Raw genomic sequence first — 72,089 nt, 5'->3', positions numbered from 1 at the left:
GGAAAGGGGAGTATCCAATTTGAATGGCCTCCATCTTAGTAGAGACAGGTTGACTAGGGGAGTCAGGAGAACGTTAAATTAAAAACAAAAGGGAGGGTGAAAAGAGGGAACAAACGAGCATGCATTTACTACAAAAGCAAGATGTAGAAACCTAACTAATCAAGAACATTATAACAAAGAGAGGGAAGAGCATCTTCGCAAGCAGGCTGGCTAACATAGTGAGGAGGGCTTTAAACTAGGTTCACTGGGGGAAGGAGACCAAACCCCTGAGGTAAGTGGGGAAGTGGGATACCGGGAGGAGGCACGAGCAGGACCGTGTGAGAGGGGAGGGCTCCTGCCCCATACTGAGAAAGAGGGGCGATCAGCAGGTTACCTCAAGTGCCTATATACAAATGCACGAAGCCTGGGAAACAAGCAGGGAGAACTGGAAGTCCTGGCACAGTCAAGGAATTATGATGTGATTGGAATAACAGAGACTTGGTGGGATAACTCACATGACTGGAGTACTGTCATGGATGGATATAAGCTGTTCAGGAAGGGCAGAAAAGGTGGGGGAGTTGCACTGTATGTAAGAGAGCAGTATGACTGCTCAGAGCTCAAGTATGAAACTGCAGAAAAACTTGAGAGTCTCTGGATTAAGTTCAGAAGTGTAAGCAACAAGGGTGATGTTGTGGTGGGAGTCTACTATAGACCACCAGACCAGGGGGATGAGGTGGACGAGGCTTTCTTCTGGCAACTCGCAGAAGTTACTAGATCGCAGGCCCTGGTTCTCATGGGAGACTTCAATCACCCTGATATCTGCTGAGAGAGCAATACAGCGGTGCACAGACAATCCAGGAAGTTTTTGGAAAGAGTAGGGTACAATTTCCTGGTGCAAGTGCTGGAGGAACCAACTAGGAGCAGAGCTCTTCTTGACCTGCTGCTCACAAACCGGGAAGAATTAGTAGGGGAAGCAAAAGTGGATGGGAACCTGGGAGGCAGTGACCATGAAATGGTTGAGTTCAGGATCCTAACACAAGGAAGAAAGGAGAGCAGCAGAATACAGACCCTGGACTTCAGAAAAGCAGACTTTGACTCCCTCAGGGAACTGATGGGCAAGATCCCCTGGGAGAATAAGATGACGGGGAAAGGAGTCCAGGAGAGCTGGCTGTATTTTAAAGAATCCTTATTGAGGTTACAGGGACAAACCAAGCCGATATGTGGAAAGAATAGTATATATGGCAGGCGACCAGCTTGGCTTAACAGTGAAATCCTTGCTGCTCTTAAATACAAAAATGAAGCTTACAAGAAGTGGAAGATTGGACAAATGACCAGGGATGAGTATAAAAATATTCCTCGGGCTTGCAGGAGTGAAATCAGGAAGGCCAAATCACACCTGGAGTTGCAGCTAGCAAGATATGTTAAGAGTAACAAGAAGGGTTTCTTCAGGTATGTTAGCAACAAGAAGAAAGTCAAGGAAAGTGTGGGCCCCTTACTGAATGAGGGAGGCAACCTAGTGACAGAGGATGTGGAAAAAGCTAATGTACTCGATGCTTTTTTTGCCTCTGTCTTCACGAACAAGGTCAGTTCCCAGACTACTGCACTGGGCAGCACAGCATGGGGAGAAGGTGACCAGCCCTCTGTGGAGAAAGAAGTGGTTCGGGACTATTTAGAAAAGCTGGACGAGCACAAGTCCATGGGACCAGATGCGCTGCATCCGAGAGTGCTAAAGGAGTTGGCGGATGTGATTGCAGAGCCATTGGCCATTATCTTTGAAAACTCATGGCGATTGGGGGAGGTCCCAGATGACTGGAAAAAGGCTAATGTAGTGCCCATCTTTAAAAAAGGGAAGAAGGAGGATCCTGGGAACTACAGGCCAGTCAGCCTCACCTCAGTCCCTGGAAAAATCATGGAGCAGGTCCTCAAGGAATCAATTCTGAAGCACTTAGACGAGAGGAAAGTGATCAGGAACAGTCAGCATGGATTCACCAAGGGCAAGTCATGCCTGACTAATCTAATTGCCTTCTATGACGAGATATCTGTCTCTGTGGATGAAGGGAAAGCAGTGGACATGTTGTTCCTTGACTTTAGCAAACCTTTTGACACGGTCTCCCACAGTATTCTTGCCAGCAAGTTAAAGAAGTATGGGCTGGATGAATGGACTATAAGGTGGATAGAAAGCTGGCTAGATTGTCGGGCTCAACGGGTAGTGATCAATGGCTCCATGTCTAGTTGGCAGCCGGTATCAAGTGGAGTGCCCCAGGGGTTGGTCCTGGGGCCGGTTTTGTTCAATATCTTCATAAATGATCTGGAGGATGGTGTGGATTGCACCCGCAGCAAGTTTGCAGATGACACTAAACTGGGAGGAGTGGTAGATATGCTGGAGGGTAGGGATAGGATACAGAGGGACCTAGACAAAGTGGAGGATTGGACCAGAAGAAATCTGATGAAGTTCAACAAGGACAAGTGCAGAGTCCTGCACTTAGGACGGAAGAATCCAATGCACCGAATGGACTAGGGACCGAATGGCTCGGCAGCAGTTCTGCAGAAAAGGATCTAGGGGTTACAATGGATGAGAAGTTGGATATGAGTCAACAGTGTGCCCTTGTTGCCAAGAAGGCCAATGGCATTTTGGGATGTATAAGTAGGGGCATTGCCAGCAGATCGAGGGACGTGATCGTTCCCCTCTATTCGATATTGGTGAAGCCTCATCTGGAGTACTGTGTCCAGTTTTGAGCCCCACACTACAAGAAGGATGTGGAAAAATTGGAAAGAGTCCAGCGGAGGGCAACAAAAATGATTAGGGGACTGGAACACATGACTTATGAGGAGAGGCTGAGGGAACTGGGGATGTTTAGTCTTCAGAAGAGAAGAACAAGGGGGGATTTGATAGCTGCTTTCAACTACCTGAAAGGGGGTTCCAAAGAGGATGGCTCTAGACTGTTCTCAGTGGTAGCAGATGACAGAACAAGGAATAATGGTCTCAAGTTGCAGTGGGGGAGATTTAGGTTGGATATTAGGAAAAACTTTTTCACTATGAGGGTGGTGAAACACTGGAATGCGTTACCTAGGGAGGTGGTGGAATCTCCTTCCCTAGAAGTTTTTAAGGTGAGGCTTGACAAAGCCTTGGCTGGGATGATTTAGTTGGGGATTGGTCCTGCTTTGCGCAGGGGGTTGGACTAGATGACCTCCTGAGGTCCCTTCCAACCCTGATATTCTATGATTCTATGAACATGAAGAGAACAATTTCTTTAACTGCCTCTACACCAATGCTTAGGAGCCTGTGTAATAAACAAGATGAACTGGAATTGCTCATTCATACTATTTGGTATCACTGAAACCTTGTGGGATGATTCACATGATTGAAAAGTTAAAATCAATGGTTATTACAACCTATTTAGGAAGGAACTAGTGGACAAAAGGGGAGGGGGAGTGGAATCCTGCCAAAAGTGGCATTACCTTTTCTCTAATCACTGACAGCTCAGAAGAGAATGATCCTGAATGCTTATGGATCAATGTCTTGACAGCTGAAACACAAGTGCTAGTTGGTGTCTGCTGCAGACCACCAAATCATACTAGGGAAAAGGAGGACCAGCTCCTTATGCACCCATCTATAACATGTAGGAAAAAAGATGTGGTATCATGGGAGACTTCAATCTGTGACATGTGCTGGAGGTCTCCTGCTGTCAGGGCTAAAATGTCCTCAGCATTTCTAGATATTATAGAAGACAACCTTCTAAAACAAAAAGTGTTGCATTCAAAATTGGGGAAATCTGTATTAGACCTCATCTTGACAGGGCAAGAGGAACTGATCACACAACTAATAATTAGTGGTTGGTTAGGTACAAGTGATTATGACTGGATCCTATTTGTTATATGCACGTAAAATAAAGTCCAAGCCAATGATATATATACTTCATGCTTTAAAAGGGACAGTTTCCCAAAGTGGAAAACAATAATGAGCCCAATCAATTCGGAAAATGATATTTAAACAGAACAATGTCGATTATAAGTGGGAATTGTTTACTAGGTGCCCAAACAGCCATGTGGCACACATTAAGTGGATTTAAAACTGGCTAACAGACAGGTCTCAACACATAATTGTAAATGAGGAATCATCATAGGGCAGATGTCTTTCTAGTGGGGTCCTGCAGGGTTCTGTTCTTGGCTCGATTCTTTTTAACAGTCATTTTATCATTTTATCAATGACTGGAAAAAACAAAATCATAGACAACACAAATATTGAGGAAGTGGTAAATAATGAAGAGGACAGGTCACTGATACAGAGCAATCTGGATGGCTTGGACGCTGGTAAATAATATGTGTTTTAATATGGCCAAATGTAAAGTAATATATCTAGAAACAAAGAATGCAGCCCCTGCTTACTGGATCCTTGGGAGCAGGTACTCTGAAAGAGATTTGGAGGTCATGGTATATAATCATTTGAACATGAGCTTCCATTATGATGCTGTGGCCAAAAGGGCCAATGTGATCTTTGGATGCTGTCAGGGTTCCCTCACCACTCTGAACTCTAGGGTACAGATGTGGGGACCCGCATGGAAATCCCCCTAAGTTTATTTTTACCAGCTTAGGTTAAAAACTTTCCCAAGGCACAAATTTTGCCTTGTCCTTGAACAGTATGCTGCTACCACCAAGTGATTTAACAAACAATCAGGGAAAGGACCACTTGGAGTTCCTATTTCCCCAAAATATCCCCTCCAAGCCCTTACACCCCCTTTCCTGAGGAGGCTTTAGAATAAACAATATGAACATCGACCAGCCTTGGATTTTTAAGACCCAAAAAACCCAATCAGATTCTTAAAAAACAGAACTTTATTAGGAGAACAAAAAAAGATAAGACAACAACTCTGTAAGATCAGAATGGAAGACTTCTTACAGACAGTCAGAATCAAAACATAGAGAATCCCTCTAGGCAAAACCTTAAGTTACAAAAAGACACAAAAACAGGAATACACATTCCCTCCAGCACAGCGAATTTCACAAGCCAAAACAAAGAAAACCTAACACATTTCCTAGCTAGATTACTTAATAACTTTACAGGAGTTGGAGGGCTTGCATCCTTGAACTGTTCCTGGCAAAGGTATCACACAGATAGACAAAAACCTTTTTCCCCCCCTCCAGATTTGAAAGTATCTTGTCCCCTCATTGGTCATTTTGGGTCAGGTGCCAGCCAGGTTACCTGAGCTTCTTAACCCTTTACAGGTAAAAGGACTTTGCCTCTGGCCAGGAGGGATTTCACAGCACTATATACAGAAAAATAGTTACCCTTCCCTTTATATTTCATAGATTCATAGATATTAAGGTCAGAAGGGACCATGATGATCATCTAGTCTGACCTCCTGCACAACGCAGGCCACAGAATCTCACTCACCCACTCCTGCGATAAACCTCTCACCTGTGTCTGAACTACTGAAGTCCTCAAACCATGGTTTAAAGACTTCAAGGAGCAGAGAATCCTCTAGCAAGTGACTCGTGCCCCATACTACAGAGGAAGGCAAATGACAGATGCATAAACAGGAATCTTGAGTAGGGGCAGGGAGGTTATATTATCTGTGTATTTGCACTGTGTGCTTGCTATGGGAATCCTGTGTCCAGTTCTGGTGTCAACAATTCCAGAATGATATTGATAGACAGGATTCAGAGAAGAGCCATGAGAATGTTTCAAGGATTGGAAAACCTGCCTTATAGTGATAGACTCAAGGACTCAATCTGTTTAGTTTAATGTAACCCTTCTGCCAGTCAGAGTTGGCAACAACAATGTCTGGGTTCAGTATCTAGGGATTCCTTTTCAACAATGCAACACAAAACCAGCTTGAGCCCCAACCCAGTGACATGGGACAATTACATACCATCCTCTGGGTGCATCTAACAGGCAGTACTTCCTCACTCATGAGCACAGAGTCTGAGTGTAGCAAAGAAACTTTTAATAAAAGGAGGGAAGTAGCCCAGCATTCATTTGGGGAAATGTTGCAAACAGGGTTCATAAAGAGTAAGTTGGGCAGTGTCCTTTTCCCATGGGTTCTTAAGTCCAGCAACCAAAAGTCCCTTTAACGTGCCGGTCCCTTCCCTGCACCCCACTCGCAGTTGTTGTCCTTGGTCTGTGCAGGCCCAGACTTCAGAGGTGCATCTGCAGAGTTCACCTCCCACCCTAGGAGGCATCTTACTCACTCCACTATCTGGGTACTCAGTTACCACTCCTCTTTGCCAGCCACCCTGCTAGCCACTCTGCTCCTCTTCACCAGATGCCTACTCCACTCCACTGGCTCCTTGACAGCCAATTGCTAATCTACTAGGATGTCTTCAGGTCCCACCATTTAACACAGTTCTCAATGATTTCAGCAGTTAGTGCGGGAGCCTCACTGCTGATGCATACTGGGCAGTCTCTTGCATCAGAAACAGTCCCAATGCAGGGCTAAAACTTAGTTATTTCAGTGCCGCAGGATGTAATAAGACTCTCAATAGAGTCTACCTTAGCTCCCTTATTACTCAGGGGACAGAAAAAGTCAAATAGTCTCTTTAGCAATACAAATATTTGTCCCTATCCTCTCTTAACTCACTGGGCTTTGGAACCCATGACTCTTGCCTAGAGAGTGATATTTAGTTGAAGGGGAGTCCCTCAAACAGGGTACGCAAAGCACAGTTCTGCTGCCCTTGATTCACACAACAAGGATAACAACATTGTGTTACTCCTGCCCCAATAACAAGGAGACTGGGGATCCACTACAGCCAAAAGTTATTATTTGGGCATGGAATCCCATCATGCTGAGCACCTAGGCAGGGTGGGTGTGCCATGCAAATGAGACCAGCTCCTGAAGTCCTCTTCCACAGCTCATCACTAGATGTCAGGGGAGAGCTCATTCAGACTCTGCTTACATTAACAAAGAGAAGGTTCAGGGTTTTTGACCACAGTCTGTAAGTACCTACAAGGGGAACAGAAATTTGATAATAGAGGGCTCCTTAAGCTAGTACACAAAGGTATAATGCGATCCAATGGCTGAAAGTTGAAGCAAGACAATTTCAGACTAGAAATAATATGCAATTTTTAACAGTGAGGGTAATTAACCATTGGAACAATTTATCAAGGACTGTGGTGGATTTTCCAACACTGGACACTTTTAAATCAAGACTGGATGTTTTACTAAAAGGTACACTGTAGTTCAAACAGGATTTAATTCAGGGAAGTCCTATGCCTGTGTTATGCAGGAGGTCAGACTAGATGACCACAGTGGTCCCTTCTGGCCTTGGAATCTAGGAGTCTGTGAAAATAGAGGAAACTACACTTCCACCAAGTGGCTTGACTTCTTCTGGTTGTGTTCTGAGCTGTCTCCACCATCACATACAACAGGAACCAAATGCCTGATGCTGCTAACATTTCTTTGACACCTCATCACCCATGATTTAAGCCTTTCTTTGTGAATAAACTGGGAAAATATGGTCATTCTTTGGGCTCATCTTGGTTTATTTTCAATGGTTCCATTATTCTGATGGTAGTGACTACTTCATTTCTACTGTTGAACAGCTTTTAGGCACAAACTACTTTTTCCTAAGTACACAGGGGAAACTTTCACAAAGTCTGGATTCTCTAACTGGAAACAGGCTGGAGCCAACTTTGAGCTTCCTTATGTCACCACAAAACAGTTGATAGCAAAAGAATATGAAGAATGCCGGTGACATGCTACATTTTTAATCCTCTCAGAAGAGAGGAGAAAATAGGAAGATTCCAAAATAGGAAGATTGTATGTGATTCTAAGTTGCATATGTTATCTTAACACAATTAATCATTAAAAAAAATTACCAAGGGTTATGGTGGATTTTCCATCACCGGCAATTTTTAAATCAAGACTGGATGTTTTTCTAAAAGATCTGCTCTAGTTCAAACAGGAGTTATTTTGGAGAAACTTCAACAGGAGGTCAGACTAGATGAAGAGTGGTCCTTTCTGGCCTTGGAATCTATGAATCTTTCCAGACAAGGACTGTGAGACTACTGTAGCTGAAAATAAGCCCTGAAGTGGAGAGTTTGACTGCAATTTTATCCAGTTTTGTTTGCAAGCAGAATATGATACTTGATACTTCAAAGTAGCTGAAAAGAACTCAGACAAATTCACAAGTCCAGTCATTCAAAATGAGATAATGAAATCATAGCTTTTAGGGCTGAGGGATATTTCTGAGAAAATTTCTGGGAAGTGGCATACAATTATGATAGCTGAAACAACTGACTTCTCCAACAAAGAGCAAGTGGTCTTATGCCTGCAATACATGGATGATGACATGAATGTTCTTTGGTACTGAATTATATCAAAAAGTCCTAAGCATAGTAGACAATCTGTCCAAAACTCTGCAAGGGTCAGATGTTTCATCAACAGAAGGCTGGTCTCTGATGAAATTTGACACTTAATTCACTTCAGTCCATATTATCTGATTTAAAAGTACAACTTATTCTGGGAGCAAATGCACCCAAAAAGTTTAAAGTTGGAGCTAGTTGGAATGCTTAAGCTTCCAAGGAAGAAAAAAAATTCCCAGGAAAATACAAATAGAGACAGGTGAACCAAGCTACCCAAAGTCAGTAAATGAATTTTGTAAGTACCCCTGTTTTGAAGCAACAGATTTTACCATGTCCACTACTAAATCAAGATTTTAACAGAAAGGCTGCAACATTATTCAAAATCTTGAAACTCTCATAACAGCTCCACACCTAACAGAAAAGCAAGTTCAAGCCAGGCTTCAGGTGTACAGTTCCAATTTCAACCATGATCAACAAATTACTCAGCTTCTTATAGACTAACAAATTTATCTGAGCACAAGCTTTCGTGAGCTACAGCTCACTTCATCGGATGCATTCAGTGGAAAATACAGTGGGTCTTGCTCAAATAAATTTGTTAGTCTCTAAGGTGCCACAAGTACTCCTTTTCTTTTTGCGAATACAGACTAACACGGTGCTACTCTGAAACCTCTCAGCTTCTTATGTTACAGGCCAATTGCCAGCTTACTGAAAGATCACTGAAGGCAGTTCAGATATATATTTGCTCAGTTAAACTGAATGTCAGCTGTTTCTGAAGTGGTGAAGGAGATAAAAATGATTTTGGTGGTACCATAACCAATGCTATAAGTTAGTGGTTCTCAAACTTTTGTACCGGTGACCCCTTTCACATAGTAAGCCTCTGAGTGTGCCCCCCCCCCAATAAATTAAAAACATCTTTCTATATATTTAACACCATTATAAATGCTGGAGGCAAAGCGGGCTCAGGGTTGGAGGCTGACAGCTCACAACCCGCCATGTAATAACCCCTGAGGGGTCCCGACAAGTGGTGAGCTGGAGCTGGTTCGCACCGGTTTGCACAAACCGGCTGTTAAATTTTGAACCAGTTTTAGAACCGGTTGTTAAAAATTGTTACGGCTCCCTGAGCTCCCAGCTGGGGAGGCTCCCCTGGCTCCTCCACCGCCTTCCCCCGTCTTGCAGAGCCTCAGCGTGCCGCGCTGTCAGCGCTCTGGACTGCTCCTGGGCAGCTTGGCAGCTCCTGCCACTTTGAGCGGCATGGTAAGGGAGTGGGGCTGTGAGCTCCAGCAGGTCGCGCAGCATCCATATACACTGCCCTGAGCAGCATGGTAAGGGGGCTGGGCTGGGGCTGGGAGGAGGGGTTGGATAAGGGGCAGAGAGCAGTTGGAGGGGGCGGAGGTTCTCGGGGGGCGGTCAGGGAACGCGGAACGGGGCAGGGTTGGGTAGGCAAGGGAGTTCCAGGGGGTCTGTTGGGCAGGGCTGGTGCAACCACTAGGCGGCCGCCTAGGTCACTAAGTGGTTAGGGGCACCAAAAAGCGGTGCCCCCCCAATTTTTTTTAAACAGCTGAGCACAAGGCTGCCGCTGCTCCCCACCTCCTGGCTCCATAGGGGCTGCCCATGGCGCGGCCAGTCTCTCGGCCCGGGGGAGCAGCCAGTGGCGGAGCGGGGAAGGGGAGGGTCTAGCGCTAGCAGTTGCGCCTTCTTCCCCGCGCCGTGGGCTGAGCCGAGCTCCCAGCTGCCCCTGGGGCTCTCAGCGGCGGAAGCTGAAAGCCCCAGGGGTGGTGGGGAGCCCGGCTTGGGTTGGGGGGCTAGCTGCCTGCTCCGCTGCTGAGAGCCCTAGGGAGCCCAGCTTGGGCACGGGGGGACTGGCTGCCTGCGCCACTATTGAGAGTTCCGGGGGCGGTGGGGAGCCCGGCTAGGCCAGCGGCGTGGGGAAGAAGGCGCAGCTGCGCTCTGCTCTTTGGGCACAGAAGCTGGGTGTCTACTCCGCCTGCAAGGTACCTAGCCGGGCCATGGAGAGCTGCACGGGCCTGCGGAGCACCAGGGGGTGGGCAGGTCCAGTCCCTGGCCTGGGGAATGGTGTATGTGGGAGCAACCCGGGCACCCCTCCCCCAGCCAGTGCCACCCACTCCAACACCCACCGACCAGCTACCTTCTCCCCTGTGCACCCACCACCCCAACAACCCACTCTGTCCTGCCACTTTTGCCTCTGGGCAACCTCTACCCGGCAACCCACCCCCAGCCAGCCACTGTTACCTTCACCCCTGCATCAACCTTGGGACCCCCCACCTGCCATCTCCCTCCTGCCCACTCCTCCCTTGTGCAAATCCCTCCCTGCCACCTTCACCCCCCTGCAACAACCCTAGGCACATACACACCCCCGCCTGCCAGCCCCTTGCAACAACCCCCTCCTGCCCACTTCTCCCTTGTGCCACTCCCTCCCTGCCACTGTACCCCCTGCAACAAGCCCCCTTTGCTTCTGTGCAATCTCTTTCCTGCCACTACATCCCCACCCCCTCCACCTCGTGGCACATCCCTTAAATCAGAACTTTTTATAGGGAACTGGTTGTTAAGATTTTGGCAGCTCATCACTGGTCCAGACCCGCAGTTTGAGAACCCCTGCTGTAAGTGAACATAGTTTCAATGCTCTATGTTGTATTAAAACGTGTCTTTGATCCACAATGGGGTAATCACAAGTCAGCTGCTATATGATTTTACTTGTACACAAGGACAAAACTGATGACTTGCAGCTTATAGATGTTGCAGAAGAATTCATTTCAACTAACCCAGGATGAAGTTCATTGTTTGGAACCTTTTCAGATGAGTAAATTGTTCTTTTTACTCAGGTTTTAAAAGTAACGCTTCAATGAGTAGCTTTGTATTAGTGAAATGAGTGAGTGAAATGAGCTTCTGTTCCAAATTCAGTGTTTTCTTTATATATTAATGCAATCACTAAATGGTGTGTGAAAGCACCCCCAAGGCCCCAGATGTCTGTGCCCATGCTAATAAAAATGTGCTGAATGACTATCAGCATCCCATAAAGCCCTGCAAAACTGACACAGCTGAGAGCAATGTCAGAGGAGCAAGCATTGTTCATGACCCTTTAACCGTTGCAGAGATGCCATCGACCTACTGGGAGCAGTTGGCCTGCTCCGTGCTTTGGAAAAACAGATATCACTGCATCAGTTATTCTCAAGGATGTGTTCAAACTTTTTTGCAACCATAAGGGCTAGAAACATGCAGCCCAATTTACAAATATGCCCTCTAATTTGGGGGGGCCTCCAATTCTGGGTGCCCAGCCTCAGACCCCCAAAATGGGGCCTGAGTTCCAGAAGTGCACTCACAACTCCCTTTTACTCCAATCTGCTGCATATCCAAAGCCACTTGTGGAAATGTGGCCATCGTGGTTTTGAAATGGAGGTTGAGCTGGTGGCACACAATCCTGTGGTGGTGTTAGGCAGGGAGTTACCTTGTAACCTGGGATTGGTTGTTCAAGGAGTTACAATCAGTGTGGGTTAGAAGTTCTTAGAATAAAGTAGATTGGTCAGCTGTTTAGTGCTATCATTTTCTTCCTACAAACAACATAAACACGCAACACCCGCAGACAGGATCTCACACCTTCACACACACAGAAATTCATGTCTACATAGCAACCCTGCTTAAGCACCTGCATGACAGTACAGTCTTGGCTTACCCTGTCACTTTTTTTCATGGAAGCCCCTACCTGGCCCAGTGCACATGATGGACAGTGCTCAGCATGTCCGTGTATCCTCATCAATCTAACTGTGTCCTATGCCTCAGCCCCTGTGCACCATCCCAACCCTGCACACTGCTGCCTTGGTCCCTGAAGTGAAAGGGGGAGGGATGCTCTTCACTCAAATCTCCTTCACTGCACAACTCTGCCCCATTCCCCGGCCATGCTGCCCACAGAGGGTGACACACCCTTGTGCAGAGTTAGCACAAAGCCGAAGCCCTACTCGTGTCCCTGTGAATCCTACTTTGTGCTATCTCTGTCGACAGTGATAGGTGTCACCCAGAATAAGGCAGGAAACCTGAGAAAAAGCAGGATGTGGTCACATGCTTAAAACCTGCAGTCCTTATTCGCCAGTGATGTGTGACTGCTTCATGCTACTCCCGCAGCACAACACAGCCCAGACCCAGTGGATTTGGCCAAGGAAGATTCCCTGTGTGCAGGGGGTCCCTGGGCACAGCAGGGCCACTGGAGCAGTTCCTGTGACAATTAGGTCTAGCCACAGAGAAGGGGGTGTGGAGGTGGTGATGCAGCTGCCATAAATGGCACTAGGGGCCTTTGGTGAGCACAGAATTCAGGCTTCTCTGATTCACACAGGGGTCTGACTGGTACCCAGGGGCCCCAGAACCCAGGATTGCAAAGGTGGTTTAAAGCTGCTATTGCATATACCCTTCGGGCCTGGGTAGGGACCGTCGAATCGTGGAAGTCAACAAATGGCTACGCAGGTGGTGTCGGAGAGAAGGCTTTGGATTCTTTGACCATGGGATGGTGTTCCATGAAGGAGGAGTGCTGGGCAGAGACGGGCTCCATCTTACGAAGAGAGGGAAGAGCATCTTTGCCAGCAGGCTGGCTAACCTAGTGAGGAGGGCTTTAAACTAGGTTCACCGGGGGAAGGAGACCAAAGCCCTGAGGTAAGTGGGAAAGCAGGATACCGGGAGGAAGCACAGGCAGGAATGTCTGTGAGGGGAGGGCTCCTGCCTCATACTGGGAATGAGGGGCGATCAACAGGTTATCTCAAGTGCTTATATACAAATGCACAAAGCCTTGGTAACAAGCAGGGAGAACTGGAGGTCCTGGTGATGTCAAAGAACTATGACGTGATTGGAATAACAGAGACTTGGTGGGATAACTCACATGACTGGAGTACTGTCATGGATGGTTATAAACTGTTCAGGAAGGACAGGCAGGGCAGAAAAGGTGGGGGAGTAGCACTGTATGTAAGGGAGCAGTATGACTGCTCAGAGCTCCGGTACGAAACTGTAGAAAAACCTGAGTGTCTCTGGATTAAGTTTAGAAGTGTGTGCAACAAGAGTGATGTAGTGGTGGGAGTCTGCTATAGACCACCGGACCAGGGGGATGAGGTAGATGAGGCTTTCTTCCGGCAGCTCACAGAAGCTACTAGATCGCATGCCCTGATTCTCATGGGTGACTTTAATTTTCCTGATATCTGCTGGGAGAGCAATACAGCGGTGCATAGACAATCCAGGAAGTTTTTGGAAAGCGTAGGGGACAATTTCCTGGCGCAAGTGCTAGAGGAGCCAACTAGGGGGGGCGCTTTTCTTGACCTGCTGCTCACAAACCGTGTAGAATTAGTGGGGGAAGCAAAAGTGGATGGGAATCTGGGAGGCAGTGACCATGAGTTGGTTGAGTTCAGGATCCTGACGCAGGGAAGAAAGGTAAGCAGCAGGATACGGACCCTGGACTTCAGGAAAGCAGACTTCGACTCCCTCAGGGAACAGATGGCCAGGATCCCCTGGGGGACTAACTTGAAGGGGAAAGGAGTCCAGGAGAGCTGGCTGTATTTCAAGGAATCCCTGTTGAGGTTACAGGGACAAACCATCCCGATGAGTCGAAAGAATAGTAAATATGGCAGGCGACCAGCTTGGCTTAATGGTGAAATCCTAGCGGATCTTAAACATAAAAAAGAAGCTTACAAGAAGTGGAAGGTTGGACATATGACCAGGGAAGAGTATAAAAATATTGCTCGGGCATGTAGGAATGATATCAGGAGGGCCAAATCGCACCTGGAGCTGCAGCTAGCAAGAGATGTCAAGAGTAACAAGAAGGGTTTCTTCAGGTATGTTGGCAACAAGAAGAAAGCCAAGGAAAGTGTGGGCCCCTTAATGAATGAGGGAGGCAACCTAGTGACAGAGGATGTGGAAAAAGCTAATGTACTCAATGCTTTTTTTGCCTCTGTTTTCACTAACAAGGTCAGCTCCCAGACTGCTGCGCTGGGCATCACAAAATGGGGAAGAGATGGCCAGCCCTCCGTGGAGATAGAGGTGGTTAGGGACTATTTAGAAAAGCTGGACATGCACAAGTCCATGGGGCCGGACGAGTTGCATCCGAGAGTGCTGAAGGAATTGGCGGCTGTGATTGCAGAGCCATTGGCCATTATCTTTGAAAACTCGTGGCGAACGGGGGAAGTCCCGGAACACTGGAAAAAGGCTAATGTAGTGCCAATCTTTAAAAAAGGGAAGAAGGAGGATCTAGGGAACTACAGGCCAGTCAGCCTCACCTCAGTCCCTGGAAAAATCATGGAGCAGGTCCTCAAAGAATCAATCCTGAAGCACTTGCATGAGAGGAAAGTGATCAGGAACAGCCAGCATGGATTCACCAAGGGAAGGTCATGCCTGACTAATCTAATCGCCTTTTATGATGAGATTACTGGTTCTGTGGATGAAGGGAAAGCAGTGGATGTATTGTTTCTTGACTTTAGCAAAGCTTTTGACACGGTCTCCCACAGTATTCTTGTCAGCAAGTTAAGGAAGTATGGGCTGGATGAATGCACTATAAGGTGGGTAGAAAGCTGGCTAGATTGTCGGGCTCAACGGGTAGTGAGCAATGGCTCCATGTCTAGTTGGCAGCCGGTATCAAGTGGAGTGCCCCAAGGGTCGGTCCTGGGGCCGGTTTTGTTCAATATCTTCATTAATGATCTTGAGGATGGCGTGGATTGCATCCTCAGCAAGTTTTCAGATGACACTAAACTGGTAGGAGAGGTAAATACGCTGGAGGGTAGGGATAGGATACAGAGGGATCTAGATAAATTAGAGGATTGGGCCAAAAGAAATCTGATGAGGTTCAATAAGGATAAGTGCAGGGTCCTGCACTTAGGATGGAAGAATCCAATGCACCGCTACAGACTAGGGACCGAATGGCTAGGCAGCAGTTCTGCGGAAAAGGACCTAGGGGTGACAGTGGACGAGAAGCTGGATATGACTCAGCAGTGTGCCCTTGTTGCCAAGAAGGCCAATGGCATTTTGGGATGTATAAGTAGGGGCATAGCGAGCAGATCGAGGGACGTGATCGTTCCCCTCTATTCGACATTGGTGAGGCCTCATCTGGAGTACTGTGTCCAGTTTTGGGCCCCACACTACAAGAAGGATGTGGATAAATTGGAGAGAGTCCAGCGAAGGGCAACAAAAATGATTAGGGGTCTAGAACACATGACTTATGAGGAGAGGCTGAGGGAGCTGGGATTGTTTAGCCTGCAGAAGAGAAGAATGAGGGGGGGATTTGATAGCTGCTTTCAACTACCTGAAAGGGGGTTCCAAAGAGGATGGCTCTAGACTGTTCTCAATGGTAGCAGATGACAGAACGAGGAGTAATGGTCTCAAGTTGTAGTGGGGGAGGTTTAGATTGGATATTAGGAAAAACTTTTTCACTAAGAGGGTGGTGAAACACTGGAATGCGTTACCTAGGGAGGTGGTAGAATCTCCTTCCTTAGAGGTTTTTAAGGTCAGGCTTGACAAAGCCCTGGCTGGGATGATTTAACTGGGAATTGGTCCTGCTTCGAGTAGGGGATTGGACTAGATGACCTTCAGGGGTCCCTTCCAACCCTGATATTCTATGATTCTATGATTCTAAGAGACTGGAGCCCACCATACTGCATATACACCTGGGGACATCCACTGCAGATGCACGAGTCCTGCGTAATGCTGTAGCTCTCTGCTAATGACAATACACTACCAGAGTGGCTGCAGTTACACGGGATTACTCACAGACACACACACTCCTCCGCACAGAACAGAAGGCCGCATGCCACAGTCCATCCCTGTTCAGCAAGGTATATTCCAGGGACTTAAGCACCTGCCTAAAGTTAAGCATGTGCTTACCTGCTTTGCTGAATACTAGGCATATTAAATTGCTTTTCTAAATAAGGGCCCAGAAAGATGAGGTTTTCATACTATTTGAGTAACTCCTCAATTAAAGTTGTCCCGGTTAACGTTGTTTCGTTGTTACGTTGCTGATCAATTAGGGAACATGCTCGTTTAAAGTTGTGCAGTGCTCCCTTATAACATTGTTTAGCAGCCGCCTACTTTGTCCACTGCTTGCAGGAAGAGCAGCCTGTTGCAGCTAGCTGCGGGGGGGGCTTGGAACCAGGGTGGACCGGCAGCCCGCCCATCAGCTCCCCGCTCCCCTAAGTTCCCTGTGCAGCAGCCGCCCAGCAGGCTACCAACTGCCAGCAGTTCAGCTGTCCCTCCCCCCACTGCCCTGTGCTGCTCCTGCCCTCTGCCTTGGAGCTGCTCCCGGGAGCCTCCTGCTTGCTGGCGGAAGGGGGGAGGAGAGGGGGTCTAATGTCAGGGTGTCCTCCTCCCCCTTGCTCCTGCACCCTGCTTACCCCATCCCCCCAGAGTAGGGGGGACACAGGACAGGGCTCAGGTAGGAGGGAGCTTCCTGGCCGCACTCTCAACTTCCTGATTTATTTTAAAAGGCAATGTACTTAAAAGTGGGGTCAGCGTACTTAAAGGGGCAATGCACATCTCTCTCTCACACACACAGGATGTGTGTCTCTGTCTGCCATGCTCTCTCCCCTCCCTCCATTTGTGCTGCCCTGTAGAGTGTGAGGCTATATTAACAACAATGTGTTAACCCTTGCGGGCTCAGCTGAGTGCTAGTTCATGATTTATCACTAAGGCGTTCCCTGGGAAATTTCCCTGGAACCTAACCCCCCTATTTACATTAATTCTTATTGGGAAATTGGATTCGCTTAACGTCATTTTGCTTAAAGTCGCATTTTTCAGGAACATAACTACAACATTAAGCAAGGAGTTACTGTACCCCAATGTACACTGTGGGAGATTTAGGTTGGATATTAGGAAAAACTTTTTCACTAGGAGGGTGGTGAAACACTGGAATGCGTTACCTAGGGAGGTGGTGGAATCCCCTTCCTTAGAAGTTTTTAAGGTCAGGCTTGACAAAGCCCTGGTTGGGATGATTTAGTTGGGGATTGGTCCTGCTCCAGGTAGGGGGTTGGACTAGATGACCTCCTGAATTCTCTTCCAACCCTGATGTTCCATGATTCTATGATTCTACCTGCCACACACACATCCAGTTACAGCCGTAGAGGCACACACACACACACACACACACACAGACATGCTTTCTTGCCTATGCTTGTACAGATATGCACTTACACCTACACAAACACACACACTGCAATGTACACTCATTCCCCCTCAGCACCCATTCATTCCTGCCTTTGCATACACAGCCACAGATGTACTTGCTAGGGTTGCCAACTCTGACAAACTATTCTGGGAGATTTTTTTCCCAACATGATATAATGTCATTTTTAAAAAATATCGTATTAAAATCTCCTGGATTGCTTTCAATAGTCACCGGGAATTGGATGCCAATTCCGGGAGACTCCAGTCCAATCCTGGACTGTTGGCAACCCTAGTACTACTTGTTCCCCCTATACACACATACACACACGTACATTGTGCCTGTAGCTACAGGGAGGTATAGGAATTGGCTCTGACGTCACTCACTCTGTATGTATTGCCTGCTGCTGCGGGGCTCATCTTGTCCCCTTTCCCACGTTGCCATATGTCTCTCTGTATGTTGGTCACTGGGGCTCGTTGTGTGACATGAGGAATTGGGGGCTGTTGTAGTGCTAAGTGCTGGTTTGGGGTTTCTAGGAAAGCTCCCTCCTGTCTGAAGCAGAGTTCAGTTGCCATGGTAATGCTTCCATGTGAGGGCCTTATAAGGCACAGTGGCTGCCAATGCCTCTCTTTGGAGGCTAGGACATTCTGTGCCTTGTAGCACAGGGAATTGAGGGCTGCTTTTGTCCCATCTGTGATGATAGGGTTGCCAACCCTCCAGGATTGGCCTGGAGTCTGCCTGAATCAGCATTGAACTCCCGGTGACTATTGAAAGCAATCCAGGAGATTTTAATAGGATATTTTAAGAAAATAACATTATGTCATATTGGAAAAAAAAAGTCCCCCAGAATAGCTTCAGTCAGAGTTGGCAACCCTAGTGACAGAAAATGCCACAAATCCCTGGCAGAAGGAGAGGCCTTGCTTGAGTTGCGTCAGATGGATGCAATTCCCCTTGGTTATACAGGCTTTTGAATGGGCCCTGTCCTCCTGCTCAGGCCCTGAAAGATGCCTCTCTTCTATGCACAGACTGTCTCTGGAGAATTGTCTCCTGCGTACACTATGGAGATCCTGCCCTAACTTACCTCCAGGCAGCCCCAGCCATCCTACTGCTCAGCTCGCTCCTGAAAGTACCTGACTCTGCCCAGACACACTGGAAACTGTGGGTTTCACTTTTAGAGTTGTCAAGGTTCCTCCCCCACTCTGAACTCTAGGGTACAGATGTGGGGACCTGCATGAAAACCTCCTAAGCTTACTTTCACCGGCTTAGGTTAAAACTTCTCCAAGGTACAAATTAATTTTATCGTTTGTCCCTGGATCTCCACTGCCACCACCAAACTCTAACTGGGTTTACTGGGAAACGTAGTTTGGACACATCTTTCCCCCCAAAATCCTCCCAACCCTTGCACCCCACTTCCTGGGGAAGGTTTGGTAAAAATCCTCACCAATTTGCATAGGTGACCACAGACCCAAACCCTTGGATCTGAGAACAATGAAAAAGCATTCAGTTTTCTTACAAGAAGACTTTTAATAGAAGTAAAGGAATCACCTCTGTAAAATCAGGATGGTAGATACCTTACAGGGTAATTAGATTCAAAACATAGAGAATCCCTCTAGGCAGAACCTTAAGTTACAAAAAAGATACACAGACAGGAATAGTCATTCTATTCAGCACAGTTCTTTTCTCAGCCATTTAAAGAAATCATAATCTAACACATACCTAGCTAGATTACTTACTAAAGTTCTAAGACTCCATTCCTGGTCTATCCCCAGCAAAAGCAGCATACAGACAGACACAGACCCTTTGTTTCTCTCCCTCCTCCCAGCTTTTGAAAGTATCTTGTTTCCTCATGGGTAATTTTGGTCAGGTGCCAGCGAGGTTACCTTTAGCTTCTTAACCCTTTACAGGTGAGAGGATTTTTCCTCTGGCCAGGAGGGATTTTAAAGGGATTTACCCTTCCCTTTACATTTATGACAAGAGTGATGGGAAGAGGGAAGGAAGAATTGCAGTCAAAAATCGTGGGGTATGTAAGAGGATAGGGACATAGGGTGTGTAGCATGCCATTGAAAAGTGTACAGAGAATGACATGGTAAATACAACAGGTATAGGCAAGGAATACAGATAAGGTGCTGGAGGCAGAACCTTTTCACCTGCATGGAACAAAGTAGGGTTTAGTGGCAGATACACCAGGCTTTGCAAGACAATGAATGTGACCAAACACAAAGTACTTTCCTTTCTACACATATTTCTGCACATTTTGCCATTGCTAGAACAGCCCTTTGTTCCCAAAGCCTATGATTTTGCATCCGGACATTGGAGCTATCCCATTGGGTCAATGGTTGCAGTTAGTGAAATACTGAATAGAGGTGAGAGATGGTCATTTTCTGTTCCTAGCAAAGCTACTGAGATATTAATTTACTACCTTGTACTTTAAAAGATTCCCAAATGATGTGTCCCAAGGTAATCCCACAGCATAGGCGTCAATGAACCACCATGTGACTGCAATCCATCACGAGCAAAGATCAGAGTTATGATGATACCTTTAAAAAAGTTTTTGTGGAGTAAATAAGCCCCATCTAGTAACTTCCATGTATTTAAGTGATTGGTACAAAAAACCTCTCCAAATTTCAATCAAACTGCCAATATTAAAGTGAACTTTCCCCTGGGCTATAAGTAGATCATAGAATATCAGGGTTGGAAGGGACCTTAGGAGGTCATCTAGATCAACCCCCTGCTCAAAGCAGGACCAATCCCCAACTAAATCATCCCAGCCAGGGCTTTGTCAAGCCTGACCTTAAAAATCTCTAAGGAAGGAGATTCCACCACCACCCTAGGTAACCTATTCCAGTGCTTCACCACCCTCCAAGTGAAAAAGTTTTTCTTTATATCCAACCTAAACCTCTCCTGCTGCAACTTGAGACCATTACTCCTTGTTCTATCATCTGCTACCACTGAGAACAGCCAAGATCCGTCATCTTTTGAACCTCCTTTCAGGTATTTGAAAGCAGCTATCAAATCCCCCCTCATTCTTCTATTCTGCAGACTAAATAATCCCAGTTCCCTCAGCCTCTCCTCATAAGCTCCAGCCCCCTAATTATTTTTTTTGCCCTCCGCTGGACTCTTTCCAATTTTTCCACATCCTTCTTGTAGTGTGGGGCCCAAAACTGGATACAGTACTCCAGAAGAGGCCTCACCAAAGCCAAATAGAGAGGAATGATCACGTCCCTCGATCTGCTGGCAATGCTCCTACTTATACAGCCCAAACTGCCTTTAGCCTTCTTGGCAATAAGGGCACACTGTTGACTCATATCCAGCTTCTTGTCAACTGCAACCCCTAGGTCCTTTTCTGTAGAACTGTTGCCTAGCCACTTGGTCCCTAAGTCTGTAGGAGTGCATGGGATTTTCCGTCCTAAGTGCAGGACTCTGCACTTGTCCTTGTTGAACCTCATCAGATTTCTTTTGGCCCAATCCTCTAATTTGTCTAGTTCCTTCTGTATCTTATCCCTACCCTCCAGTGTATCTACTACTCCTCCCAGTTTAGTGTCATCTGCAAACTTGCTGCGGATGCAATCCATGCCATCCTCTAGATCATTAATGAAGATATTGAACAAAACCGGCCCCAGGACCGACCCTTGGGGTACTCTGCTTGATACCAGCTGTTAACTAGACATGGAGCCATTGATCACTACCCGTTGAGCCCGATGATCTAGCCAGCTTTCTACCCACCTTATAATCTGAACATATTTTGCAAAAAATTGGTAAACGTTTGTTGAATGAAGCCCACAAAATCTCTCTGTATTTAGGGTTACCAGACATCTGGGTTTTCATGGACATTGCCTCTTTTTTGACGAGCTGTCCTCTGTCTCTGTGAATTTTTCAAATAACAGGCACTGTCCAGGATTTTTGCAGAACAGCCATTGCAGCTCAGAAAGAGCCCCGATTGGTCTGCTTCCTGGTTGATACTTCCCCTGCATCCACAGCTGATTAGTCCATTCCCTTGCAGTCACAGCTGCCAGATTCCTCCCACCCAGGCCCTGGCTCCCAGCCCTGGGGAGGGGGTCCCGCAAGGAGGCATTGACTGATGGCTGTCGCTGCATCCTGGGCCTAGGTCAGCCATCCTGCCACCACGACAGGGAGCGACACTGACCCCCACCCCCAGTGAGTACCCCTGCCACAGGTACCCCCACCAGCTACCCCAACTGTACCTCCTCCAGCTCCGCCTCCCCCCTCTCTCTCCTCCCCTCCAGCTTCCCTCCCTCTGGCAGTGTTCTCTTTTTGGGAACTTGAAATATGGTAACCCTATCTGTATTGTCCCTCTTTGAATTGCTTCCAGCAAATAATCATACACGCAAATTGTTGTTCACCAAAATGTACACAGAAAATGTGAATTAAGTGATCCAGCACACAACATGACTCGCGAATTCCAAACAGTGAATATTCACAGCAGTTGTCATGGCAAATAGTTTGCCGGGAATTCATAGACTGAAATATCTTCCCATAAACCATAAATTGAATAATTTCATTAACAAATCTCTAACAAAATGAACACTTTGCAAATATTTCGCAAACAGAATAAAGACTACATTCATTCAATGAATTGCTTTCTGTGAATAATTTGCCTGGTGCTAATTGGAATGTTAGATTTCCATTGCTCAGTATATCTTTTGTAGCCTGTTCCTTTTGCAAAATTGCCTACTTTTTAGAAATCCTAGCTGCCGATCATTTTGTGTGATACTTTTTCTCTGTTCCAGTGAACTTGTTAGTAATGGATTGCTGAACCCGAAAAAATGGAGCCAAGGAAATACCTACATAGCTGAATAGCATATTTTAATTTGTCATAGGTCTTACAGGTTACACAGTTTATTCACAAGATGAACAAACTTTGCTAAATTCCGAATACTCTAGTCTTCATGTTGGGAGATGCATGGAGCCCTGGTGAAAAAATGCAGGGGGCAGTGGCAGAAGGGAATTAAGGGTGAAATATAGAGAAAGGAGCTGAAGAGTTTTGTCAATTTCAATCACAATGTTATAGTGGGTAAAATTCATCCCCTATGTAACTCCCTGACCTCAGCAGAATTACTGCAGGAGTGAATTTAGGTATCTGGGTTTATTGTTCGAATTTGTAAAGATTAGTCTGAATGGGCTTCCATAGAAGGGAGGAAATGCAGTCAAAAGCAATGTCTGACATACAGGATGGCTCCTGAGAGATCCAGTGGTATCAGAGTAATTGTTAAACCAAACAAGAACAGGCCGAAGCACAAGAGGGTATGACTGGGAGGGCAAGTTCTCCTGCTGTGATTATTTCCAAGAAATGTGCACATTTTATTTCTAGAATAAAACCTCCCAGATAAATCCTGTTGACCTTACTCCAGCAAAGCTCCCATCGATTCCAAAGTGCAGTGGTTCTCAGATGCTATACAACCTTCACAAAACATTTTAGCAGATGGCACAGCTACTGTACATCAATTTAATCCATAAAAGAAAGGTAGTGCCCAGCCTTATGGTTTGGAATGTAGAAAAAAGAAAATGCTATTCCACCTCAGTGAATGCCTTCTCAGCAGTCAAAGAAAGAATGACAGCTGGGGAGCCACTTAGCCTGGCCGAGTGGGTGGCTTTTAAAAGTTGCCTGAGATTGTTACACCCAGGTCTCATTTTTAATAAAGCCTGCCTGGTCTCAGGGGGTAAGTGTAAGTCAGGAGCATTTGGCGTAATACACTTTTATTGTTTGCCAGGGGAATTGACCTCCATAAGGATCTATCTATCTATCTATCTATCTATCTATCTATCTATCCCCATAAACCCCGTCCAGCTAGCTAGCTAGCTATCCATCAGTTTTCTCTAACTGGATCATTTGGATTAAGCCAAAACACTTTTAGAAAAAAAAATCTCACAGGTCATTTTAAAATGGTTTATTTTCATTCTGATTTGGGAGGAAAACAAATGTCAAAATATTGGAATTTCCCACCGAATGAAAGTTCTGAGTTTTGGCCAGTTCTAGTGAAAACCTTTCAGGGATCCAGTTCACACTGACTCATCTAGGCTAGAATTCCCCCAGAGAAACCCGCACAGCCCCCCACAGTAGACTGGAAAGCCACTGTCCTGCACTGGTGGCCTTAAGCCTCCTGGCTAGGCAAGAAACATCACACTACTGAGTGTTATAGAAATGGCAGGGAACAAAGAGAAAACCTGCAGAGGATTCAGGAGCGGGAGCCCAAACTAACACTCCTTTAGGCTCTGTACTACAGTGCTTAAGTGCACCGTGGCCTTGTGTCTTCATCTAGTTCACACATTTCCCTCCTGTCTTTCCATCCTCCTGGGAGACTACATCACAGAATCATGAGAATATCAGGGTTGGAAGAGACCTCAGGAGGTCATCTGGACCAACCCCCTACTCAAAGCAGGACCAGTCCCCAACTAAATCATCCCAGCCAGGGCTTTGTCAAGCCTGACCTTAAAAACCTCTAAGGAAGGAGATTCCACCACTTCCCTAGATAACCCATTCCGGTGCTTCACCACCATCCGAGTGAAAAAGTTTTCCTAATATCCAACCTAAACCTCCACTGCAACTTGAGACCATTACTCCTTGTTCTGTCATCTGCTACCACTGACAACAGTCTAGATCCATCCTCTTTGGAACCCCCTTTCAGGTAGCTGACAGCAGCTATCAAATCCCCCCTTATTCTTCTCTTCTGCAGACTACATAATCCCAGTTCCCTCAGCCTCTCCTCATAAATCATGTGCTCCAGCCCCCTAATCATTTTTGTTGCCCTCCACTGGACTCTTTCCAATTTTTCCACATCCTTTCTTGTAGTGTGGGGCCCAAAACTGGACACAGTACTCCAGATGAGGCCTCACCAATGCCGAATAGAGGGGAATGATCATGTTCCTCAATCTGCTGGCAATGCTCCTATTTATACAGCCCAAAATGTTGTTAGCCTTCTTGGCAACAAGGGCACACTGTTGACTCATATCCAACCAGAGGTGAGAGGGGATATGGGGCTAGTGGTGGGCCCCCTAGTAACTCCACACAGAGAAAAGCACTCTCTTTCACTAGCTGACTTCCCACTAGGCCAGCAGAAAAACTCTGCCAGTGTATCTCTGCCATTGGGATTAGAATAAGGGGTTATCACACCTGCTAAAGTCTTTCTGAAGTTCAAAGGCCTGAGGGGTGCAATAGGTTTGACTATCTCCAAGGGTAATTATGCAAAAGAACTTTAAAAGAAAGGCCCTTTGCATTTTTAAGGAACTGCAGGGAGGGGCTTCTCGTTCCCTGCCTGGGAGGGAAATAAGTTGGAGTACAGCCCCAGGCCAGTTCTGCTGCCTAGTTGGAGCAGGGTAGTAAGGGAGATATCTGTACTAGCCATGGCCTTGACCCCTGGGAAGGCCACTGACAGAGCAGAAGCAGCTTCTGTTGCTTTTGGAGGAGTGCCCCTGGGACAATAGCTGCTCTGTCCTATGCCCTCCCCTGACCATAAGCTGATTTTACAGAGGGCTCTTGGGCTCAGGTAGAACCTGGGCAAGTGAAGGGCTGACTCACATGGGGGAATGGCTGATGAAGTTCCACCTTGTGCCAAATACAGACTGCGGGTCATTGGTCTTAGTGGCTCTGTGCCTGCCCTGAGAACCTCACACCTGGAAAGGGGCTGGTCCTGCCCTCTGCCAGGGAAGCCGGAGGGCTGGGTTGGTCCAGACCTGGCAACAGGGTGGGTTACAGTGATTTGTGCATCTGTGAAGATGAGAGGTAGAGATGAGCTGTAGATGGATGAAAGCACTCTGGAGCTCCACCACTTTGGAACTGCCAGGCTGCGTAGGATTTGGCACTGAGAGGACATACCTAAATGAAGAGCTCAGTGTGCAGAAGTCTACATAGGCCAGTAACATGTGCAGGGGGAGCCAGGTGCTGTGTGCACAGGGAGCCAGGCACTGAGCCCTCCATGGGCAGGGCTGTGCCATGTGCAGATGGAGCTGGACATTGGACCCTCTGTGACATTGCACTCCATATGTTTTATGGAAATATGTTTATAAGAGTTTCAGAGTAACAGCCGTGTTAGTCTGTATTCGCAAAAAGAAAAGGAGTACTTGTGGTCTCTAAGGTGCCACAAGTACTCCTTTTCTTTTTGTTTATAAGAGTGAATATGATGTAACTGGAATATGCTTCATGCAAAAGGTCTCTTGTAAGGTATCATTACAAAGCTTATGATGTACTGAGTCTGTTCAACCTATTTGTTTGCATGTATTATTTCTATGTCTGGAGTTAGGAGAATAAGATATAAACTTGTATTACTGTTAAGTGGATACCATTAACGGTGCTTCAGAATCAATGAACTGTGAATGGGTTTGTTTACCTGCAAGCCTTCCTATGTACATGCCTTCCAGCTACTAGGTAATGAAGAAGGAGGTCTTATAGTGACATGTGATCGTGTCACCTGAACTGGAATCCAACTTAAACCTGGTGCTTTTCCATTTAGAAGGAGGGCTGGGGATCCAGAGAGACAAAAGATTCCTGCCTTGTGCCAAAGCTATAAAAGGGGGTGGAACAGAACAAAGGGGGCTGCCAGTCATGAGAAATCCCCTAGTTACCACCTGAGCTGGAACTAACAAGGACTGTACCAGGGGAAAGGATTGGGCCCAGACCAGGAAGAAGTGTAGTCTGTGAAAGAAGCTTATTGGAGATTTACCTGTATTCAGTTTCTTAATGTATTAGGCTTAGACTTGCGTGTTTTGTTTTACTTTGCTCCGTAACTTACTTTGTTCTATCTGTTATTACTTGAAACCACTTAAATCCTACTTTTTATACTTAATAAAATCACTTTTGTTTATAAGTAAACCCAGAGTAAGTGATTAATATCTGGGGGAGCTAACAGCTGTGCATATCTCTATTAGTGTTATAGAGGGCAGACAATTTATGAGCTATAAGCTTTATACAGAGTAAAACAGATTTATTGAGGGTTTGGATCCCATTGGAAACTGGGTGTCTGGGTGCTGGAGACAGGAGCACTTGCTGAGCTGTTTTCAGTTAAGTCTGCAGCTTTGGGGGTATGGTTCAGACCCTGGCTCTGTGTTGCAGCAGGCTAGCGTGTCTGGCTCAACAAGGCAGGGTTCTAGAGTCCCAAGCCATCAGAGAAAACGGGTTCAGAGGTGGTTTCAGCACATCATGTGACAGTCCCAAGGGGGACTTTGTGACCGAACCCATCACAGCCCTACCTGGGCAGGGTTATGCCATATGCAGAGGGCATTGGGCATTGGGTCCTCCCAAGGCAGGGCACTGCCATGTGCAGACAGAGATGGGCATGAAGCCCTCTCTGGGCAGGGCCATGCCATGTGCAGAGAGAGCTGGACAGTGGGTCCTCGCTGGGCAGGGTCATTCCATGTGAAGAGGCAGCCGGACACTGGGTCCTGGCTGGGCAGGGCTGTGCCATGTGCAGATGGAGCCAGGCATTTGGCCCTCGTTGAGCAGGGCCATGCCATGTTCAGAGGGAGCTGGTCATTGGACCCACACTGGGTAGGGTTGTACCATGTGAGATGGAGCTGGGCATTGGGCCCTCCCTAGGCATAGCCGTGTGTAACGATGGTGCCTTTGGTAGGACACTTCTGAGAGTATCAGTTCAGGACAAATTGTTTAGAGCAGTTCAGTTACAGCCTGTCATAAACATACAGCTAAGGGTAGCATAAAATCCCTCCTTTACCTGTAAAGGGTTAAGAAGCTCAAATAACCTGGTTGGCACCTGACCAAAAGGACCAATAAGGGAAGAAGATACTTTCAGATCTGTGGGGGAAGGTGCTGTCTTTGTGCTGTCTTTGTGCTCTCTCCAGGACAGAGAGGGACCAGAGCAGGAAAAATACATCTCCTAAAGCCATATCTGAAATAAGCATCTAAGATTACAAATTGTAAGTAATAGCAAGGAAATGTGTTAGGTTATCTTTTGTTTTAGGTTGTGAATTTTCCCTATGCTAAGAAGGAGGTTTATTCCTGTTTTTTGTAACTTTAAAGTTTTGCCTAGAGGAGAATCCTCAGTATTTTAAATCTTATTACCCTGTAAAATTACCTTCCATCCTAATTTTACAGAGGTGCTTCTTTTACTTTTTTCTTTATAATAAAATTCTGTTTTTAAGAATCTGATTGGGTTTTTAGTGTCCTAAAAACCCAAGGGTCTGGTCTGTGCTCACCTTGGTTACTCTCAAGCCTCCCCAGGAAAGGGGGTGAAGAGGCTTGGGGGAAACAGGAACTCCAAGTGGTCCTTTTCCTAAATCTTTGTCTAACTCAGTTGGTGGTGGCAGCAATACCGTCCAAGGACAAGGAAGAATTTGTGCCTTGGAGAAGTTTTTAACCTAAGCTGGTAGAAATAAACTTAGGGGTCTTTCATGTGGGTCCCCATATCGGTATCCTAGAGTTCAGAGTGGGGAGACACAGCCCAAGGCTGGGGTTTCTCCACTTCTAAGGCACACCAAACCAGTCAGACAGAGAGGACTTTGGTTTTACCCCACTGGCTAACCATAAGTCACCCAAGAAATTCCCGTAGACACTCCAGTTCCCAGTATCACCATCAGTGCCACTCGTTATGGGGATGACTGGTTACGAAAACCAATGCCCCAGTAAAAGAAGAAAGATTCTCCTGATCCCAAAGGACCAAGCCCCAGACCCAGGTCAATATACAAATCAGATCTCACCCACAAATCACTCTGTTGCCAATCCTTTAGAATCTAAAATCTAAAGGTTTATTCACAAAAGGAAAAAGATATATATGAGAGCTAGAATTGGTTAAATGGAATCAATTACATACAGTAATGGCAAAGTTCTTGGTTCAGGATTATAGCAGTGATGGAATAATCTGCAGGTTCAAATCAAGTCTCTGGAAGGCATCCACAGCTGGGATGAGTCATTCAGTCCTTTGTTCAGAGCTTCAGTTTGTAGCAAGGTTCCTCCAGAGGTCGGAAGCAGGACTGAAGACAAGATGGAGGAGCTGCAGCAGCCATTTATAGTCTCTTGCCATGTGGCCTCCTTTTTTTGTTCCAAAGACAAGCTATCCAGCACATGGCATGAAAAAACCTTAGAGTTCTGTCCTTAGGCATGCCCCTGCATGCCTTGCTGAGTTACAAGGTGTATCTGCCTTCTCTCAATAGGTCAGTTGCATAGCTGATGGTCCTTAATGGGCCATCAAGCAGGCTAGGCAGTGCTGATGCCAAATTGTCCGGGGTTTTCACCCAGAAGCATAGCACAAGTTTGAAAGGCTAATGTAGTGCCAATCTTTAAAAAAGGGAAGAAGGAGGATCCTGGGAACTACAGGGCAGTCAGCCTCACCTCAGTCCCTGGAAAAATCATGGAGCAGGTCCTCAAAGAATCAATCCTGAAGCACTTACATGAGAGGAAAGTGATCAGGAACAGTCAGCATGGATTCACCAAGGGAAGGTCATGCCTGACTAATCTAATCGCCTTCTATGATGAGATTACTGGTTCTGTGGATGAAGGGAAAGCAGTGGATGTATTGTTTCTTGACTTTAGCAAAGCTTTTGACACGGTCTCCCACAGTATTCTTGTCAGCAAGTTAAAGAAGTATGGGCTGGGTGAATGCACTATAAGGTGGGCAGAAAGTTGGCTAGATTGTTGGGCTCAACGGGTAGTGATCAATGGCTCCATGTCTAGTTGGCAGGCGGTGTCAAGTGGAGTGCCCCAGGGGTCGGTCCTGGGGCCGGTTTTGTTCAATATCTTCATAAATGATCTGGAGGATGGTGTGGATTGCACTCTCAGCAAATTTGCGGATGATACTAAACTGGGAGGAGTGGTAGATACGCTGGAGGGCAGGGATAGGATAAAGAGGGCCCTAGACAAATTGGAGGATTGGGCCAAAAGAAATCTGATGAGGTTCAATAAGGATAAGTGCAGGGTCCTGCACTTAGGACGGAAGAACCCAATGCACAGCTACAGACTAGGGACCGAATGGCTAGGCAGCAGTTCTGTGGAAAAGGACCTAGGGGTGACAGTGGACGAGAAGCTGGATATGAGTCAGCAGTGTGCCCTTGTTGCCAAGAAGGCCAATGGCATTTTGGGATGTATAAGTAGGGGCATAGTGAGCAGATCGAGGGACGTGATCGTCCCCCTCTATTTGACATTGGTGAGGCCTCATCTGGAGTACTGTGTCCAGTTTTGGGCCCCACACTACAAGAAGGATGTGGATAAATTGGAGAGAGTCCAGCGAAGGGCAACAAAAATGATTAGGGGTCTAGAACAAATGACTTATGAGGAGAGGCTGAGGGAACTGGGATTGTTTAGTCTGCAGAAGAGAAGAATGAGGGGGGATTTGATAGCTGCTTTCAACTACCTGAGAGGTGGTTCCAGAGAGGATGGTTCTAGACTATTCTCAGTGGTAGAAGAAGACAGGACAAGGAGTAATGGTCTCAAGTTGCAGTGGGGGAGGTTCAGGTTGGATATTAAGAAAAACTTTTTCACTAGGAGGGTTGTGAAACACTGGAATGCGTTACCTAGGGAGGTGGTAGAATCTCCTTCTTTAGAAGTTTTTAAGGTCAGGCTTGACAAAGCCCTAGCTGGGATGATTTAATTGGGGATTGGTCCTGCTTTGAGCAGGGGGTTGGACTAGATGACCTCCTGAGGTCCCTTCCAACCCTGATATTCTATGATTCTATGATTCTGTGATTCTATGAAATACAGACAGTATAGATTTCAGAGTAGCAGATGTATTAGTCTGTATTCGCAAAAAGAACAGAAGTACTTGTGGCACCTTAGAGACTAACAAATTTATCAGAGCATAAGCTTTCATGGGCTACAGCCCACTTCATCGGATGCATAGAATGGAACATATAGTAATAAGATATACAGATATACATACAGAGAAAGTGGAAGTTACCGTACAAACTGTAAGAGGCTAATTAATTAAGATGAGCTATTATCAGCAGGAGAAAAAAACTTTTGTAGTGATAATCAAGATGGCCCATTTAGACAGTTGACAAGAATGTGTGAGGATACTTAACATGGGGAAATAATTCAATATGTGTAATGACCCAGCCACTCCTCTATTCAAACCCAAGTTAACGGTATCTAGTTTGCATATTAATTCAAGCTCAGCAGTTTCTCATTGGAGTCTGTTTTTGAAGCTTTTCTGTTGCAAAATTGCCATCCTTCAGTCTTTTACTGAGTGGCCAGAGAGCTTGAAGGACATCAGTAACTCAGCCAGAGGTTATGGGTCTATTACAGGAGTGGGTGGGTGAGGTTCTGTGGTGTGCGATGTGCAGGAGGTCAGATTAGATTATCATAACAGTCCTTTCTGACCGTAAAGTCTATGAGTCTATGCATCTATGACCCCAAAGTAAATTCATGAGGAGACGGCGGCAAAACTGGGGAATGATGCCCCTTCACATGCCACAGTGAAAAACACTGGGCTGCTGCATTTATGCAAGGAAGAATTAGCACTGAGGATGAGCCAAGGTCAGGTTGCCACAGAGATGCCATCACAGAAAAAAAAGTTGATGTAGCCCACAAGACGGTGAATGATGACAGAAGATCAACAGAGAGACAAGGTGGGGGAGGTAATATTGTTTATTGGACCATCTTCTTTTGTTGAGAGAGATAAGCTTTCGAGCTTACACAGAGCTCTTCTTTAGGTCTGGGAAATGTACTCAGAGTGTCACAGCTAAATACAATATTCATAGTGTCACAGCTAAATGGAAGAGATTGTGAACATAAGTAGTTAATCCTCATTTCCAGGGACCATACAAGTTGAAGTGGCCTGTTACCACCCTTCCGGACACAGAGGGAGGAAACATGGAGGTGTGGGGGGGGAGAAAAGCAGCGATGGGAGGGTTGTTAGTGAGTTATAGATTGTTGTAATAAGCCATAAATCCAGTGTTCAGGCTAGCAGAGTAATGAATTTAAGCTCCCAGGCTTGTCTTTTCAAAGTGTTTTTCAGGTTTCCTTTCAGGGTGAGGGCTGATAGGCCAGTGTAGCCTTTTATTTTATTTAAAGTGAATTTTGTAATGTGATATAAAAGTCACCTCTGCTACTTGTTTTGGAGTTAGAGTCTCTAGGAACACATGAAGACCAAGAGTAGTGACCACACATACATTCACAAGTACACGGTCTAGTCTATTTTACAAGTTTTATTAAAGTTACAATTAAGTTATAATTACCCAAGCATATAGAAATTCTATACAGATCTATGCACAAGTTACAAATATAGTTATACTCACAACCTTAACAATAGTGTTAGTGTCTGATGGGTCTCTCATGGCTTGATCATCAGTAGAGGGATGGTTCCTGGTGGACTCCCTCAAAGGGAGCTCAATTTTCCCATTCTGGGCATCCTCCTTTTATAATGTGATTCTGTCTATAGCTATATTCCCTGCATGTCCATAAAAGTGTCAACCCTCTTTTCTCTTATTGGTCTGTGTTCCCTGAACCCCAATTTTCTATAGGCTGTGTAAGTTCCTTTTGTAAGTTCCTTGTGTCCATGGTTAAGACACATGTCTGAGACAGATGTGCCTTTACAGTATTTTAATGATCTAATATTAATCTTCTGAGTAATTTTATGCAATATTACCACTTGGTACAGTAAATCCTCACTTAACATTGTCCCGGTTAACGTTGTTTCGTTGCTGATCGATTAGAAAACATGCTAATTTAAAGGTGCGCAATGCTGCCTTATAACATTGTTTGGCAGCCGCCTGCTTTGTCATGGTTTAAAGACTTCAAGTTACAGAGAGTCCACCATTTACACTAGTTTAAACTTGTGTGTGACCTGTGTCCTATGCTGCAGAGGAAGACAACCCCCCCAGGGTCTCTGCCAATCTGACCCAGGGGGAAATTATTTCCCAAACCACATATGGTGATCAGTTAGACCCTGAGCATGTGGGCGAGACCCAGCAGCCAGACACCTTGTAAAGAATTCTCTGTGATTACTCAGAGTTCTCCCCCTCTAGTGTCCCATCACTTGCCATTGGACGTAATTGCCACTAGCACTTGCAGATCAGCTGCATCCCATTTGTAGGCAGTCTCATCATACCATCCCCTCCAGAAATTTATCAAGCTCAGTCTTGAAGCTGGTTAGTTTTTTTTGCCTCCATTGCTCCCCTTGGAAGGCTGTTCCAGAATTTTACTCCTCTGACGGTTAGAAACCTTTAAATATTTTCAAGCCTAAACGTGTTGATGTTTATATCCCTGAGTTCTTGATGTTTATATCCCTGATGTTTATATCCCTGAGTTTATATCCCTGAGTTCTTGTGTTCACATTGGCACTTAACTTAAATAACTCATCTCCCTGCCTGGTATTTCTCCTTCTGATGTATTTATAGAGAGCAATCATATCTTCCCTCAGCCTTCGTTTGATTAGGCTAAACAAGCCAAACTCTTTGAGTCTCTTCTCATAAGGTAGGTTTTCCATGCCTCAGATCATCCTAGTAGCCCTTCTCTGTACCTGTCCTAGTCTGAATTCATCTTTCTTAAACATGGGAGACCAGAACTTCACACAGTGTTCCAGATGAGACCTCACCAGTGCCTTGTATAATGGTACTAACATTTCCTTATCTCTATTGGAAATACCTCACATGATGCATCCTGGGACTCCATTAGCCTTTTTCTTAGCCATATTATATTGATGACTCCTGCAATCAACCAATACACCAAGGTCTTTCTCTTCCTCTGTCACTTCCAACTGATACCTCCCCAGCTTATAGCAAAAATTCTTGTTCATCCCTCAGTGCATGACCTTGTACTTTGCACTATTAAATTTCATCCTATTTCTATTACTCCAGTTCACAAGGTCATCTAGATCATCTTGTATGATATTCCAGTCCTTATTAAAAATTGAGGAAAAGTGTTTGTTTAGGTGTTGGGCTATGCCTAGATAATCTTTCATCTCCACCCCATCCCTCAGTGCTTAGTGGCCCCAGTTCTTTCCTTGTTTTTTTCTTATTTATATGGCTATAGAACCTTCTACTATTGGCTTTAATTCCCTTTGTAAGGTCCAACTCTGCTTGGCTTTTGGCAGTTCTCACTTTATTCCTACACTTTCTTACCTCCAAGATGTAGCTTTCTTTGCTGATCCAGCCCATCTTCCATTCCTTGTAGACTTTCTGCTTTCTCTTAATCACCTTTTTGAAATGCTTGCTCATCCAGCTTGGCCTACAATCCTTCACTGCAATTTTCCCCCTTGCTTGGGATGCAGGTTTCAGATAGCTTCTGCAACTTTGACGTACTGTAATTCCAAATGTGACATTCTATACCTAGGGGGAACGCCCTGTAACCCCCATATTCCTCATTTATATATAATTGCGATCTTGCTGTTAGGATATAGATATTCAGGCCTGTCTGTAAAAGCCTATACTCTAATTTAGGTGTATTCTTATCACTTGGCTAGTTATAGAGGTATAAAAGAAAGAATCAAAATCACTGTCTGCCGGTGTAAGGTCCTTCTCTTACTGTGACAGCCTAAGGCCCTGTTCTTAGGCTAAGGCCTCTGGCTAAGCAACAGAGGCAGCCATAAGCTGGGAAGCGACTGGTCACATCCTCACATTCCAAACTAGTCACATTGAAATAAGGTGCTATTGGGCTGTTAGGAATACAATCCCGTCCTGATAATGCCTATCGCCTCCAGAGAAAGGGAAGTGCCTAGAAGATGTAAAAGGAAACTTAGTTTGATAGCATCCTGTCTGGCAAGAACTCACTTATCAATAGCTGGGATGTGAAATCCTCATTTCTTTATTGTTCTATCACTGTAGTCCCCGTTTCCCTACTGTTTGTCTGTATAATCTCTGTCTGGTTCTGTGATTGTTTCTGTCTGCTGTATAATTAATTTTGCTGGGTGTAAACTAATTAAGGTGGTGGGATATAATTGGTTAAATAATCATGTTACAATATGTTAGGATTGGTTAGTTAAATTTCAGTAAAACGATAGGTTAAGGTATAGCTAAGCAGAACTCAAGTTTTACTATACGGTCTGCAGTCAATCAGGAAGTGTGTGCGCGTGGGGGAATGGGAACAGGGAATGGAGGTGGGGAAATTGGAATCATGTTTTGCTAAGGGCAGGAATGGGAACAGGGGACACAGGTGTAAGGCTCTGTGGTGTCAGAGCTGGGAAGGGGGACGCTAAGGAAGGAAACTGGAATCATGCTTGCTGGAAGTTCACCCCAATAAACATCGAATTGTTTGCACCTTTGGACTTCGGGTATTGTTGCTCTCTGTTCATGCGAGAAGGACCAGAGAAGTAAGTGGGTGAAGGAATAAGCCCCCTAACACTTGCATATAAAGCATGCCATGTAAGGTATCAGGGGAAAGGTTATGATCAGGTGAAATTCACTGTTTTATCTAAATATGTATATCATTAGTGCATATGAAGTTATGAGATTGTGTTGTATGGTTGTCAGTAAAACACGTTGTAAGTTGGGGAATCAGCCAGAGATGAGCTCCCCAGAGACAACAGCAAGGAAAGTAACCAATGCCCCAGTGGGTGTCAAACAACAATCAATAGCTATAATCCAGCAAGGAAGTTACAATTCAAGACTCACCCGCATAAAACCACACCAGGGGAATTGGGCTCAGCCTTGCCTGGGGACTCAGCAATGCCCAACAGACATGCCTGGACTTGTATTCTCCAAGCACATGGTACTAAAGGTATAAAATAGAACACAGGGGCTCCATGCTTGGCCTTTCTCCTTCCCCCACCTACGCTGCAAGCAACAAGGACATTGAGAAGACTGAAGACTCCAACAGAGGAGACTGACCTAGGTTTCAGGGGTGAGACCTGTGTACTAGGAACTGCAGTATCCAGTGGGGTGAGAAAAACTGATTAATCTGGTAAGAATGTTTCCCAGTCTAATAGGGTTGAGAGTTTAGACTGTGTGCTTATATTTATTTTATTTTGGTAACTAACTCTGGCTTTTTGCCTATTATTTATAACCACTTAAAATCTATCTTTTGTAGTCAATAAATCTGTTTTACTGTTTACATTTACCAGTGAGTTTGCTTGAAGTGTTTAGTAAATCTACTCAGGTTTACAAAGGCTGGCATATATCCACTTTCCACTGATGAACTGGTACACCAATTAATAAATTTGCATTGCTGAGAAAGGGTCCTGAGCAGTGCAAGACAGGTATATTCATGAGGTACAAGTCTTGGAGCTGGAGGGATTTGGCTGGTGCCTTGCTCTGTGTGATTTGTGAGTGCTTCTGGGAGCATTCATGCAATCTAGCTGTGTGTGGGGTTCCACATACGATTGTACTGAGTGATGACAGCACCTGGAGAGGTTTGCCCCTTGTCACCAGTAAGGCATTGTGAGAGACAATCCAGATTAGTGAGGCACAGCAGTCACACAGTCCCAGGCTTCACCCCAGAGATCCCGTTACACCAAGCCTCCTCCATATTCAGATCCTTGAGATCTTCGGTCCAGTCCACTTCCCTAACTAATTCCCTTAATTTTCTAAAAGTTGCCCTTCTGAAATGAAGGCCCTTAGTGGCAGACCTATTTCTGTTTATCCTTCCATTTTGTTTAAACTGAATTAGCTCATCATCATTCGAACCAAAGTTATTCTCTACAGCCAGTTATTCTATGAGGTCCTCCCTACTCACCAATACCAAATCTAAAATGGTATTATCTTTTGTTGGTTCAGCAACTATTTGGTGAAGAAATCTGCCAGCTATCACATCCAGGAAAATCTGGGCCCTACTATTATTAGTGGCACTTGTCCTCCAATTTATATCTGGGAATTAAAGAGTCCCATAATCACACAATTCCCACTAGTATTTATTTCATTAGAAATATTAAAGAAATATCTATCTATATCCAAACTGGATCCTAGGTGTCTGTAGCATACCCCAAGCACTAACCCAGGGGAACCTCTAGTAGCTCTCTTCCCCAAAGTTATTTTGGCCCCTACAGACTCTGTTTTATCCATTCCATCACTTCTAATTTCTTTACAGTCTATCTCATCATAAATATACAGTGCTACTCCACCACATTTGCCTTTATTTCTGTCTTTCCTGAACAGCACATACTCTTCAACTCCTGAACTCCAGTCATGACTGCTATTCCACCATATTTCTGTTATCCCTACGATATCTGGCTTCACTTCCTGCACCAGTAGTTTCAGTTCCTCCATTTTGTTACCCAAGCTCCATGCATTGGTGTACAAACATCTTAGTTGTTGCTGCTTGGCTTTGCCCACATTCCTTATCCAACTGAGTACAGTCATTCGACTGTCAGTATTGCCTACTTGACTGTTAGCTTCATTGGTATCAGCACTATCTTTCCTCTTAATGTCCATTCTCCTACCCACTGCTGTTCCTTACTCCATTGCGGTATCCTTTCTTACTTGATTTTCCTCCCTCTCAATGTTAAAATCAGGCGTGGACATTACATGAATATCTCCCAGTGGTTTCCCCCGAGTTCCTAGTTTAAAGCTCTTTTAATCAGTTGTGTGAGCCTCCAACCCAGAAGTCTATTTTCCTCCCTACTCAGATAGAGTCCATCCCATGCAAACGGTCCTCTGTCCATGAATTCCTCCCAGTGGTCAAACATTCCAAAGAACCTCCTTATAGCACAACTGAGTCATCTGTTGATCATCATAATATTATCTTGCTTTCATTTTCCTCCTCTAGGGACAAGTAGAATCCCACTGAAGATCATCTGAACCTCCATTTCCTTAAGCGTCTTCCCCAGCTTGGCATAGTCTCCTTTGATACATTCCAGCAAGAATACGGTATCATTTGCTCCCACATGAAGGACAATCAGTGGATTCTTTCCTGCTCCCATTAGAATCCTCTTCAGCCTCAGGTCCAGATCCCATATCATAGTTCCCCTTTTGTTCTCGTATCTCGTATCCACATCTTGTATCCCCTGTTCGCATATCTCGTATCCACATCCCGTACCATAACACACCCTTTTGTTCTCTAGATCAGCTCTGATGGCAGGCCTGTCTCTTCTTCTTAGTAGGGAATTCCCAATCACATAGACCTGCCTTTTCCTGGTGATGGTGTGATTCTCTGGCCTTCCTTCTGTTCTTTCTGGCTGCAAGTCCTCTTGTCTTTTTTTCTCCCTTGTAATCTTCTGCAAATCATCCTGTATCCTCATGGGGTTTTGAAGTTTGGGTATACATTGACTCTTCCCCTCTTCTTATAGGACTAGGTTCTCTTCTCTTCTTTTTCCCCTGCCACCTTCATAGCTTCCCAGACCAGAAAGGCTCACTGTGGTCATCTAGTCTGACTTACTGTACAACACAGGCCAGAGAACTTCCCCAAAATAATTTGTAGGGCAGATCTTTTAGAAAAACATCCACTCTTGATTGAAAAATTGTCAGTCTTTGATAAGTTGTTCCAGTGGTTCTTAACTCTCATCATTAAAAATTTACACTTTATTTCCAGTGTGAATTTGTCTAGCTTCAACTTTCAGCCATTTGGATTGTTAACCTTTCTCTGCTAGACTGAAGAGCCCATTATTGAATATTTGTTCCCCATGTAGGTGCTTATAGACTGTGATCCAGTGGCTCTGAACGTTTTCTTTGTTAAGCTAAATAAATCGATCTTTTTGCATATATCACTAGCAGGCAGGTTTTCTAATCTTTTAATCATTCTCATGGCTCTTCTCTGACCCCTCTCCAATTTATTAACATCCTTCTTGAATTGTGGATATCAGAACTGGATGCAGTATTCCAGCAGCAGCCACCAAATACAGAGATTAAATAACCTCTCTACTCCTACTCCAAGTTCACTTCTTTATGCATCCCAGGATTGCATTAGTTTTTTTTTACCACAGCATCACACTGGGAGCTCACATTCAGTTGATTATCTATCCCCTTCCTCCAAATATTTTTCAGTGTCACTGCTTCCCAGGGTAAAGCCTTTCTTCTGGAGGTACTTGTTCACCTCTGATTTCATTCTTCAAGTCTTCGGTGACTGATTCACTTCGACGCCTCCTTGTACAAATTCTGCACAGATTAAAAAATGGCTGCTAACAAAGAAACCCATCAAAATATCAGTCCTTTGATTTGTAAAATCTGTGTCCTAGCTTATCATTAAATAGGTCGTGCTAGACTCTTTCTGAATGACTTTGTATATAGAAGAGCTGCCCATAATCTGTGATCCAGTCTGTGCTGCTGGGCTATTGCCAACCCCTGTTTGAGCAGGAGAGGTATGGGAGTGTACAATGCCAACTGAGCCCTGCCCTGCATCCACCTAATGAGATGCTTCACGTGTCTCCAGTCTATACCCAATTTTGAAGCTAGAGGAAGCAGCATTTTGTCAAGCATTTATGACTGAGCTCCTGCCCTGTCACTCTCTGTCTGGCCTCTTGGAGTTTTCTGCATCTTGCTGCCTTCCCCAGTTGTCCCACAAACTCCTGATGGAGAAGGAATGTTAGGTCTTCAACAAAGCAAGCCAGCCCTGGAAATTGCCTGTGGAATATTGATCAGAGTTGAGGCTGCAGGGAGAAGGGATTTTCATTCATTATCTGGGAGACAGCAGGACCAGGAAACTGAAGTCAAAACTGATCAAAAATAGAAATATTTTCTCTTGTTCTGTTTTCCTTTTTATTTTCTTGATATCGATTTCTCAGTTAACATTTACTGACAGTGAAACCTGGAGGTTTCTGCTGAATGGGAGACGTGTAAAACCAGAACAAAGGCTCTATAGCAAGCACTGTTTTTATCACGGTAGCGGGGAACAAATATGCCAATTCCATTTAACCCTCTTGTGTGCGGCTAATGGAGAAAGAGGCTTTCTGTGGAGAAAGAGGTGGTTAGGAACTATTTAGAAAAGCTGGACGTGCACAAGTCCATGGGGAAGGACGAGTTGCATCCAAGAGTGCTAAAGGAACTGGCGGCTGTGATTGCAGAGCCATTGGCCATTATCTTTGAAAACTCATGGCGAACGGGGGACGTCCCGGATAACTGGAAAAAGGCTAATGTAGTGCCAATATTTAAAAAAGGGAAGAAGGAGGATCCTGGGAACTACAGGCCAATCAGCCTCACTTCAGTCCCCGGAAAAATCATGGAGCAGGTCCTCAAAGAATCAATCCTGAAGCACTTACATGAGAGGAAAGTGATCAGGAACAGTCAGCATGGATTCACCAAGGGAAGGTCATGCCTGACTAATCTAATCGCCTTCTATGATGAGATTACTGGTTCTGTGGATGAAGGGAAAGCAGTGGATGTATTGTTTCTTGACTTTAGCAAAGCTTTTGACACGGTCTCCCACAGTATTCTTGTCAGCAAGTTAAAGAAATATGGGCTGGATGAATGCACTATAAGGTGGGTAGAAAGTTGGCTAGATTGTCGGGCTCAACGGGTAGTGATCAATGGCTCCATGTCTAGTTGGCAGGCAGTGTCAAGTGGAGTGCCCCAGGGGTCGGTCCTGGGGCCGGTTTTGTTCAATATCTTCATAAATGATCTGGAGGATGGTGTGGATTGCACTCTCAGCAAACTTGCGGATGATACTAAACTGGGAGGAGTGGTAGATATGCTGGAGGGCAGGGATAGGGTACAGAGGGCCCTAGACAAATTGGAGGATTGGGCCAAAAGAAATCTGATGTGGTTCAATAAGGATAAGTGCAGGGTCCTGCACTTAGGACGGAAGAACCCAATGCACAGCTACAGACTAGGGACCGAATGGCTAGGCAGAAGTTCTGCGGAAAAGGACCTGGGGTGACAGTGGACGAGAAGCTGGATATGAGTCAGCAGTGTGCCCTTGTTGCGAAGAAGGCCAATGGCATTTTGGGATGTATAAGTAGGGGCATAGCCAGCAGATCGAGGGACGTGATCGTCTCCCTCTATTTGACATTGGTGAGGCCTCATCTGGAGTACTGTGTCCAGTTTTGGGCCCCACACTACAAGAAGGATGTGGATAAATTGGAAAGAGTCCAGCGAAGGGCACCAAAAATTATTAGGGGTCTGGAACACATGAGTTATGAGGAGAGGCTGCGGGAACTGGGATTGTTTAGTCTGCAGAAGAGAAGAATGAGGGGGGATTTGATAGCTGCTTTCAACTACCTGAGAGGTGGTTCCAGAGAGGATGGTTGTAGACTATTCTCAGTGGTGGAAGAGGACAGGACAAGGAGTAATGGTCTCAAGTTGCAGTGGGGGAGGTTCAGGTTGGATATTAAGAAAAACTTTTTCACTAGGAGGGTGGTGAAACACTGGAATGCGTTGCCTAGGGAGGTGGTGGAATCTCCTTCCTTAGAAGTTATTAAGGTCAGGCTTGACAAAGCCCTGGCTGGGATGATTTAATTGGGGATGGGTCCTGCTTTTGAGCAGGGGGTTGGACTAGATGACCTCCTGAGGTCCCTTCCAACCCTGATATTCTATGATTCTATGATTCTAATGCCAGCCTTAGCATATTTCTCCCTACACTTAAGGAGTAATTGCACCTAGCAATGGTACACGGTGCTGGGGAGGAAGCCATCTCATCCTCTGCCTGGGCGGAGTCATGTTTGTCCTGGGGGATACACATCCAGGTTCCCTGCACGAGTCGCAGTTTTAACTCAACTGCTCAGCTCACCCCAATAAGGCAAAAAATATGGCAATGAAGGTCGCTCTCTGTCATTTGCCACAGCTAGAACATTGTTCTCTTTGCTCCCAGGAAGGCTGAGGTCAGATCCAGCAGACATCAGCGCCCATGCTGGAGTCCCCGTTCCATACATCTACCATTGGGCACTTTGGACAGCACTTTATTATCTGAAAACCCATTGGACATACCCTGCTAGATGATCCCTGAGGCCAGACCCTGTGCAGTGCCCAGAACCTTGGCTCTTAGGAACACAGTAATTGCCTGGCTGGGTCAGACCAGGGTCCATCTGCTCCAGGCTCCTGTCTATGACAGTGGCAGCACCAGTTGGGTCAGGGAAGGTGCAGGGACCCTATGGTATCAGTGAGGGGATAAGCTGCCCCATGGGAAGTCTCCTCCCAAACCTACCAGTGTAAGGTTGACTCGTGCCTAGAAGTGGGAGTGTTTATAGCACTGCCCAAATGGTTTTGTTTTAGTATTTACTATGGGTCCTTTGGGCAGTCCTGTTCTCCATATACACATTTAATCCCTGCCCAGATCCTGCTAAATTCTTCACCTTGCTACTATCTTATGACAATGAGTCCCACAGGCTAATTGGGCATTATGTGAAAGAGCCATTGCCCTGTGACCATAATGGGTACTAAGCACACTCAGCACCTTGCCAGCCCTCACTACATGCAGAATCAGACCCCAACTAGGTGATGAGTAGCAGGACGCTTCCATTCCCATTGCCTGAAACTCCTCTCCAGCGTCAGGAATTCCCACTCCGCCTGAATAATAGGGCTCAGGGAGGCCAGAATAGAATTCTCCTACCTCCAAACCCTGCTGCGATCTTGGATTTGAGGGTCATTTTATTCTCTTAGATCAGCTAATGGTCCCTACTGCAGTCTGAGACTGCCCTGCTCCCAGTAGCATTTCTCAGCATGACTTGGAGCAGCTATACTATTTGCTTGAGTGTGTTGCCAGTGACAGACTCCAAGCACACAGCATGGCTGGGAAGCAGCTTTACTGCCAGTGTGTCCAAGATGTAGACAGTTATCATTGCTGTTTACTGTTTGTTCCATTTAACACACCCAATGTGCAGGTTCTGGACAGCATGCCTAGTCTCTGCCCCAATGGGGTCATGGCGAAGGACTGCTCTTGCTGAAAGATGGCGACCTACATGTCCAGCCCTTCTGTCCATCAGCCTGCAGGAGGCTCCTTGGGAATGCTGGGGGTTCCTTCACCCTCCTCTCCAAGTGCCTGTCCCGGTCCTGATGCTTTCTTCTCCCCAGCAGCCAGGTTTGCTCTGAAAGGTGTAATTTTCTTTAAAGCTCAAAGGTCTCGGGCTGTGGGGCTGTTTCATTGCTGTGCAGACTTCCGGGCTCTAGGACCCTGCATGGTGGGATGGTCCTAGAGCCCAGGCTCCAGCCTGAGCCCTGACCGGGCCAGCCCCGGGTTCTTTTTGCTGTGTAGACATACCCAGTGGTGAGCTGGAGCTGGTTCGCACCGGTTCGCGCGAATCGGTTGTTAAATTTTGAAGCCGGTTTAAAACTAGTTGTTAAAGGGGTAAGTAAACTCCGGCCCATGGGCCACATCTGGCCTGCGGGACCGTCCTGTCCGGCCCGCCTGAGCTCTCAGCTGGGAAGGCTTCCCTGAGAATCCCTTTTTAATTTTTACTCACCCGGCAGCGCTCTGGGTCTTCGGTGGCTCTTCGGCAGCAGGTCCTTCAGTGCCGCCAAAGACCCAGAGCGAGTGAAGGAACCGGTTCTCCAGCTTTTGGCAGCTCATCACTTGACATACCCCTTTGTAACTCAGTGCTGGGCAGGCCGCACTCCCAGTAGCTCCTGCACTGCACCCTGCCTTTCAATGAGCCTTGCTGGGCAGCTCCATGATACTCAGACATAGGCTGTGGGTGCATCCACTGAATGTTGATGAAAACTGTTAGTAGGGTCTTCCTCTGTGGCCCTTTGTGCTACATACATCAGTTCCCTCACCCAGGGAAGGCGACTACTCTGTCTCACAAGCAGAAAACCAAGCTCCCAGACGTGGCCACAGTTGCCAGCTGTGCTAGACAGCTGCTTCTCCCCCACTCCCGGATGAGCAGGCCCGGGGACCTGGGGCTTCTTAGCAGGAAGAAATGTACCATGCCCTGGTCCTAGGCTTACTGGGTGGGGTGGCTCCATCAGACAAGGAATATGTGCCCCTCCTCTCCCAGCGCTGCCCTACTGAGCTGTCTATGCCAGGATCATTTTCAAGATCATATCAATATTTCTTTACTACAAAACAAATAGTGTAAACATGCCGTTCCCACCATACAATCAATACCTGTTTAATTAAATCCTGGAGATTACTGACACATGGGGGCAGTTCTGCTGATTTTGGCACCTTGGGATTTTTATGCTTCTATTTCTACTTTGGTTTTCCATTAACTTATTTTTCCTTTGTAATAAGGGGTTGTCAGGGTAATTTATACGGCGGTGCAGGAGGTGCAGGCAGCCCGGAGAGCCATTCACAGCTTGCCAGGGATAAACAAAATTACACATTTTTAAATGTCACACTCCAGGAGAAGAAATGAAAAAGGTAACCTACATGAATCTGCGGTGGAAGGAGGGTGCCTGCAGCTCAGCCTCCCAACCTGCAGGGGGCTGTGTCCAATAGAAACGAATAGCCAGTGGCAGGAGGCGACACTGCCCTGTGCATAGGCACTGGCAGCACCTTATCTATTCTGCCAGCAAGGGCAAGTGACAACATTAGGTAGATCATGTGATTCAGGACCCCACTGCCTCAGGCCCCCTCAGTGCTGCTCCTGGCCTCCCTAAGGAGCAGTAAGAATGTGCATGTTCTCCACAGGCCTGGCAGGGCCCTTCACCCCCTCACCCACTGCGCCCCAGCCTCCTTGAGCCCCTTCTCATTGCACAGTCAGCCAGATGGCTCCAATGGATTTAAATGGAGAATCTTCTTCCAATTCCAAGGGCACTCATTGAAGAAAAACAGGCATCGAGTCCCTTTGTTTGTAGGTCAGGCAGCTTCACCTGAACCTCTCTGATCACTTGGCCACAGGCACTCAAACCTGTTCATACCCACTCATTCAGACACAGCGTCCCTCCCTGCCATTCAAACACAGACACACCCTGAGACATTCACACCCATAAACACCCAACGATCACCCCATGGACACATACCTGCACACTAGCTGCACACAAGCGCACGTGCACACAAACACAGGGACACAAACACAGAACCCTAGGATGACGGCCTTTTCAGAAGTAATTTAGGCTATGTCTACACTACAGCCTATGTCAGCAGAGCTTGTGTCACTCAGGGGTGTGAATAAACTGCCCCCTGAGAGACATAAAGTTACACTGACAGAAGCGCCAGTGTGGACAGTGCTATGTTGGCGGGAGAGCTAGTGTAGAGCAGCTACACTAGAGCACTTGCAATGGTGCGGTTGTGCTGCTGTGAACTCTCTAGTGTAGCTGTGCCCTAGGGATTTTAGATATTTTGGGCTTGGGTGCCTGGCCTGAGACACGGTCCAGGCACCTGATATTCAGAAGGTAGGTGCTCAGCAATCAGGCTGTCTTGAGGTGTCTCAAACTGGGTGAAAATCACTCATCTGGCCTTAGCCCACGGTTCCCTCTTTAGAAAAGCTGGCGGTGGGACTAGGTCGGGCTCAGACTGCCCAGGACAGTGCCTCTGATGAGTGAGGACAGGGGCACCAGAAAAGGGGTGAGTGGTACACTCAGCTTTTCACTCTGATTCCAGAGCGACAGCCTGAGGAAACAGTGTGACCCTATCATGAATGAGTTACTACAGACAATTCTTTCCCAGGTGTCTGGCTGCTGAGTCTTGCTCACATGCTCAGGGTCTAACTGATCGCCATATTTGGGGTGAGGAAGGAATTTTTCCCCGGGTCAGATTGGCAGAGACCCTGGGGTTTTTCGCCTCCCTCTGCAGCATGGGTCATGGATCACGTGCAGGTTTAAACGAGTGTAAATGATGGATTCTCTGTAACTTGAAGTCTTTAAATCATGATTTGAGGACTTCAGTAATGCAGCCACAGGTCAGGGGTCTATCATAGGAGTGGGTGGATGGGTGAGGTTCTGTGGCCTGCAATGTGCAGGAGGTCAGACTAGATGATCATGATGGTCCCTTCTGACCTTAAGACTTTGTCTCAAATGTAATTGTCTCACACCCTATCTGCATAGATCTCCAGCTAGTATGATTGCTGGGTGGCCACTGGCTCACCATTCCTTATGGGGTGTGAGGGGCAATGATTCTCGCAGGCACAGATTGGCTGGTGTATGTCTACATGGGCACGAACTCCAGTGAGAAAGACCTCACCTTACTCCATTTGATCAGCACATGCAAGATCCAAGCTTAATTTAATGCTGTTTTCATTTTGTCTTACCCATCTGTGGAAGGCTTTAGCACCTTATTTTATGATAAATTATCACCAGTAACAGTTGTACACAGGGGTCAAAGGGATGGAAATGACAAATAGAAAGAACCAGTACTTACAACACTTCTTGAGAAAGTAGCTGAGGTGCTATGAGGCGTGGACATGCTGTGGTGGAGGCTTCTGGCAGAAAATCGAGTGGGCCCCGAGCAAAAGCAGGAGTGGGGAGGACACTGACCCTTCCACAGAGCTACTTGAACAGCCAATGCAAACCATTCCGATATGTCGAAAGACTAGTAAATATGGCAGGCGACCAGCTTGGCTTAACGGTGAAATCCTAGCGGATCTTAAACATAAAAAAGAAGCTTACAAGAAGTGGAAGGTTGGACATATGACCAGGGAAGAGTATAAAAATATTGCTCGGGCATGTAGGAATGAAATTAGGAGGGCCAAATCGCACCTGGAGCTGCAGCTAGCGAGAGATGTTAAGAGTAACAAGAAGGGTTTCTTCAGGTATGTTGGCAACAAGAAGAAAGCCAAGGAAAGTGTGGGCCCCTTAATGAATGAGGGAGGCAACCTAGTGACAGAGGATGTGGAAAAAGCTAATGTACTCAATGCTTTTTTTGCCTCTGTCTTCACGAACAAGGTCAGCTCCCAGACTGCTGTGCTGGGCATCACAACATGGGGAATAGATGGCCAGCCCTCTGTGGAGAAAGCGGTGGTTAGGGACTATTTAGAAAAGCTGGACATGCACAAGTCCATGGGGACGGACGAGTTGCATACGAGAGTGCTAAAGGAACTGGCGGCTGTGATTGCAGAGCCATTGGCCATTATCTTTGAAAACTCGTGGCGAACGGGGGAAGTCCCGGATGACTGGAAAAAGGCTAATGTAGTGCCCATCTTTAAAAAAGGGAAGAAGGAGGATCCTGGGAACTACAGGCCAGTCAGCCTCACTTCAGTCCCCGGAAAAATCATGGAGCAGGTCCTCAAAGAATCTATCCTGAAGCACTTACATGAGAGAAAAGTGATCAGGAACAGTCAGCATGGATTCACCAAGGGAAGGTCATGCCTGACTAATCTAATCGCCTTCTATGATGAGATTACTGGTTCTGTGGATGAAGGGAAAGCAGTGGATGTATTGTATCTTGACTTTAGCAAAGCTTTTGACACGGTCTCCCACAGTATTCTTGTCAGCAAGTTAAAGAAGTATGGGCTGGATGAATGCACTATAAGGTGGGTAGAAAGTTGGCTAGATTGTTGGGCTCAACGGGTAGTGATCAATGGCTCCATGTCTAGTTGGCAGCCGGTGTCAAGTGGAGTGCCCCAGGGGTCAGTCCTGGGGCCGGTTTTGTTCAATATCTTCATAAATGATCTGGAGGATGGTGTGGATTGCACTCTCAGCAAACTTGCGGATGATACTAAACTGGGAGGAGTGGTAGATACACTGGAGGGCAGGGATAGGATACAGAGGGCCCTAGACAAATTGGAGGATTGGGCCAAAAGAAATCTGATGAGGTTCAATAAGGATAAGTGCAGGGTCCTGCACTTAGGACGGAAGAACCCAATGCACAGCTACAGACTAGGGACCGAATGGCTAGGCAGCAGGTCTGTGGAAAAGGACCTAGGGGTGACAGTGGACGAGAAGCTGGATATGAGTCAGCAGTGTGCCCTTGTTGCCAAGAAGGCCAATGGCATTTTGGGATGTATAAGTAGGGGCATAGCGAGCAGATCGAGGGACGTGATCGTCCCCCTCTATTTGACATTGGTGAGGCCTCATCTGGAGTACTGTGTCCAGTTTTGGGCCCCACACTACAAGAAGGATGTGGATAAATTGGAGAGAGTCCAGCGAAGGGCAACAAAAATGATTAGGGGTCTGGAACACATGAGTTATGAGGAGAGGCTGAGGGAACTGGGATTGTTTAGTCTGCAGAAGAGAAGAATGAGGGGGGATTTGATAGCTGCTTTCAACTACCTGAGAGGTAGTTCCAGAGAGGATGGTTCTAGACTATTCTCAGTGGTGGAAGAGGACAGGACAAGAAGTAATGGTCTCAAGTTGCAGTGGGGGAGGTTTAGGTTGGATATTAGGAAAAACTTTTTCACTAGAAGGGTGGTGAAACACTGGAAAGTGTTGCCTAGGGAGGTGGTGGAATCTCCTTCCTTAGAAGTTTTTAAGGTCAGGCTTGACAAAGCCCTGGCTGGGATGATTTAATTGGGTTGGGTCCTGCTTTTGAGCAGGGGGTTGGACTAGATGACCTCCTGAGGTCCCTTCTAACCCTGATATTCTATGATTCTATGCTGCATTCACCAGTTCTTTCCTGCATAAAAGCACTACATCCCTGGGTTTCTGTTACTCACTCTAGGGGGATATTCTGACACTCCCTGGGGGTTCAAGAAGCCAGTAGTACTATTCAGGTGCTTAAAATTAGGCACATACAGTATTGCCAGTACCACAGAGGCTAAAATCATGAGTCAAGCCCCCAAAGTCATGAGATTTTTAAAAGTAATACATTTTGGGTTCTTTTCTTTGCCCTCTGGTTTTGAGTCTTTTTATCACACTTTGGTCACATTTTCCATTTTTTTTTACTTTTTTGTTTTTAAATGAAAGCTGAGGTTCTAACATGACTCCAGGAGCTGAGGCTTTAAGAAAAACACACCAAATATTCTGATACTCACAATAAAAAAATCACAAGCACTGGCAACACTGAAATATTAGTATCTGAGAGAATTGGCACCTGGATGAGTAACTAGCCAATTGGCAAGGCCTTCTGCACAGTTCAATGGCATTTCTGTTTGTCCATCAGTTTGTCTATAACATGATAACTTTTGAACCGTGCAGTCAATCGATTCCAAAATTTCAGGGAATGTTCTAGGCATTGTTGGGCAGCACCCTGTGGACTTGGATGAAATAGGAAACCACAGCAAGCTGAGACAGCTGAGCCACAGGACATGGCATAACCAGAGCTAATAGCCTTCCTGCTACCTGAAAGCAATGATGCGGATGTCTCAGGGGAGAACCACAGACCCACATGACAGCACAGGACACCCCAGAGACTAAGAATACAGGTAGTTAATTTAGTTAGTAGGATGGTTATAAATATTTGAAATTCTGTTTGATCTTAAGGTTGACTGTTAATTGTTATTGTTGCTCTTTTTGGCTGGGGAAGGAAGATGTGGGTAATGTACCTTTAGGGGGCTTGGGTGTGAGCCAGTTGGAACCAGTTATTGTCATGTTATGCAGCGCTGGTAAGTTAGAGATCAGATACTGAAAAAAAAAAAGAGCTCAGTCAGTCTCCCTGGTTCCCAGTTATCTCTGAACACCATGTCACCTACTCCTTTTTCTGTAGCAGCCAGTGACTATGAGACATAATTTAAAATCACACCATGAGATGCCTCTGTAGCACTCTGTACCTCAAAGTAGCACCTTGGAACTCCCATATTCGCCCCTGTCATATAATTATGATATATTTCATAAAAAGCATGCCATGTAAGATATTATATGAAAGGTCATGATCTGCTGAAACCCATTGTTCTGTCCAAATATGCATATAGTTAGTGTGTATGAAGTTATGAAATTTTGCTGTATGGTTGTTACTGAAATATGTTCTAAGTTTGAGAGTCTCCCACTGCTTCTTCTCCAGTAACAACAAAGGAGGTGATCCACACCCAGGCAGGTGTTAAATGACCATTGGTCAGTAGGGGAGTTGTGAACAAGGAATTTACAATGCTGTAAGAGATTTGCACAAGCATCACACAATGGGGGATTGCTCAACTCTGTGACTCAGCAAAGCCCACCAGAACGTGTCTGGGTGTATTCCAGGCACATGGACTGAGGATAAAAACAAGAGATAGTGGCATCATGCTTTGACCTTTCCCCTCCCGCACCTATGCTGGAAGCAACAAGAATGTTTGGAAAAGACTTGAACTGAGGATACTTGTCCCAGGCTTAAAAGAGAAGCCTGTGTATTAAGAACTATAACCTACCTGCAACATCCAGTGAGGTGAAAAAACAGCTTGATTCAAATATTGCTTAGTGTAATAAGGTTTAAGATTTAGTCTGTGTTTACCTTTTTTATTTTCTTTGGTAATTGTCTCTGACCTTTTATGCCTACTACTTATAATAATTTAAATCTATGGGTAGGTCTACACTACCCACTAGATCGGCGGGTAGCAATCAATATATCGGCGGTCGATTTATTGCGTCTAGTCTAGACATGATAAATCGATCCCCGACAGCTCTCCCGTCGACTCCAGAATTCCAGCACCATGAGAGGTGCAAGCGGAGTTGACGGGGGAGTGGCAGCAGTCGACTCACCGCCGTGAAGACGCCGCAGTAAGTCGATCTAGCTATGCTATCTTTCTGTAGTTAATAAATCTGTTTTATATTTTACCTAAAACAGTGTGTTTTGGTTGAGGTGCTTGGGAAATCTCAACTCAGGTTACAAAGGCTAGTGTGTGTCCTCTCCACACCGAGGGGTGGGGGCGGACTAGATAATAAACTTACACTGGTCAGGCTTCTGACAAGGCAAGATGGTATGCCTCTGAGGTGCAAGGCTAGGGGCTTGTGAGATTTGCTGGTGACTTTCTCTGTGAGATTTGTGAGAGGCTTAGGAAGAATTCATGCAATTTAGCTGGGTGTGGGGCTCCACATGCTGTTGTGCTAAGTATAACAGTGTCTGTGGAGGGGTTTGTTGCTTGTCACTAGCAAAGCATTGTGAGAGACAGCCCAGGCTGGAGAATTAAGGGGGCACAGCGGTACCCCAGTTCCAGGTTGTAGCCTGGGGATCCCGTCATAGCCTTCCTGGATTGGTCAGATTTAGAATGAATCATCTTCAAGAGGCTGATATGAAAAATTAAGAGTGGGGTATCCAGAAGCACTCAATGGTGGCTTAATTGCTCCCATGGCAGGCTGTGGTAAAATCTCCACTGAGTTCAATGGGAGCAAGTTAGACCAAAGCTGTAAGCTTTAGAAAATGCTCCCTGCACACATATCTTATTGCACTAGACTATAGCAGGAAGCTGGAATAGTTTTCTGTTGCTGGAATGAGATTGCTCAGGGAGATGGCCTTAACTTGGTGAGGTTAATGCTTACTTTTTACAGTTGACGTCTGCAGAGTGATGATGATATGCTGGGATCAGAGATGATGGAGGAAGACTTCCATATATCCACATAGGCCAAAGAAATTCTGCCAGCAGTTGGCATGTGAATTTTGAAGTGACTAACTAATTGGAAGACACTGAAGAACACTAAAGACAAAGCTGTGGTGCCCTGGCAAGTTTCACCTGAGGCTTGAAGCACAGGAAGGAGTTCATGAGTATTTGAACTCCAGACTCCCTTGGATTCTATGAAAACCCAGAGACATAGTAAAAGATTGTTTTGCAAGCAACAATATCCATTGCATCCTACTGGGTTCTACGCAGATTTTATCCTAAGAATAAAATACTTCTTTTGAAAAATGCAAGAGAGCTGTGAAATCTTGGACATCTACTGCCATATGATTTGTTTGACAGGTGGAATAATAGTAAGTAAAGAAGGTTAAAATATGAGATGTGGCTTTATCACAGTCTATAAATACCTACACAGGGAGAATATATTTAATCATAGAGGGTGTTTAAATCCATGAAGAAGGTTATAACAAGATTCTGTGGCTGGAAGATGACGCTAGAAAAATTCAACTGTGAATCAGGTGCAGATTTTTAACAGGGAGACTAATCATAGAATCATAGAATATCAGGAGGTCATCTAGTCCAACCCCCTGCTCAAAGCAGGATCAATCCCCTACTAAATCATCCCAGCCAGGACTTTGTCAAGCCTGACCTTGAAAACCTCTAAGGAAGGAGATTCCACCACCTTCCTAGGTAACCCATTCCAGTGCCTCACCACCCTCCTAGTGAAAAAGTTTTTCCTAACATCCAACCTAAACCTCCCCCACTGCAACTTGAGACCATTACTCCTTGTTCTGTCATCTGCTACCACTGAGAACAGTCTAGATCCATCCCCTTTGGAACCCCCCTTCAGGTAGCTGAAAGCAGCTATCAAATCCCCCCTCATTCTTCTCTTCTGCAGACTAAACAATCCCAGTTCCCTCAGCCTCTCCTCATAAGTCATGTGCTCCAGCCCCCTAATCATTTTTGTAGCCCTCTGCTGGACTCTTTCCAATTTTTCCACATCTTGGAGTGTGGGGCCCAAAACTGGACACACTACTCCAGATAAGGCCTCACCAATGTCGAATAGAGGGGAATGATGACGTCCCTCGATCTGCTGGCAATGCTCCTACTTATACAGCCCCAAATGCCGTTAGCCTTCTTGGCAACAAGGGCACATTGTTGACTCATATCCAGCTTCTCATCCACTGTCACCCCTAGGTCCTTTTCCACAGACCTGCTGCCGAGCCATTCGGTCCCTAGTCTGTAGCAGTGCACTTCTTGCATTCTTCCTGGATTCTTCCATCCTACGTGCAGGACTCTGCACTTGTCCTTGTTGAACCTCATCAGATTTCTTTTGGCTCATTCCTCTAATTTGTCTAGGTCCCTCTGTATCCTATCCCTACCCTCCAGCATATCTACCACTCCTCCCAGTTTAGTGTCATCTGCAAACTTGCTGAGGGTGCAATCCACACCATCCTCCAGATCATTAATGAAGATATTGAACAAAACCAGCCCCAGGACCGACCCTTGGGGCACTCTGCTTGATACCGGCTGCCAACTAGACATGGAGCCATTCATCACTACCTGTTGAGCCTGATGATCTAGCCAGCTTTCTATCTACCTTATAGTCCTTTCATCCAGCCCATACTTCTTTAACATGCTGGCAAGAATACTGTGGGAGACTGTTATCAAAAGCTTTGCTAAAGTCAAGGAATAACACATCCACTGCTTTTTCCTCATCCACTGAGTCAGTTATCTCATCATAGAAGGCAATTAGGTTAGTCAGGCATGACTTGCACTTGGTGAATCCATGCTGCCTCCTTCCTGATCACTTTCCTCTCCTCTAAGTGCTTCAGAATTGATTCCTTGAGGACCTGCTCCGTGATTTTTCCAGGGACTGAGGTGAGGCTGACGGGCCTGTAGTTCCCCAGATCCTCCTTCCCTTTTTTAAAGATGGGCACTACATTAGCCTTTTTCCAGTCTTCCGGGACCTCCCCAGATCGCCATGAGTTTTCAAAGATAATGGCTAACGGCTCTGCAATCACATCCGCCAACTCCTTTAGCACTCTTGGATGCAGCGCACCCAGCCCCATGGACTTGTGCTCGTCCAGCTTTTCTAAATAGTCCTGAACCACTTCTTTCTCTACAGAGGGCTGGTCACCTCCTCTCCATGCTGTACTGCCCAGTGCAGCAGTCTGGGAGCTGGTGTTGTTTGTGAAGACAGAGGCAAAAAAAGCATTGAGTCCATTAGCTTTTTCCACATCCTCTGTCACTAGGTTGCTTCCCTCATTCAATAAGAGGCCCACACTTTCCTTGGCTTTCTTTTTGTTGCTAACATATCTGAAGAAACCCTTCTTGTTACTCTTAACTTGCGAGCTGCAACTCCAAGTGTGATTTGGCCTTCCTGATTTCACTCCTGCATTCCTGAGCAATATTTTTATACTCCTCCCTGGTCATTTGTCAAATATTCCACTTCTTCTATGCTTCCTTTTTGAGTTTAAGCTCACCGAAGATTTCACTGTTAAGGCAATCTGATTGCCTGCCATATTTGCTATTCTTTTTGCACTTAGGGATGATTTGTTCCTGCAACCTCAATAAGGATTCTTTAAAATACAGCCATCTCTCCTGGACTCCTTTCCCCATCATGTTATTCTGCCAGGGAATCTTGCCCATCAGTTTCCTGAGGGAGTCAAAGACTGCTTTTCTGAAGTCCAGGGTCTGTATTCTGCTGCTCTCCTTTCTTCCTTGTGTCAGAATCCTGAACTTGACCATCTCATGTCATTGCCTCCCAGGTTCCCATCCACTTTTGCTTCCCCTACTAATTCTTCATGGTTTGTGAGCAGCAGGTCAAGAAGAGCTCTGCCCCTATTTGGTTCCTCCAGTACTTGCACCAGGAAATTGTCCCCTACACTTTCCAAAAACTTAATAGATTGTCTGTGCACTGCTGTATTGCTCTCCCAGCAGATATCAAAGGGTGATTGAAGTCTCCCATGAGAACCAGGGCCCATGATCTAGTAACTTCTGTTAGTTGCCAGAAGAAAGCCTTGTCCACCTCATCCCCCTGGTCCGGTGGTCTATAGCAGACTCCCACCATGACATCACCCTTGTTGCTCACACTTCTAAACTTAATCCAGAGACTCTCAGGTTTTTCTGCAGTTTCATACTTGAGCTCTGAGCAGTCATACTGCTCTCTTACATACAATACAAATCCCCCACCTTTTCTGCCCTTCCTGTCCTTCCTGAACAGTTTATATCCATCCATGACAGTACTCCAGTCATGTGAATTATCCCACCAAGTCTATGTTATTCCAATCATGTCATAATTCCTTGACTGTGCCAGGACTTCCATTTCTCCCTGCTTGTTTCCCAGGCTTCTTGCATTTGTGTATAGGCACTTAAGATAACTCGCAGATCATCCCCCTCTTGCGCTTTCTTGCTTGTCCTTCCTCCTGGTGTCTCACTTCCCCACTTACCTCAGGGCTTTGGTCTCCTTCCCCTGGTGAACCTTGTTTAAAGCCCTCCTCACTAGATTAGCCAGCCTGCTTGCGAAGATGCTCTTCCCTCTCTTCGTTAGGTGGAGCCCGTCTCCGCCTAGCACTCCTCCTTCTTGGAACACCATCCCATGGTCAAAGAATCCAATGACTAATGAACCTTGGGACCAACTTACATAGCAATGAGGTGGATTCTCCATCCCTTGGAGTCTGAAAAGTGAGACTGGACGTCTCTTTCAGGAAGATGTGCACTAACTCAACCAGAAGTTCTGGGCTAGATGCAGGTGTCCCTGGGTAACATTCTCTGCCCTGTGCTGCACAGGTCAAACTGAATGACCAGAATGGCCCCTTGTGGCCTTATGTCACAGTTTTTGAAGTTCTCCATATCAAGAGAGAAGCATATTAGGGTAAAGAGAGACAAATTCAGCCAGACACTGGCATGTGCTCTCTCATGCCAGTGACCAGTCATATAGTGTAGTGTCATATGCACTGGAAAGATTCCAAAGTAATCCCTATGTTGCATCCAAACCTCTGGGGTTTGTTAATTGAATCAAGGGTAGAGAATTTTCTGTTCATACCTCTTCAGCTGGAAGCACAGATGTGGACAGAATCCATGACTGACTTGCACAGGGTTTACAACACAGCATGGCATATACCAACACTGAAATTCAGGCTTTAAGAGAACCAACAGCCTGGCCAGGTTGGCATGGAAAAGCCAACCTGGTGGACCTGACTACTAGAGATTAACATAGTGATAATGTGAAGGAGAACAGATGCTGGAGGCATGAATCTGATTAGTTGATCTGACCAAATGCCATCTTGGAGAAAAATATCTTTCTGAAGGAAATACTGTTGAACTGAGGCACAGTACAAGGTTATGGTTAACTGTAATGGTGAAGAATTGGTGCTACTAACACTGGATTTAGAGGAGTTAAAATCTCTGTTTGAAGTCATTGTATTCATGAAACATTGCACATAAGGTTTTGTTGTGAGGCCCTAGAGAAGCAGAGCACTAACAGTGGAGCAAACGTTGAGGTTGAGAGATACTCAATTCAGCTGGCAAAGACCAACACATTTTGCATTGATTCATGTGTAAATCACAGACATGGACACACATGTTATGGATTGTAATGGTCATTGCTTTTGGGGAGCATTGCCTAGTGGTCAGGGCTTAGGCCCTTTGACCTGCAGAGGGAATTTGGTTGGGGAATCTGGGCCCTCACACTGCACCAGGCTGCAGCCCAGGGCCATGTGAGGTGACAAAGGGATCTGACACCCAGGAGCACCTTAAGTCTCCCCTCCCTGGGCCAATTCCCACCATTCTGCATGGAGGGGCTCTGCTCACCCACCTTCATGGGTGTTGTTAGGATATAGATATTCAGGCCTGTCTGTAAAGGCCTATACTCTAAGAATTTAGGTGTATTCTTATCACTTGGCTAATTATAGAGGTATAAAAGAGAGAATCAAAATCACTGTCTGCTGGTGTAAGGGCCTTCTCTTACTGTCACAGTCTGAGGCCTGTTCTTAGGCTAAGGCCTTTGGCTAAGCAGCAGAGGCAGCCATAAGCTGGGAAGCGAAAGGTCACATCCTCACATTCCAAACTAGTCACATTGAAATAAGGTGCTATTGGGCTGTTAGGCACTATCAGGACAGGATTGTATTCCTATCACCTCCAGAGAAAGGGAAGTGCCTAGAAAATGTAAAAGGAAACTTAGTTTGATAGCATCCTGTCTGGCAAGAACTCACTTATCAATATCTGGGATGTGAAATCCTCACTTCTGTATTGTCTTGTCATTATAGTTCCCACTTTGCTATTGTTTGTCTGTATAATCTCTGTCTGGTTCTGTGATTGTTCCTGTCTGCTGTATAATTAATTTTGCTGGGTATAAACTAATTAAGGTGGTGGGATATAATTGGTTACATAATCATGTTACAATATGTTAGGATTGGTTAGTTAAATTTCAGGAAAATGATTGGTTAAGGTATAGCTAAGCAGAACTCAAGTTTTACTATATAATCTGTAGTCAATGAGGAAGTGAGTGGGTGGGGGTGGGCGTGGGCATGGGCATGGGCATGTGGGTAAGGGAGATGGGAACAGGGAATGGGGGTAAGAAAATTGGAATCATGTTTTGCTAAAGGGGGAAATGGGAACAGGGAATGGGAGTAAGGAAGTTGGAATCATGTTTGGCTAAGGGTAGGAATGGGAACAGGGACACAGGTGTAAGGCTCTGTGGTGTCAGAGCTGGGAAGGAGGATACTAAGGAAGGAAACTGGAATCATGCTTGCTGGAAGTTCACCCCAATAAACATCGAATTGTTTGCACCTTTGGACTTCGGGTATTGTTGCTCTCTGTTCATGCGAGAAGGACCAGGGAAGTAAGTGGGTGAAGGAATAAGCCCCCTAACAGGTGTGATGTGGTAGCTTTCTCCCTCTTGGGGTGGTGGCTGCCTTCTCCCATCCCTTGGCCCTGTGGCCAAGTTAGTTCCCAGTCTTGCTCCAATTCAGGGCCAGTCCATAAACCAAACAGGGAATCAATACAAACACACTGGGTTAGGATGTGCAAAGAGGAAATGCCTCCCTCTCAGGGTCCATCAGAAGCAGGTCCTCCCTTCCCTCAGGGAGGGACTGTGACCAAATGCACCCTTTTATTCACAACTTGCACATTACCGTAATAATCTCTGTACAGAATATGCCTTGTGAAGTATTATTTGAAAATAATAACTCACCGGTCAATAATATGGTGAAATGTATGTAGCAACATTATATGTAGCGTTATGAACAAACTGAAATTGTGTCTGAAATGTGATTACCAGACAAGTCTGGGATGTGGATAAACCTGTTTCTCAAAGGCAAAAGACAAGCTGACACCTCTAGCCAGCTGTCATCTGAGTTGATGGGCAAATCACCTGTCAAGTGCTCATTCTTTGGCAAGGAAGGGGGCAGGAACAAATAGGTCTGCATTTTAGAAAACAACAGCATAAAACCTCTTTCACCTTGAGACTTCATGACTCCAATCTCACAGCAGGAATGAACTTTACCGGGGGGGAACCCACAGGAAAATGCACTTCGCAGGGTGACTGGACTATAAAGTGAGGGGCAAAAACACGCCAGGTATCTCTCTGCATCAATCTCTCTTCCTTTTTCAGTTAAGTAGACAAAGGAAGCCGCCATATGATTTTGGGAGAGATCCTGACCTGAAATTTGGTCAGCAATCAAAGAACCTTAGTAGGGGAAGAGTATTTGACACTGCCAAGAATGACCTTGAGCGGATCACTGCAGACTACTGCTCTGGGAAGAAGGATAAAGGAGTTTAAGGTTCAAGTCATGTTCTCATCCATCCTCCCTGTTGAAGGTAAAGGCCCAGGTAGGGACCATTGAATTGTGGAGGTGAATGCATGGTTACTCAGGTGGTGTTGGAGAGAGGGGTTTGGATTTTTTGACCATGGGATGTTGTTCCAGGAAGAAGGATTACTAGGAAGAGATGGGATCCACCTAACGAAGAGAGGAAAGAGCATCTTCGCAGGCAGGCTTGCTAACCTAGCGAGGAGGGCTTTAAACTAGGTTCACCGGGGGATGGTGACCTAATCCCAGAGGTAAATGGGGGAGTGGGATACTGGGAGGAAACACAAGGAGGAGGGTACAAGACAGGAAGCCTTTTGATTCATACTGAGAAAGTAGGGTAATCAGCTAGTTTTCTTAGGTGCATGTACATGAAAGCAAGAATCCTGGAAAACAATTAGGAAGAATTGAAAGTCCTGGCACAGACAAGGAACTATGATGTGATTGCATGTGATGGGGCTGTTCACATGACTGGAGCACTGTCATGGATGGGTATAAACTGTTCAGGAAGGACAGGTATGGGAGGAAAGGTGGAGGAGTTGCATTGTATGTAAGAGAGCGGTATGATTGCTTAGAGCTCCCGTTTGAAACTGGAGAAAACCCGAAGACTCTCAACAGGGTTAAGTTTAGATGCAAGAGCAACAAGGGTGATGTCGTGGTGAGTGTATAGTATAGACCACTGGATCAGAAGGATGAGGTAGATGAGATTTTCTTTGGACAACTAACTGAAGTCTCCAGATCATGGGCTCTGGTTCTAATGGGGGACTTCAATCACCCTGACATCTGCTGAGAGAGCAATACAGCAGTGCACAGACAATCCAGGAAGTTTTTGCAGAATGTTGGGGACAACTTCCTGGTACAAGTGCTGGAGGAACTGACTAGGGACCATGCTCCTTTTGACCTGCTGCTTAAAAACAGAAAAGAATTGGTAGGGGAAGTACAAATGGGTGACAACCGAGGAAGCAGTGACCATGAGATGGTTCAGTTTAGGATCCTGAAAAAAGAAAGAAAGGAGAGTAGCAAAATATGGACCCTAGACTTCAGAAAAGCAGACTTAGACTCTGTTAGGGAACTCATGGGCAGGGTCCCCTGTGAGGCTAATAGGATGGGGCAAGGAGTACAGGAGAGCTTACTGAGGGGCAGGAACAAATCATTCCTAAGTACAAAAAGAATAGCAAATATGGCAGGCGACCAGATTGCCTTAACAGTGAAATCTTCAGTGAGCTTAAACTCAAAAAGGAAGCATAGAAGAAGTGGAAGATTCGACAAACGACCAAGGAGGAGTATAAAAGTATTTCTCAGGCATTCCTTGACTTTAGCAAAGCTTTTGATACGGTCTCCCACAGTATTCTTGCCAGCAAGTTAAAAAAGTATGGATTGGATGAACGGACTATAAGGTGGATAGAAAGCTAACTAGATTGTCGGGCACAATGGGTAGTGATCAATGGCTCGATATCTAGTTGGCAGCCGGTATCAAGCGGAATGCCCCAAGGGTCGCTCCTGGTACCGGTTTTGTTCAACATCTTTATTAATGATCTGGATGATGGGATGAATTGCACCCTCAGTAAGTTTGCAGATGACAATAAGCTGCGGGGAGAGGTAGAGATGATGGAGGGTAGGGATAGGGTCCAGAGTGACCTAGACAAATTGGAGTATTGTGCCAAAAGAAATCTGATGAGTTTCAACAAGGACAAGTGTGGAGTTCTGCACTTAGGAAGGAAGAATCCCATGCACTGCTACAGGCTGTGGACTGACTGGCTAAGCAGCAGTTCTGCAGAAAAGGCCCTGAGGATTAGAGTGGATGAGAAGCTGGATATGAGTCAGCAGTGTGCCCTTGTTGCCAAGGAGGCCAATGGCATTTTGGGCTGTATTAGTAGGAGCATTGCCAGCAGATTGAGGGAAGTGATTATTCCCCTCTATTCCGTACTGATGAGGCCACACCTGGGGTATTGCGTCCAGTTTTGGTCCCCCCACTACAGAAGGGATGTGGACAAATTGGAGAGAGTCCAGCAGAGAGCAACGAAAATGATTAGGGGGCTGGAGCACATGACTTACAAGGAGAGGCTGAGGGAACTGGGGTTATTTAGTCTGCAGAAGAGAAGAGCGAGGGGGGATTTGATAGCAGCCTTCAATTACCTGAAATGGGGTTCCAAAGAGGATGGAGCTAGGCTGTTCTCAGTGGTGGCAGAAAACAGAACAAGAAGCAATGGTCTCAAGTTGCAGAGGGAGAGGTCTAGGTTAGATATTAGGAAACACTATTTCACTAGGAGGGTGGTGAAGCACTGGAATGTGTTACCTAGGGAGGTGGTGGGATCTCCATCCTTAGAAGTTTTTAAGGCCCAGCTTGAAAAAGCCTTGGCTGGGATGATTTAGTTGGTGTTGGTCCTACTTTGAGCAGGGGGTTGGACTAGATGACCTCCAGAGGTCACTTCCAACCCTAATATTCTATGTTTCTATTATTTGCATTTCTCCTTATTTGTCCTATTTACCTCAGACCATTTCTCCAGATTTTCCAGATCATTTTGGATTTTAATCCTATCCTCCAAAGCACTTGGAACCCCTCCCAGCTTGGTATCCTACTTCTTATAACAACCTTTTATGTACTTGAAAACTGTTATCCTGTCCCCTCTCAGTCGTCTCTTCTCCAGACTAAACAAACCCATTTTTTTCAATATTCCCTCAGAGATGATGTTTTCTAGACCTTTACTTATTTTTGTTGCTCTTCTCTGGACTTTCTCCCATTTGTCCACATCTTTCCGGAAATGTGGTGCCCAGAACTGGACACAGTACTCCAGCTGAGGCCTAATCGGTGTGGAATAGAGCGGAAGAATTACTTCTTGTTTCTTGCTTACAACACTCCTGCTATTGTATCCCAGAATTATGTTTGCTTTATTTTCAAAAGTGTTATACTATTGATTCACATTTAACTTGTGATCTCCTATGACCCCCAGATTCTTTTCTACAGTACTCCTTCCTAGGCAGTCATTTCCCATGTTACATCTGTACAACTGATTGTTCCCTCCTAAATGGAGTAGTTTGCATTTGTCCTTATTTGTTTTATTTATTTCAGATCATTTCTCCAGTTTGTCCAGATCATTTTGGCTTTTAATCCTATCCTCCCAAAGAACTTGGAACCCCTTTCAGTTTGGTATCATCTGAAAACTTTATGAGTGTACTCTCTATGCCTTTACCTAAATCATTGATGAAGATATTGAACAGAACTGGAAACAGAACTGATCCACTCGATATGCCTTTCCAGTTTGACTGTGAACAACTGATATCTGCTGTCTGAGAATGGTTTTCAAATAAATTATGCACCCACCTTATAGTAGCTCCATATATGCTGCATTTCCCTAGTTTGCTTATGAGAAGGTCATGTAAGACAGTATCAAAAGCCTTACTAAAGTCAAGATGTACCACATCTACTGCTTGCCCCCATCCACAAGACTTCTTAACCTGTCAAAGCTATTAGGTTAGTTTCATTTGATTTGTTCTTGACAAATCCATGCTGACTGTTACTTATCACCTTATTATCTTGATGTGATTGTGTCTTGCTTACAACATTCCTGCTAATACATCCCAGAATTATGTTTGCTTTATTTGCAACAGTGTTATACTCTTAACACATATTTAACTTGTGATCCAGTATGATACACAGATTCCTTTCTGGAGTACTCCTTCTTGGGCAGTCATCCCCTTCCCCCCATTTTATATGTGTTCAAAAGATTGTTCCCTCCTAAATGGAGTACTTTCCATTTGTCCTTATTTGTCCTATTTAGTTCAGATCATTAGGATTTTACTCCGATCCTCCAAAACATTTGCAGCCTGTCCCAGTTTGGTATCATTTGCAAACTTTATAAGTGTACTCTCTATGCCATTATCTAAATCACTGATGAATATATTGAATAGAATGAGACCCACAACTGATCCACTTGATATAGATTCAGAGATTCATAGATATTTAGGTCAGAAGGGACCATTATGATCATCTAGTCTGACCTCCTGCACAACGCAGGCCACAGAATTTCACCCACCAAAAACCTCACACCTATATCTGTGCTATTGAAGTCCTCAAATCGTAGTTTAAAGACTTCAAGGAGCAGAGAATTCTCCAGCAAGTGACCCATGCCCCATGCTACAGAGGAAGGAGAAAAACCTCCAGGGCCTCTTCCAATCTGCCCTGGAGGAAAATTCCTTCCCGACCCCAAATATGGCGATCAGCTAAACCCTGAGCATATGGGCAAGATTCATCAGCCAGATACTACAGAAAATTCTTTCCTGGATAACTTGGATCTCACCCCATCTAGTAGCCCATCACAGGCCGTTGGGCCTATTTACCATGAATATTTAATTACCAAAACCATGTTATCCCATCATACCATCTCCTCCATAAACTTATCGAGTTTAATCTTAAAGCCAGATAGAACTTTTGCCCCACTGCTTCCCTTGGAAAGCTATTCCAAAACTTCACTCCTTTCATGCCTTTCCAACTTGACTGTGAACAACTGATATCTACTCTCTGGGAACAGTTTCCAAACCAATGCACCCACATTATAGTAGCTCCATCTATGTTGTATTTCCGTAGTTTGTTTATGAGAAGGTCATGCTAGACAGTATCAAAAATCTTACTAAAGTCAAGATGTACCACATCTACTGCTTGCCCCCATCTACAAGACTTCTTAACCTGTCAAAGCTATTAGGTTGGTTTCATTTGATTTGTTCTTGACAAATCCATGCTTACTCTTACTTATCACTTTATTATCTTTTAGGTATTTCCAAATTGATTGCTTAATTATTTGCTCCATTATCTTTCCAGGTGCTGAAGTTAAGTTGACTGGTCTGCAATTCTCTGGGTTGTCCTTATTTTCCTTTTTAAGATTGGCACTATATTTGCCCTTTTCCAGTCCTCTGGAATCTCTCCCATCTTTCATGACTTTTCTAATATAATCACTAATGGCTCAGATATCTTCTCAGTCAGCTCCGTGAGTATTCTAGGTTGTGTTTCATCAGGCCCTGGTGATTTGAAGACATCTAACCTGCCTGAGTAATTTTTAACTTGTTCTTTCCCTATCTTAGCCTCTGATCCTATCTAATTTTCACTGTCATTCACTAGGTTAGATATCCAATTACTACTGACCTTTTTGGTGAAAACTGAAACAAAAAAGGCATTTAGCACTTCTGCCTTTTCCACATTTGCTGTTATTGTTTTTTCCTCCTCATTGAGTAATTGGCCTACCCTGTCCTTGGTCTAGCTCTTGCTTCTCATGTATTTGTAGGATGTTTTCTTGTTACCCTTTATGTCTCTAGCTAATTTAATCTCATTTGGGGTTTTAGCCTTTCTAATTTTGTACCTACATACTTGTGTTAATTGTTTAAAGTTATCCTTTGTAATTTGACCTAAGTTCCACTTTTTGTAGGACTCTTTTCTGAGTTTCAGATGATTGAAGGTCTCCTGGTTAAACCAGGGGGGTTTCTTGCCATACTTTCTATCTTTCCTAGTCAGTGGGATAGTTTGCTCTTGTGCCCTTAATAATGTCTCTGAAAAACTGCCAACTCTCTTGAACTGTTTTTCCCCTTAGAGTTGCTTCCAATGGAATCTTACCTACCAACTTCCTGAATTTGCTAAAATCTGCCTCCTTGAAGTCCATTATCTTTATTGTGCTGTTTTCCCTCCTACTATTTCTTAGAATCATGAACTCTGCCATTTCATGAGCACTTTCACCTAAGCTGCCTTCCACTTTCAAATTCTCAACCAGTTCCCCCCTGTTTGTCAAAATCATACTTAGAACAGCCTCTCCCCTAATAGCTTTCTCCACCTTCTGAAATAAAAAAAATGTCTCCAATACAGTCCAAGAACTTGTTGGATAATCTGTGCCCTGCTGCATTATTTTCCCAACAGATGTCTGGGTAGTTGAAGTCCCCCATCACCACCAAGTCCTGTGCTTTGGATGATTTTGTTAGTTGTTTATAAAAAGCCTCATTCAGCTCTTGTTCCTGGTTAGGTGGTCTGTGGTAGACCCCGACACTTGGTGTTATTGGGCTCCCCATTTGCCCAGCTTTTAGGATCCCAGATTGTTCTCTCAACTTCATTAAGATGTCCCGCAGTCCTGAGTGCTTCATGCTACTGGAACACCTGTGGTTCAGAAACAGGTGTTCTGCTAGCAGGATCCAGGCGGTTATCGCCTTAAGCTCACATCTAATTTCTGTAACTGTCTCCAAGCACACCACCATTCAAATGCCTGCAGAAAGGGGGTAAATTTCTTAATTTAAGAATCATTAGTGAGAGAAATTGCATCTCTCAGTTGTCTCACATCCTTACTAAAATTGTCTTTAAGAACTGGATTTTTTTTATTCAAGTTGACCAGGCCCTGTTCTCATAAATTTGGCAGCAATAACTGTGGACAATTTGGGTCAATTGTCCGGATTTTTTTCTCTTTGTTTGTTTATCTTTAAAAACCTTTATAATATTTCTGGTACCACTTCCCTTTTGATTAAGGCTATCTTATAGGCATCTGATGGGGTATACAAACACCACACTGGTCAACAAGGGGATCAGGAGCTTCCCTGGGCTCAGCCAGCCCCACCCTGCCACACCTGCAAGAGATGTACAGAATGGAGGAGGAGTTAAAAGAATGCAGAGTAGCTCACCTAGGGGCAAGCCAGGGAAGAGAGCAGATCAGCAACTCACAGCTCCTGAGGAAAGGGCTGAGACAGGGATGCCAGAACTGGGGAGGACCAGGAGGCTATATCCCCATCACTTTTTAAAGTGGAAAGGCTATTCCCTCTCACTTTTATCCTGTCTTAAGGGCGAGTGATGGGGGTGGGGGGGGGAGAGGAGTGAGTGGTGGGTGGGGCTTGGAGGCAGAGGTGGAGTGGGGGATTGGGGGGGGTGGGCCCTTGGGGGAAGAAGCAGAGTAGGGGTGGGGACTCAGGGGAAGGGGCAGAGCAGAGGGCAGGGCCATGGTTTGGGCGCTGGAGGCCCCACCACTTCTAGGGAGCTTCCAGTGTTCTTAGGCTGAGGGAAGGCAGGCAGGATCTCTCCTGTCCACAGCCCTAAGGGAAGCAAGGATCTGCTTCTGTTAGAACCTGAGAAGGAGGCATTTCCCTTTCTAATACCCTAACCCAGTTTGTTTGTGTTGATTCCCCATGTTTGGTTTATGGACTGGCTCTGAATGGGAGAGAGACTGGGAACTGACCTGGTGGGAGGGCCAAGACACAAGAGGAGGCAGCCGCCACTCCAAGAGGGAGAAAGTGACCAGGCCATGCCCAGCTGTGAAGAGGTGCCAGGCAGCGAGCTTATGCCCTCCACACTCTCCTGTTAAAGACTGCAAACTGTGGACAATTGCAGGGTGGTAGGAAGTAGCCTGGGGAGGGCAGCCTTAAGGCATTCCTGGGTGTCAGACCCCTTTGTCATCCTCACAGGGCCCTGGGCTGGATCCCAGTGGAGCGAGAGGGCCTGGACTCCCCTGCAAATACCCCCTTTGCAGGTCAAAGGGCCTATGTCCCTAACCACTAAGCAACGCTCCCCAGGAGCAATGACCATCATAAGTTGGTGTGGAACATGGGCATGTTTCCCACCCCTGGAGAGAGGGGAGGACTGACAGACCCAGATGGTCAGACAACCCCAGACTAGAAGATATGGCCTTGGTAGGTCAAAAAAGATGGACTTAGAGCATCTGCTTAAGTGGGTAATGGAAAACCAGCAGCAGCAACAACTCCTGCAGTAAACGGCTGCCCAGCAGCAACAGATGGTCTGGGACTCAGGGGCACAACAGCAGAAGCAACAATTGGTCCAACAGGTCGTGGCCTTGATTCAGCCATAGGGTTCCCCCAGGGCTTCTCCTCCTGGGGCTTTAAGCCTGTGCCTAGGGCCCTGCCTCATCCATGAAATTGAAAGGTGGGACCTGAGGATGACCCAGAAGAGGAATAGCCCCAGGGTGCCCAGCCCAGTGTGGATGTGCAGAGATTGAGGGACCTGTGCTGGCAGTGCATGTAGCCAGAGATATGGATGGGAGCCACGGTGGCTGAGCTCATTCTGGTGGACCAATTTGCTCACTTACTCCTGACTGGTGGTGGGGACTGGATGCTTCAGCATCAGCCAGAATCCCTAGTTGACGTGGTCCAACTAATAGAGAATTATTTAGCAGTAGAGGCAGCCCTAATTGCCTTACCTGAGCAGCTGCCAGAAGCCATGGAGGCCCCTTGACTCAAGAGGGAACCAGTGAGCAGACAGGGTGGTTCCCGAAGCACCAGCCTCTAAAGGGCCCAGCTGGCCCCCAAGCTTGGGACTGGGACCCAGAAGGAAACCCCAGCCTCTCCAACCCTAGCCTGGACAAAGGCTTTTGGGACCCCTGTGGACTCCCCCACCAGAAGGCCAGGAAATGGTCCCAGACCCCAGATGTCAGGGCCCTGGCCAGCAGCCCCTCGGCTAACCACAGAAGTATGCTTTTCATGTCGATGCCCGGGTTAGCAGTATCATGAATGCCCCTATATGGAGTGTGGGTATGGACAAGTGTGGATGGCAGAAAGCCATGCCTGTAAGCATACTCCAGTAAAAGTAATGGTACCTGTGCTGATAAATGGAAGTGCGGTAACATGCCTAGTGGATTCTGGGTATGGGTAGACCTAATCTGGGATGACTTGGTCCTGAAATCACACCTGAAATCCCCAGGGAGGGTATATTCCAGCAATGTATTCATGGAGACATTTAACCCTATCCCAGTTAATATGTGCAGTTGACCGTAGGGGAGAACAAAAAGTCCCTTGAAGGGCCTTGGCCTCAACACTAGCCTACCGCATTATCTTGGGTCAGGATTGAGAGCATTTCTCTGAGGTATTGAGGGGGTAAATCAATGCCAGAGACACCAGAGGAAATAGCAGAGAAAACCTGGGAGATGGGACCCCATGGCCTAAGATGGTGGCAGGTATAGGTAAGAAGCTGGATGCTGGAGACGGGGGATTTGGCCAAAAGGAAGCTCTGCTGGAAGGGCCTCCTAACAATGGGGAAATATTGATCCCCTACCGGATGGGGAGATACTGACCACAGAGATGGACTTTGTAAAGGACCAGAGGGAAGACAAAATCTTAAGTCAGTCATGTGACCAACTGCTGGTGTGTAACGGGGAAGTGACAGACCCTCAATGAGTGGTACACTACCCCCAGTTTGAGCTCCAGGGGGAGCAACTGTACCAACTGCAGAAAGACTGATGACAGGGGAAGTTTGGTAGGAACTCCTCATCCCCTGGTATCACCAGAGTGAAGTCATGTGCCTAGCACATGGTATCCCCTCTGCAGATCACCTTGGACAAGAGAAGAATCTGGCCCAGATTTTAGGTGGCTTCTTTTTGGCCTGGAGTACACCAGGAAGTTAAAAATTTCTCCATCTCCTGCCCCGAATGCCAACTAGTAGGATCAAGAGGGAGGACTAAAGCCCCTCTGGTCCCCCTCCCCATTGTCGACAAATCCATATTAGTAACAGTCGATTATGCTACCTGCTATCCTGAGACAATCCGACGGCACACCACCAATGCAAAGACTATTGCTGCGGAACTGCTGAAAGTCTTTGCTTGAGAAGGGTTACCTAAGGAAATCCTCATAGATCAAGGTACTAACTTTATGTCTCAGCTGCTAAAGGAGGTCTGTGATCTTCTAAACATAAAGACCTTACACACATTGGTCTATCACCCACAGAAAGATGATCTAGTTGAATGATTCAACCAGACCCAGAAGTGGATGTTAAAAAAGTTTATGCCTCAGGACCTCCAACACTGAGATCAGTTGATTTCCCCCATTCTTCCATTTTATGCTATTCATGAGGCACCTCATTCATCTGCTGGGTTCTTCCCATTTTAACTCTTGTATGGGAGATGACGCTGGAGAATTCTCGACTTGGTCTGAGACATGTGGGAAGGGCAGGCTCCTAGGACGGAAAATATCATACAAAATGTGCTGAAGCTAGAGGAGAAGCTTGATACCCTTGAGACCCTTTGCCAAAAAAAAAATCCTCAATATTCAAAGCACCCAGGAGTGAGCCTACAACAATGGGGTGCATGTGTACTTATTTAAGCCTGGTGATTGAGTACTCCTCCTGTTCCCAAGTTAGTTGCCAACTGGAAAGCACTCTATGAAGTGGTATGCTAAATCAGGCCAGTTAACTTTGAAATTAGGCAGACCAACAAGGACAGATCTAAAGTTGTGGAAGGAATGAAAAGGCTTATTTATTTCCCCTTATCCCTATGACCCAGAACTGGGGCCCCAAGTGCTCACCTCATTGCCCTCAGACTCTATACAGATGGAGGGAACACCTTCGCCTGGAACAAAGGGCGAAGTGTCATAAAAACCTTCTACTTGGTGTTCTCCTCCCAGCCAGGGCAGACCCATTTCATGCACCACCATATCCAAATGAAAGTTGGGTGGCTAGTCAAGGAGAACCTCCAGCCACCCCCCAAAAAAATGTGAGAGGCCATGAAGCAAGAAGTCCAGATGATGTTAGAGCTGGGGGTCATTGAAGACTCTCACAGTGAGTGGTGAAGCCCAGTCATATAGTCCCAAAGGATGAGGGGGGAGGGATAGCTCAGTGGTTTGAACATTGGCCTACTAAACCCAGGGTTGTGAGTTCAATCCTTGAGGGGGCCATTTAGGGATCTGGGGCAAAAAATGGGGATTGGTCCTGCTTTGAGCAGGGGGTTGGACTAGATAACCTCCTGAGGTCCCTTCCAACCCTGATATTCTATGAATGCCAGATGGCACTCTCCTGTTTTGCACAGACTTCAGAAAGATCAGTGCAATCTCCAGATTGGATGTCTACCCCTGTCAAGGTTCCTCCCCCACTCTGAACTCTAGGGTACAGATGTGGGGACCTGCATGAAAACCTCCTAAGCTTACTTTCACCAGCTTAGGTTAAAACTTCCCCAAGGTACAAATTAATTTTATCCTTTGTCCCTGGATCTCCACTGCCACCACCAAACTCTAACTGGGTTTACTGGGAAACGTAGTTTGGACACATCTTTCCCCCCAAAATCCTCCCAACCCTTACACCCCACTTCCTGGGGAAGGTCTGGTAAAAATCCTCACCAATTTGCATAGGTGACCACAGACCCAAACCCTTGGATCTGAGAACAATGAAAAAGCATTCAGTTTTCTTACAAGAAGACTTTTAATAGAAGTAAAGAAATCACCTCTGTAAAATCAGGATGGTAGATACCTTACAGGGTAATTAGATTCAAAACATAGAGAATCCCTCTAGGCAAAACCTTAAGTTACAAAAAAGACACACAGACAGGAATAGTCATTCTATTCGGCACAGTTCTTTTCTCAGCCATTTAAAGAAATCATAATATAACACATACCTAGCTAGATTACTTACTAAAAGTTCTAAGACTCCATTCCTGTTCTGTCCCTGGCTAAAGGAGCATACAGCCAGACACAGACCCTTTGTTTCTCTCCCTCCTCCCAGCTTTTGAAAGTATCTTGTCTCCTCATTGGTCATTTTGGTCAGGTGCCAGCGAGGTTACCTTTAGCTTCTTAACCCTTTACAGGTGAGAGGATTTTTTCTCTGGCCAGGAGGGATTTTAAAGGGGTTTACCCTTCCCTTTATATCTATGACAACCCCATGCCCCAAGTAGACAAACTATTAGACCGGCTGGGCAAGGCCCAGTATATCACACCAAAATCACAGGAGAAACCTGCATTTTCCATTCTATTTGGCCTCTAGCAGTTTTGGCCTATGCCCTTTGAACACCATGGTACCCCAGCAACATTTCAATGGCTCATGGTTTGAGCTCTGCAACCACATGCCTTTTCCACAATAAAAAAGGGGGAGCTCACTGTGAAATGGGCCATGGACTCTCTACAATATTATCTCCTGGGAAATCCATTCAAGGTTATCACTGAGCAGGCCCTCTTAAGGTGGTTAAATGCCAGAAAAGATACAAATCCCTGGCTTATGCACTGGCACCTGGCTCTCCAGCACTATGCCTTCCAAACACAGGCACCGACTCCGTGGGCACTTCAGGGCTGGAGCACCCATGGAAAAAAAATAGCTGGTGCTTAGCACCCACCGGCAATAGTGCTGCAGCTCCAGCCAGGGATCCATAGTTCCTGGGCAGCTCCAGCCCCATCAATCAGTTGATAGATGGCTGTGTTAATTGCCTATCACCTGTTCAACTTTTGTGGCCGCTGGGTTCACTGTAGCAGAGGCTGACCCAGACCTGCTTCAGCCCTCAGTGGGGTGTGTGGCCCCTTCTCCAGCGGCATCGGGCAGCTGTTCCTCTGCTCCAGCCAGGGTTAGGGGTGGGCGAGGGAGAAAGTACAGGGCTCCCTCTGCTCTGCAGAAGTCCAGCCTGATCAGCAGCGCTGAGACCCTGTTTACCTGGGTCGCCCCACCTTGTACCTAGATCTCCTGGACAAGCGCCAGTTCCTAGCCGCTCCAACTGCAGGAAGCACTAGATGAGTCCTGTTTCAGGCAGAGGGACTCTGGCTGGGGTTGGGGGGCACTGCAGTGTCGGGAGAGGGTGAGGCGAGTCCACCATGGACACAATTTAGGGGTGGGGGTGTGATGGGTTTGGTCACAGAGACCCCATTGGGACTTTCACCTGATCTGCTGAAACTACCTCTGAGCCCATTTTCTTTAATAGTTTGGGACTCCAGAACGCTGTTTTGTTGAGCCAGACATGCTAGCCTGCTGCAACACAGAGCCATGGTCTGAACCACACCCACAAAGCTGCAGACTTAACTGAAAATAGCTCAGCAAGTACTCCTGTCTCCAGCAGCCAGACACCCAGCTTCCAATGGGATCCAAACCCCAAATTAATTCGTTTTACTATGTATAAAGCTTATACAGGATAAACTCATAAATTGTCTGCCCTCTATAACACTGATAGAGAGATATGCACAGGTGTTTGCGCCCCCAGGTATTAATCACTTACTCTGCGTTCATTAATAAACAAAAGGGATTTATTAAGTATAAAAAGTAGGATTTAAGTAGTTTCAAATAATAACAGCCAGAACAAAGTAAATTACCAAGGAAAATAAAACAAAACTCGCAAGTCTAAGCCTAATACATTAAGAAACTGAATACAGGTAAATCTCACCCTCAGAGATGTTCCAATAAGCTTCTTTCACAGACTAGACTCCTTCTTAGTCTGGGCCCAATTTTTTTCCCTGGTACAGTCTTTGTTAGTCCAGCTCAGGTGGTAACTAGGGGATTTCTCATGACTGGCAGCCCCCTTTGTTCTGTTCCACCCCCTTTTATAGCTTTGGCACAAGGCACGAATCTTTTGTCTCTCTGGATCCCCACCCCCCTTCTAAATGGAAAAGCACCAGGTTTAAGATGGATTCCAGTTCAGGCGACATGATCATATGTCACTGTAAGACCTTCTTTATTACCTAGTAGCTGGAAGACACGCACATAGGAAGGCTTGCAGGTAAACAAACCTATTCACAGTTCATTGATTCTGAATCACCCTTAACATGTTTACATCAGGAACACAAGTTTATATCTTATTCTCCTAACTCCAGACATAGAAATAATATAAGCAAACAAATAGGATCAACACATTTGGTAGATCATAAGCTTTGTAATGATATCTTACAAGAGACCTTTTTCATGAAGCATATTCCAGTTACATCATATTCACATTTGTGAACATATTTCCATAAAATATATGGAGTGCAACGTCACACCCTCCTTCTGAACATACTGCCAGAGTCTTGGACACTGTCCATGGTGGAGGCGGTATGTCATAAACATACAATTAAGGGTAGCATAAAATCCCTCCTTTAACTGTAAAGGGTTAAGAAGTTCAGATAACCTGGCTGGCACCTGACCAAAAGGACCAATAAGGGGAGAAGATACTTTTAAATCTGTGGGGGGGGGGTTTGCTTTGTCTCTTTGTGTGTGTTCTCTCGGACACAAAGAGAGAGACCAAGCAAGTAATCTAGCTCCTACTGAATGATACATCTAACTTACAAAAAATAGTAAGTAATAGCAAGGAAATGCGTTAGACTATCTTTTGTTTTAGCTTGTGAATTTTCCCTGTGCTAAGAGGGAGGTTTATCCCTGTTTTTTGTAACTTTAAAGTTTTGCCTCGAGGGGAATCCTCCGTGTTTTGAATCTTATTACTCTGTAAAATTACCTTCCATACTGATTTTACAGAGGTGTTTCTTCTACTTTTTTCCCCTTTATAATAAAGTTCTGTTTTTTAAGAAGCTGATTGGTTTTTAGTGTCCTAAAAACCAAGGGTCTGTTCTATGCTCACCTGGTTTACCTATTTGGTTGGTAGATTATTCTCAAGCCTCCCCAGGAAAGGGGGTGAAGGGGCTTGGGGAGATATTTTAGGGAAACGAACTCCAAGTGGTCCTTTTCCTGAAGCTTTGTCTAACTCACTTGGTGGTGGCAGCAGTACCGATCCAAGGACAAAGAAGGATTTGTACCTTGGGGAAGTTTTTAACCTAAGCTGGTAGAAATAAGCTTAGGGGAGTCTTTCATGTGTGTCCCCACATCTGTACTCTACAGTTCAGAGTGGGGAGGGAACCTTGACACAGTACATGTAAAATCCCTCTTTGTCTCTGGTTACACACCCTCCCAGTACCTCTAAACCCTGTGATGTCATTCATAGGTGTCTTACCAAGGTGCAGAGTTCCTGGTCTCTGGATGCCTGAAAACATGTTGGTGTGCAGTACTGTTAACAGAATGCAGATAGCACTATCTGTTAAATTGTAGGTGTCTTGGCATTTAGCCACCAAGCTTGTTATGCTTTTGCTGCTGTGCTAAGCTTCCAGCCTGTTTACAGGGAAAAGCTGAAAAACAACCTGCTTGTGGGACTGTC

This window comes from Eretmochelys imbricata, chromosome 8 (genome assembly GCF_965152235.1).
Source record: "Eretmochelys imbricata isolate rEreImb1 chromosome 8, rEreImb1.hap1, whole genome shotgun sequence".
NCBI lineage: Eukaryota > Metazoa > Chordata > Testudines > Cheloniidae > Eretmochelys > Eretmochelys imbricata.
This window is presented reverse-complemented; position numbering follows the sequence as displayed.